Source organism: Diadema setosum, chromosome 12 (assembly GCF_964275005.1).
Source record: "Diadema setosum chromosome 12, eeDiaSeto1, whole genome shotgun sequence".
Classification (NCBI taxonomy): domain Eukaryota; kingdom Metazoa; phylum Echinodermata; class Echinoidea; order Diadematoida; family Diadematidae; genus Diadema; species Diadema setosum.
In genome coordinates, this window is record NC_092696.1 from 4,951,551 (window position 1) to 5,023,639 (window position 72,089).

The 72,089-nt window shown below is 37.8% G+C and overlaps 1 protein-coding gene and 1 long non-coding RNA gene across 3 annotated transcripts; both read left to right on the forward strand.

Annotated features, from left to right (window-relative positions):
• Positions 1–28,688: 28,688 nt before the first annotated feature.
• LOC140235984 (uncharacterized) lies at positions 28,689–41,419 on the forward strand. 2 transcript variants are annotated; one of them, XM_072315972.1, is made up of 6 exons: positions 28,689–28,812; positions 36,586–36,939; positions 37,747–37,872; positions 38,291–38,360; positions 38,845–40,420; positions 41,252–41,419. In XM_072315972.1, the coding sequence occupies exons 1-6, from the start codon at positions 28,689–28,691 to the stop codon at positions 41,417–41,419; spliced, it is 2,418 nt and encodes an 805-aa protein (XP_072172073.1). The 2 variants fall into 2 exon arrangements, 1 of the variants encoding a protein (XP_072172073.1); XR_011901729.1 differs by lacking the exons at positions 28,689–28,812; positions 36,586–36,939; positions 38,291–38,360; positions 41,252–41,419 and having other exon boundaries at positions 37,792–37,872; positions 38,802–38,870.
• Positions 30,338–31,696, forward strand: LOC140235985 (uncharacterized). The gene is made up of 3 exons (XR_011901730.1): positions 30,338–30,395; positions 31,123–31,226; positions 31,616–31,696. It is a non-coding gene; the product is annotated as an uncharacterized lncRNA (long non-coding RNA).
• Positions 41,420–72,089: the final 30,670 nt, after the last annotated feature.

Below are 72,089 nucleotides of genomic sequence, written 5' to 3' on the forward strand. Positions count from 1 at the left end.
AGTCCCGATTTTTCCCTATGTATTTTCTCTAAGAAATATTTGGATAAGCCGAAGTACGAGAGTCGAATTTCGGCTGTGTCGAAGTAAAACATTCAGTCCCTTTTGTACAAAATACACGTAGTTTACATCACTTGAGCCGAAGAAGATTTGTCTGGCATTCTCATTACATTTAGAGGAGAACAAAAAATCGGCATGTCGCAGAACCCCGTCCCTGGCCTGCTGCAGGTAAGCATGCACACTCACCGTACCGCTCTGCACGCATGTCGAATACATACACATGTATACATGTATACACACAGAACATCGATCCATACTTTATCCATACACACAGCACATCCATACTTTATCCATGTCAAGCCAGAACTCCTTGGTCAACCAATCGCTGCTTTAATATTTTAGTGACAGGCCAAGTGGGCGGAGCTTGTTTGTGCGTGCCCGGCTGGCTGTATAGTTTTGTTCAATGGAGGTGGGATTGGCCTGGGAGAGTGTTTGTCTCAAGGTAGGTTGACAGCTCGTGATGGCTACCTATGTTGCACCACAGACATAGCACATGCACATTGCCGGGCGCAGACATTCTCAGAACTACGTTTAACTACTAGTATTGATAAAATTCCATGTTCAATTTTGAACAAAATAAGAACATTATCTTCAAGAACAGACAAATTTGAATGCAAACACACACACGCACACACACACGCACACACATGCATGCAAATGTACTATAATACATGTACATAACTGTCTGTGAGTCGAAAAAAAATCGACTCTCGCGAGAGTCGAATTTCACTTAAGTCGACGCATTTTTGTCAGTCCCGAGAGCTTCGACTCATGCGAGGTTTATTGTAGTTCTTTCCGGGGCAGTTTCCAGTGTCAGCGCTGTAGAAACACGCCAGGTTCAATAATCCGATACTGACCCGGAAGACAATCACCAGTTTGACACACACGTGTACGGTAATATAATGTGGCCATGACTTTTATGTTTTGCATGCATGCTGCAGCTATTTATCTAACGTTAGTTGAGTGTCTCCAACACGGCCGAGTATCAGGTTCTAACGTTACTAGTCACAATTTGCCTCAGATTTGACAAATTTGTAAAGAAAATACTCTGAATTTTAGCATAAAGAAAAGACACACGAACAGGGGCAGGGGTGTTATTTTAGCACCGTTGCGCTCTGATTTTATAACCAAGGCAACTAACACTAGTAACAGTTAACGTTAAATTCGAGCTAGATCTACTAGACTACTCAGTCTAGAACCTATCGCTAGTTCTACGACTTAGTACGAGTACGACTAACTTGTTACATTCTATTATTGACAATACTATACTACTACTAGCGCTAACAATACGTGTGAGATGCACATTGGGGTCTAAATAGATATTCTAGGCCTAATTAGTAATACTTTTTAGTTCGGAAAAGACAAACTCTAATCAAGTCTAGCACTAGCAAACTAGTGACAGTGTTAGGGTTTGTTATACGAACTTTTTGTCATTATTCTAGAGGTTCGTTACTAGGGTCTTTTATAGTTTGTTAATCCGACAAAGAATCAAATATGGATCTCGGTAGGGCCTATAAAAATACGACGTTTCGTTAGTCCGAAAATGAAAGGAAATTGAAACATTGATTTATCGAAACATTTAAAGCACATTTTGTCAATCCAATAACGGAAAAAGTGAGTCCACTTGGGGTGTAACGTTAGATGTCTAGATGTTCTAGTTAACGTTAGATTTAGAGGCAGGGTGCCTAACTAACAAAGTTTAAAATCAACGCTATCTAACGATAACCGTTAACTGTTTTGTGAGGCATCGTAGCAACAGCTACTTCTATTCTAAAATCTAACGTTGACTTGGAATATAACTAACGTTAACGTTACAGTTCTAGTGTAGTAGATGTTCCATAGACCCTAAATATACACAGCCCAGTCGCCCCTGTACATACGTAGCTCGCGTAGCGTATTAACAGCGTCTGGTCGGGCTACATAGATCCGAGTTTCTACCTGAATTAAATCCTACCTGCCCGAAGAAAGAGGTCTAACACAGTTAACAGTTAACGTTAGGCCTTTGTTCTAACGTTACTTATAAATCCAATGACACACAGTCGATCCTTAGTTTAGTTGTAACGTTAGGCCGTTTGTGTTTAATACTCTTAACAGTTAGACTACTGAACATTTTAATTTGTTAAGTTAGAGTGGTTCTCTAGGTCTAGGGCCTAATTTAAAGGGGCCCTGAAATTCAAATGCATGTTGATTTGTGTTGATTTAAAATACCCTCAAGTTCTCAACATCACTTTATTGGTGAAACGAATATTCTAACGTTATAAACATTCCATTTATTTTTAACGACTTTTTCTTTTTTATTCTTCAGATTAGACTCTAGAGTTCTACTTGGCAACGCCCACAAAAACAAACAAACAAACAAACACACATTTCAAACTTACATGTTAGTTCTAACGGGCTAACAGCTAGATCTACTTTAAGACATTTCTAATCAATATTATTCTAGAGATGACCTCATCTGTCAGTCATTGGTAAAGACTAAAGTACTGAAATATTAAAACAAAATACATTAGATTTAGAATAACAGTTACACCTTCCCTCGCCATGTTTTTTGTTAGTCCCAATGATATTATATGATAGAAACATGCAACTTCTAATCTAAGTTATGCTGAGTCGAAAGGAAGGTGCATTCCAAATGTCTTTTGTTAAACATTTCTCATTTTCTGTACTTCAGCAATGATTAACAGATGATATCATCTCAAGAATATTTATATCAGAATAATACTTAGACTGGATCTAGTTCTAACTGTTCAAGTTAACGTTAAAACTATTGATTAACATGTTAGTTTTGAAGGATTTTTTTGTGGGCGTTCCCAAGTTATCTCAAGAAAAATAGAAGAAAACAAATGTTAAAAAGTAGTAAGCTAGAGCCTATGGAATGTTTCTTAGAACCCCCTTGTAACAACGGAGATATTTGTTTCACGGCAAAAGTGATGTTTTCAAATAAAATTGGATTTCAGGGCCCCTTTATCGTTAGTAAAAGTACCCGGTACGTAGATCTACTCGTGGAGTCGTAGGCCTTACGTTAGAATCTAACATGGTTAGGCCCAATGACAAGTAATGTTAATTGTTATGTGGAAATCGCTAACAAGTAACATGAATAGAAAGACTCTAGGCCTAGTCTAACAAGTTAGATAGTATCCAGTCGCAGTAGGCCTAACGACTCTAAGTTAGGCCCTATAAAATGGCCTATTTATGGGATCATCTCTCTAACAATTGTTAGATATAGGCCTAACGTGTTAGATCTATCTATAACGTTACACCTAAAACGTGTAGGCCTAGGCCCTAGAAATCTAATCTAAAATAATTTTTTATCTTAACTTGTTAACGTTAAATGTTAGACTAGAAATATGCCTAACGTAGGGCCTAGCCCAACAGTTGAGTAGAGGTTCTAGAAAACTAGGGCCTACTTCTACTCTAACTTGTTAGAACTAGTTAGAATCTAGATAGAACTTACAGAACTCAGACGCGACAGAAGCTGTGTGTGTGTCTCTGTGAACTGATGTTGTCTCGTCACATGTGATAATCCAGTTACAAAAATCCAATCTTAAAATCCGTGAAAAAATTGACGAACCAAAGAATTGGTAGAAAACTAGTTTCAATCCATATAAACGCTGTGAAGAGCTAACGTTAGAGTAGGAGCCCTAACGTTAAGTTAGATGAAAACAAATTCGTCCAGCAGCCGGTTGTAACTGTATGTTGTACTTGTACCCACACTAGGCCGGCCGGCAGGCCCTGTGCTCAGTTTCGTTCAATCGGTGATCGCATCCGCATCATCAGTAGATGCTTGACCCGGGCTAGGGCCCACAATGCACCAGCCAACTTTCCAGACATCCGGTCACACCTGCATTCAGGTGGAGAATCGGATTCAATCCGATTATGCGCTTTCTGTAGAAACAACCCGGTTCTGCGTTAGCGCACTGTTTGATTACGCGCTTGCAAATGCTAGGTCTATCGGATTCTCTGTCATAGAAACACGCTGAAAGTCACTTTTTCTGGGTCCCTGCGCCTTGACTAGAACCAAAGATAGTAGAGATATAAGATATGAAGGCGCGCGATAACAATGGACACAAAATGGCTACCCTACATGACGATACAAAAGAGAGCTAAGTACAAACTCAGTACACCTAGGAACATCATTCATTTCCAACGGTAGTGGTATTTTTATCATTTTAAAAAGATTTACAAATTATAGTCGTAGCTTTTTATCGATTAAGGGGATTATTTGAAGAACGAGATTTTAAAGTAATAAGGATTATTTCGTGGAGGTAAAAATTTGGCAACAACGTGATCTCACAATCAAAGACGCTTGATAAACAACAACATCTTCAAAGACAGCGCGTCTCAGGCAAAGACACACATCACCTGAGACGCGCTGTCCCTGAAGCCGTCGCTGCTGTTGTTTATCAAGCGTCAAGGCAGCGCGTCTCAGGTGATGTGCGTATACGCTTGAAGACCGCGCGCTGTCCATTTGTTTTGTACAGGATTAGCGCGCACTTTCGTGTCTTATTAGTTAAGCGTCTTTGCTAGAACACTAGAGCGCGGACTGCGCGTGGCGCGTACGCAGTGCTCTTGTGCCGAGTCCGTTGAAGAGGCCGCGCGCAATCTTTGTCCGGGTAGCGCTGCAGTAGTAGTGGGACACGTTAAAGCCCCAAAAAAGTTCTGCAAAAGTTGTCAAATTTTGCTCCAAAATATGAACGTATGCCTAGGAAATGTGCGGAATAACGCTGTAATAACAAGATATTCGATGGGTAACGACGAAAATGGGAAATATTAACCAAAAACGTTCAGTCTCAGACCTTACCCGAACGGGGTCAGGCTAGACTCGGACTCGGGGATAACTCGGCCTCGCTTTGCTTGACGCCGGGATGAGTTGTATTGGTTGTCCCTCTGGATTGTACAGTGTGGTGTAGGTATCTACTATGCATATGGGAGCGGCCTGTATAAACTACATTGTAGCGTACTCGCAGTAATGGTCCGAGTTGTTACAACGCGCGCATCAAAAACCTCTTTGGCGCGCATGCAAAATTAGTGTGCGCCTCTCAAGAACCTCTAAAAACAATCAAAGACGCTTGATAAACAACAACAAAAACTTCAAAGACCGTGCGTCTCAGCAACTGTCCATTTGTTTTGTACAGGATTAGCACGCACTTTCCTGTCTGCTCAGTAAGGCCTCGTTTGGTACCCGTAGTATTATAGAGTATGGTTGGGTGTTCATAATATCGGACACCTAACGTTTTTCTATCAATAGAAACGTGAAAAATCTCACAATTTGCCTGAAATATTACTCACGTGTGGAGAAAATACTCCGGATTCACAAGCGCGCACTGAAAATGCGATCTGAGGTACGCGCTCTAGATGGCGGCTTCGAACGCGTGGGGTGTCATTTTTTCCGCACTCAGTTGCCCGACTCATATCGACCGACCACCCCGCCCTCTATTGACAATACGTATAAAGCGTACTTAAACGCGTTTTTTCGACAAGTTGCTGTTTTTTTCTAGTCGTAATTTTTCCCCAATAATATTTGAATATATTTTGAATCCTTCGATATTACTTTTGAAGGACTGTTTGATGTATTTGACTTGATTTTCATTAGGAAACTTTCCATCGTAATTGAAATAAATTAGATGAGTCGGTTTGTTTTTTCACATTCATTTCTCGTTTCTGCATCAACTCGTACGGTCGTAGCGGGCGACAAAATGTTTATGTAATGTGTATACCCCGGCGCGCCCCTATGTGTGCACGATCGTACAAGCGGCGGTGACAATTTTGCGGTCAAAATCGTCAAATTTATTACGGAAGGATACTCTACATCTAACAACGAGTCAGCAAAGGTAGGCCTAGTTATATGTAGTTACACGATAAACCTTATTCGATTTTGCTAAATTTCGGTAATTTAGAGGGAATACTTAGCTGTTTTCGCCACATTTTACTCGGTAGCGTATCCCAGTGAAGAATCGAACACCGTTGCGCGTAGTCCCATGCGTACATTTTCTTTCTGTACGCGCAATGCCATTATAATGCGCGGTCGGTCGTTATGGACCCGGTCGGTGGGTTGGACCCCTACCATACTGATGAACATGGCGATCACGAACTGTGTGTAAATTGTCTGAAATAGGCTCGAGTTAGTCTGGAGCCTTCTGGAATAAAAGTCGGTCTACCGACTTTTATTATTTTTCTCAAAATACTCCAAAACGACTCATCATTCCGGCAAACCGCGTCAGCCAGGTAAGTTTCTTTGTAGACTCTTTCGATATATTGCAAGCAAATATGAAATGGTGCCAGACGGGTTCTCAAGCCCTTACCAGTGGCCCGTTGCATAAAACTTACCGTTGAATTTCAATGGTAACTACCGTCAAAATTAGGCGTCACAGCCAATCAGCATCAAGGATTATAAGCTTTACCGCTAATTTGAAGACTTACCGCTAGAAAGGAGCGGTAAGTCCAGCGGTAAGGGTTTTATGCAACAGGGCACAGAACTCTGTTTTCACTTTAACACGTACACAAGCGCTCAAACACGTACCGGTATTAGTATTTTATGCATTGTATGGTTGGGTGTTCATAATACCGGCCACCTAATGTTTTCCTATCAATAGAAACGTGAAAAATCTCACAATTTGCCTGAAATTTTACTCACGTGTGGAGAAAATACTCCGGATTCACAAGCGCGCACTAAAAATGCGATCTGAGGTACGCGCTCTAGATGGCGGCTTGGACATGAGCGGCTTTTACGTAAACTGGACTACTACGGTATCAGGGGGGAAAATCTGAAATGGATTCAAAGTTTTCTCAATGGAAGAAGTCAGAGGGTCGTTTTGGATGGTATTAAATCTTCTTCAGTAGCGGTAGGATCTGGAGTACCTCAGGGGTCGGTTCTTGGGCCTTGCCTCTTTCTACTTTACATCAATGACTTGCCTGATGGCCTCGCGTCAAAGGTTCGCCTTTTTACCGATGATGCAATTTCTTACATGACCATCGACAATCAACATCATACGCAAAATCTTCAAGAGGACCTAAACAAAATTGGTGACTGGGCGAAAAAATGGATGATGGATTTGAACACAGATAAGTGTAAGGTTTTGACAATATCCAGGAAAAGAAGTAGGGTGCAACACATGTATCATCTAAATAACGCCCCTCTTGAATCTGTTGAATCCGTGAAGTACTTGGGTGTAACCATCACTTCTGATTTGAAGTGGACCCAACACATCAACAATACTGTCAATAAAGCCAATAACGTGCTTGCATTTCTAAACGCAATCTTCGCATAAAATCTTCTGATGTTAAAGCCACAGCTTACAAAACGTTGGTTCGACCAATTGTTGAGTATGCTTCCACAGTTTGGGACCCATCTACCAAGAACCTAATCCACCAAGTGGAAATGGTCCAGAGAAGAGCTGCGCGATTCACTTTAAATCGCTACCATAACACCTCGAGTGTCACCAAAATGCTACAAGAATTTAATTGGACCACTCTGGAACAGCGCAGAGAAAATGACAGGCTAATTATGATGTACAAAATACACAATAATCTCACTCCTCTTTCAGCGCAGGACTATATTATCAAACAGGCTACTCAGTTAACGAGAGCCTCGCAACCACACTCCTATCAGGTACCATATTCGAGAACTGAATCGCATCGCCATTCGTTCTTCCCAAGAACTGTAAGGAACTGGAATTCCCTGTCGTCAGAAATTGTTTCAGCGCCATCTGTGGGATCATTTCGAAACCGTCTAACGGTTGATCACAGTGGCTAGTTTTTTTTTTTTTTCGTCAAATTTACTATGTGCTTGTAAATATCTGTAAATAAATTGTATTATAATGTAAATAGCACCAGTCTGCAAGAATCTTCAGTATATTGAAGGAGGCAGACTTAATCAGAAGAAGAAGAAGAACGCGTGGGGTGTCATTTTTTCCGCACTCAGTTGCCCTGCTCATTTCAACCGACCACCCTGACAATACGTATAAAGGGCACTTAAATGCGTTTTTTTCGACAGGCCGCTTTTTTTTTCCAGCCGTCATTTTTCCCCAATAATATTTGAATATATTTTGAATCCTTCGATATTACTTTTGAAGGACTGTTTGATGAATTTGAATTGATTTTCATTGGGAAACTTTTCATCGTAATTGAAATAAATTAGATGAGTCGGTTTGTTTTTTCACATTCATTTCTCGTTTCTGCTTCAACTCGTACGGTCGTAGCGGGCGACAAAATAATTATGTCATGTGTATGTGTAACGTGTGTGCACGATCGTACAAGTGGCGGTGACAATTTTGCGGTCAAAATCGTCAAATTTATTACGGAAGGATACTCTACATCTAACAACGAGTCAGCAAAGGTAGGCCTAGTTATATGTAGTTACACGATAAATCTTATTCATTTTGGCTAAATTTCGTTAATTTAGAGAGAATACTTATTTGTTTTCGCCTCATTTTACTCGGTAGCGTAGCCCAGTGAATAATCGAACACCGTTGCGCGTATAGTCCCATGCGTACATTTTCTTTCTGTACGCGCAATGCCATTGTAGTGCGCGGTCGGTTGATATGGACCCGGTCGGTGTGTTGAACACCTATCATACTTGTCTATCAGCAAAAAGATGAGGGGGTCGGAGATAAGAGAAGGAAATAACTCAAAAATTTAAGTTGCTAGCAATCTCTTATCATGAGTGGTAAAGAAAATGAAAATGAAATTAAATATTACCTTTAATTATTTTCAACGAGGTAATACTTTCAAGCCGACGCAACACGACCATGGTCCATGCAATGCAAAGGGATCTCTTGATCTCCAGACAGGCGGGTGCCCCTTGTGATATAATAATTACCGCAATTACATCAAACTTTCCTAAGCTGCGTCAGTCTTTGTACTGTGAAATAAATTCACTCACATTGTCTGGGATGGTTTGGTGCTCTAAAACAAGTTCCTTCATGTTTGCAATTAATAGTCGTCTGATTATTCCCCATTCCACAACATTTCCTTTGCTCAGTTAATGTCGCTTGGACGTTTGGTTGTTTTGATATATCTTTCAGTGAACAAACGGCCATGATTATGCAAAACAGTTTTCAGAAACAGGCCACTTAACATTTCGACCAGCTGGTTTCCATGATCATCTTCTTGCGACAGGTCTTGCTCCGAGAAGTATTCGCTTTTAAGTCTATGAATACTGTTTCTCTTACAGAACTGAAAGTGTTCTCCTGGGAAGAAAGCCCCAAAAGGGGAACACTTAATGAAACGTTGTCCCATTTTAAAATCATTTTTATTAGTACGTGTAGGCATATTGGTTCCATGACACATGCTCCAGCTCGAAATGCTAATGTTGAAGCTTACATAAACCCTAACCCAAACTCTAACCCTAACCCTAATCCTAATCCTCACCCTGCCCTGAACCAAAGAGCCCAATCAGACCCATGATGCTAACTCTATTTTCAGAGAGATATCAATGCCGGAGCATATGCCGTGCCACTAGGCATATTATTACGTATACTAGCTTTTTTCACACTATCACCAATGATCACCATAGTAAAATTAACTGCTGGTAGAGCAAAGGGTGGAGGAGCGATTTTTTTTTTTTTTTTTTTTTTGGGGGGGGGGGTTGGGCTCAATTGCCAAATAGGGCACTTAGAAAAGAGCACATTTAAGATTAAAAAGGGAAGTTTTTTAATTTTGGAAAGGGGGCAAATGCCCACCCCCCCCCCCCCGTTCCGCCGACCTTGCATATAGTTATGTATCAGCTATCTAGTAGCACTAGATCGAGAATGGCTAAGGGAGGGAGGGCGGAGTGCCCCCTGACGAATTTTGCAAGACCTTTTTTTCTTATTCTTTTTCTTTTTGTATAAGTAAATTTTAAGTAATGCAATTCATTATCAATTATCAGTTATTTATCAACAAAATAGTCGAGCGAAAATCGTATGAAAAAGTGCAGGTTTTACGTGAGCGGGTCAAGAATTTAATTTGTAAAAGAGGAGGCCCTATCACCCGAATCCCAAACCCAACCAGGCTTGTCTGGGTGGGGGGGGGGGGGGAGTGACCCATTCACACTTTAAACTTTTACTTTTTCTGTGATATAATTTTACTATTTGGTTGCCATAAAAAGAGGAGGCTGAAGAAAGTGCCAATTATTCACCCCGTCGTTGTTTTATACAAGATGCAATTCACTTCTTTTATACTTTTATATGCATGTATAATTTTTTTTTCATCAATACAGTGATTAATTAGGTAAAATCAAACGATGTTAAATTTATACATTTAAATTAACAGGTAAGAATAAATTTGAAACTCAAATGGGATAAAAACATGCATGCTTCTAAAGAAAAAATACCTCCATTTTACCATGCAGGAATACATGTTGGAAATTAATAATCACCTCATTTATTTTTTTTTTTTCATTGTCAGAAACCAAGTTCCAAAATTATACATTCTTTGAGTGCTTTATTCGAATTCCAAGGAACTGGGCCCTGTTGCATAAAAAGTTGAAATCAGACCTAAGTCAGAAAATCAAACCTAAGTCACAGAATGCTTGATTCTGATTGGCTGATACCCTACTTAAGTTTGATTTTCTGACTTGGGTTTGATTTTAACTATTTATGCAACAGGGCCCAGATCTCATTATGTGCAGATATTTGATTTTCATCAGTATTTAAAATCCCTGAGCAATCAGCAATGCATATTTATTAAACGCACATACCCACACAGGCAAGCACACGCACATACACACGCACATACACACGCACAAAAAAAAAATAGGTTAAACACAAGTACACACATACAGCAAACCACTGTTTTGTATATTATGACTTTATGGAATATCTCCTCTACAAAATTTGACACACTGAGAAACACTGCACTGCTTATGTCTGTCTGCAGCTCTTGAATGTAATAAAACACTTACAAACTAAAAAAAAAACAAATAACACAAAAACTTATTTGCATCTTTTATGTGTTAGGTGAAAACTTTTGACCATGCATATAGAAACGTGACAAAAATTAAAGCAACTTTGATGTTCAAAATTAAAATCGATGTAGTTATTAAACATGTAATTGATTACTTATTTAAATTAGTTACACCACAATTCATAACTGGCTACATAGATTTAGTAACATATTACAACACAAATTAAACAGTTAAACACAAACTCTAATGGCTGAATTTTCACCCGGGCCCTATAGCATAAAACCTTTTACCTCAGAAAAACTCGGGTAAAAACTCAAAACTCGGGTTAGTCTGACTTTTGCCATAGCCTTAACAAGGAAAAAAAACTTGGGTAAAAAACAACCAGAGTTCTCTCAGGTGAAAAACTTTATGCAACGGCCTCTGATGTTGAATATAAAAATTCTTGAAAGAAAGATATCATTCAGAGGGGTGAAGGCTCAGGTTTTTCTTTTTTTAGTTTCTTCACTTTGTCTCCCTCTACAAATGAAATTTGTTAAGATCGCAATTGCTGATCTGTAAATTAACAAATATGTCTGAAAAAAGGAACCAGTGGGACTCGAACCTGTCATCTACTGCTTTCCGGGAAGTGACACTACCACCAGACTGTCCCTGGTTGCCGGCAGTGACGCGATGAATATGGAAGAAACATCCAAGCTCCGAAATTCCAACATTGTTATGTTAAGTAGTCCAAGGCGGACAAGGCATAGGATAAATGAAAGAAAGATATTATTCAGAGGGGTGAAGGCTCGGGCTTTTTTGAGTTTCTTCACTTTGTCTCCCTCTACAAATGAAAATTTGTTAAGATCGCAATTGCTGATCTGTGAATTAACAAACATGTCGGAAAAAGGGAACCAGTGGGACTCGAACCTGTCATCTACTGCTTTCCGGGCAGCGACACTACCACCAGGCTGTCCCTGGCAAACCTGGTTGCCGGCAGTGACGCGATGAACATGAAACAAACATCCAAGCTCCGAAATTCCGACATTGTTATGTTAAGTAGTCCAAGGCGGACAAGGCATAGGATAAATGAAAGAAAGATGTTATTTAGAGGGGTGAAGGCTCAAGTTTTTTGAGTTTCTTCACTTTGATCTGTAAATTAACAAACATGTCGGAAAAAAAGGAACCAGTGGGACTCGAACCTGTCATCTACTGCTTTCCGGGCAACGACACTACCACCAGACTACCAAGAATAAAAATTCTTATCAGTAAACACGTAAAAAGGCAAAATTAGATTTTCATCATTATGAAAGTTTTTTCCCTCTTACTGCACATGCGAAATATGTGCCACAAAGTGATATTTTGAGTATGAAAAATATTGAAAATTCATATTTTAACAATTATCTATAGTAATTGAAACTATAGAGAAATCTTTTGTCAATAATCTATAATATTATGTACTTCTGTATGTTGAGTATTTCATTCATAACCCATTCAATGATAATAATAATAATACATACATACAATTTCTATAGCGCCGTTCTCCACTTTGATTAAATGCTCAAGGCGCTTTACAATAGGTACATCAAAGCGAACAGATTGAAAATACAAGTACATCACAGTAATAGAAGAAGATGAAGAAGCAGAAAAAAAAAAGACATGAAAGTCTGTCTTCAAAACACACTGGTCTTCAAAATGCACTGCTAAACAGATAAGATTTTAAATTACTCCTGAAAGATGTTATAGAGCTTGAGTCTTTCAGCTCACGAGGAAGTGAATTCCACAGTGTTGGTCCAGCGTGAGCGAAAGCACGTTCCCCTTCCGTTTCCTCCGTTTTCCTTCTTCCCAGAACCAGCTTCTGTCCAGTTGCACTCCTGAGTGACTCAATGTATTTCTTTTGGTCATCTAGCCAAGTTTTTCTTGCTTGAAGGTCGGAGATGTTCTTTGGTTGCTTGTACCCCTTCCCTTGTGGGGTTTTAGAATTCATAAAGTCAAAGAGCTTGTCGATTGTACGTATGAACTCTGTCGTTCTGGTGCTACCAGCAAATTCTGGGATTTTCAGATCCTCACGAAGGAAATCAATAGCATCGACTACTGAAGAGCTCAGAGCTTGCACTGCGACCTTGACGTTCATTTTGTGGCGTTGCCATTTCACGTGCTTCGTCTTTAGTTTGTTTGCTAGATGTAGATTGTCTTTATGTTGGAATTCATATAATCTTTTTTAATGAAGGACCATGAAATTCTTCCTCCCTTGTGGTAGATTGTACCAAGGAGGTTTGAAAAATGGAGTAACAACAGTCTTAAGTTCCCTTCGATCCCATGTTCCATGCCGCCACTCAGAAATATTTGAAATATGGGCTAACTTGAGCTGCCTCACAGATAGGAAGACAATTGATTCATGTGGCATTGCATCATTGTTTCATATGCTTTATTATTGAGAGAACATTCATTCTATTTGACAAAAAACAAGCAGAATATATTATAATTATTATTACTATTATTTATAATGCGCTTTTCCCACAAGGCCCAAAGCGCTTACAATCAATTCAAAACATGTACGACAGTATGTATAATTGGATAAATGTTATATATACAGCTACGAACTAGTTGCTACTGAAAAGATGTGTTTTCAAGGCTTTTTTTAACACACTGACTGATGGAGACTGTCTAACGGTAAGTGGTAAATTATTCCAGTGCTTTGAAGCATATAGACGATATAATGTTAAGAGTTTAAAATGAATCTTCAGAGTGCTCAAAAAGCCGGCGGCATGGGACCCTGATCATCAAAGGCACATGTGCACCTGTGGAATTCTTTTGTGCATCAATGGGAAATGTAGCTGTTTGAATCAATTACAGCCAGTTGGAACTCCATCTCTTATACCTCCTTGATTGTACCCAATGTAGCTAGGCAACTTCTGACAAGCTTAACCAAGTGGCATGCATCAAAGATGAAATATACTTTCTCACTTAGATCTAGAGGGTGAGGAAAGAATGATTTCGTCATGCCCAGGATCATCAGCGAGCAGCCCAAAGAGGATGCCATAGAATGATTGGCATACGACCCATCACATACTACTCCGTGAACTGTTAGTCCTGCCTCCGTCAGAACACAGATGAGCTGCTTAACAATCTCAGCCTTGACTTCACCAGACAAATGATCAGTCAGGAAGTAAGCCACTGGAAGTTTCCATCTATTTGTTAACCCAACTGCCATGAACACAAGTGCCTCTGTTGACAGATTGTCATCTGAAGTGGGAAGAAAATTGTTTCACTGAGAAAACCAGGCTGACAATTCAAACTTGCACTCCATTGTCTGATAGTACTTGGATGTGGCAAATGAAGGTACTCCCTCAAAAACTCATATGCCTGCGTTCTATATAAATGTAATGTGACAGCAAATTGCTGAAGGTCATCCGGGTATCTATATCCACATTTTTCACTCTTTTAGGCTTTCATCATTTTCAATGAGCGTTATAGTTTTTTTCCCCAAAATTCATTTTCAGTAATTGAAGCTGACAATTGTTGATCATATTTTTGTCCTTGACCTCTTGAAGAAGTTTAGCAATCTGAAACATCTTGCCTTTTCACTTTTTGCTTCACAACTTTCAGAAGTGGTAGAATAGTTGTGATCAACGTGGGGCTTCTTGACTAGATGAATTAGATCAGGTTTCCCAATACTTTGGGCTCTCTCACGTGGTGGTGTCTTTTTGACAACTTGTATTTGCTTGTGCAAGGGATGGGCAGGGAAAACTGAAGGGACGGCCCAATCATGCAACTCATGGACATGGTAGCTGTTATCTTTGCAAACTCTTGGATGGATACCTACAGTAAAAAGCAAGTTAGAAAATAATATGAACCTCTTTCATGCTAATGTTTAGGCTGTTTTGATAACGAGCAATTGGTTTTATTCTTCAGAACTGTCAATTCATTATAATCTTTGATGAGTGAATTAAAGATAAAATATTCCAATTAATAATTGCATAAATATAAGAATCATACAACAAGGAGAATGTTTAAAAGACACAGTGTAACAATGTGGTTAAGTGATTTAAACACTTTTAACTCAGCTGCCTGACCTGTATAATTATGCTCATATTAAAAAACTAGAAATGTCGCTCTGGCGACTGATGCCTCCGCCATAACGCATGATTCTCCAAATAGGTGTATAGTACAATGTCTTCACAATGTGTGATGATAGTTTCACATAACTGGCAAAATATTGAAATGACAGGTTTGTCAGAAATATCTTGAATGTTCACTTTCCTTGAACTGGGTTTGCTATGATTGTCTAAGAGTGCAGGTACACATATTTAGGGAATTGAGAATTTTTACTTGACTTCTGACGGACCCTATCAGTTTATGCATTGAGTAATTTCCAAGGTATGAAGAAAGAGTGTAATTACAGTACAAAATAGATTATTTGGGGGCATTGAAACCTCGCCTTTGACCCTTAACCTTTGACCTTTGACCTTCTGGCTGGAAATTTCCCGAAGAATCTCCATTAAGTAATGCATGTATATATTAAGTTTTTAAACTAATAATGCAAGCATTGCATATACTAGTATATGAGGGAAATAGTAGAATTTTGAGGAGTTGCCCTTGACCTTTGACCCCTGACTATTGACCCATGACCCCTAAATTCCCTAGATAATCCCTGCCAGTCAGTACATGCGTATGTACCAAGTTCCATGAAGATACATTGAACCATTTGCGAGAAAAGTGATATTGCAACATTTTCACCTAACCTTTGACCTTTTGACCTTTGACCTTATGACATGAAACTCTCTCTGCAGAATCTTTATGCAGTAGTACATGTCTACACTAAGTTTCAAGAAAATACCTGTGGGCATTGCATAGATATGGGGGAAATACCAACATTTTTAGCATTTGACCTTGACCTTTTGACCTTTGACCTCTTGCCAATGTCCCTAAAATCTACTCAACTAATTGTCCCATCATACATCATCCTTGGACCAAGTTTGGTGAAAGCTGCTTCATCCAGTTTTGACTTATCACATAAAAAGATAAATTTTAGGATTTGACCTTGATCTTTGACCTTTGACCTCTGTCCGATTTCACGAAAAAACTAATCAAGTAATTGCCCCATCATATATCATCCTCCGACAAAGTTTGGTGAAATTTGCTTGATCCAGTCTTGAGTTATCGCGTAAACGGATACAATTTCGCGATTTGACCTTGACCTTTGACCTTTGACCTTTGGCCGATTTCACCCAAAATCTAATCAAATGTGACCCTGCACCTCAAAACAAACAAAAAGTCGCCAGACATGAATTTTTAGTTAAGACCATATTCTGAAAGAACAGGCTTTAAGCTTTAAAATGATGTATAACTCAAATCAAATGGACTCTCCTAACCTGTCTAAATATTGGAAAGAAAGCACAAACTCAGGAAAAGTGTGAACTGAGAAAAGAGGCTCTGAAGTACAGTGTCTATTCAAGCGCTTAATCTTTACCAAACCGTGCTGGCTGTGCGATGAATGGGACAAAAAACAGGAAGTAAACCACCAGAGTAACAACAATGAAGGGATTATCAGATAAAACTGAAATTAGAAATGCCTCATTAACACATTCTGTCCATAATTGATGCCAACTTTCAAAGCAGTAGCACTATCCTTTCAAAAGTTATTAGAGTTGAAAGTGAAGAGTGTGGACAGGGTTTTTCAGAAATGACAAAGGGATTCTAAAGACACACCTAATCACACTATTCTACCAAAAATGTTAGATAAACTGCTAAAAAAACACTTTCCTGCCCGTTTTATGATATCAAATTTTAGCATATTGTAAAAGAAGACCCCCTCTTTCAGAAAATATGAAAAAGTCAAGTTCGGCTAGGTTGACCCATTTCACTTATTTTCAGTCCTCACGCAAAATCGGTGTGTGCGACTTTATGTTCGTTTTGAGGTGCACGGTCACAAATAATTGCCCCATCATACTTTATACTTGGACCAAGTTTGGTAAAATTAAAGTCAATATTACTCAAGTTATCGCGTAAACGAAAGCGGACGGACAACCCGAAAACATAATGCCTCCGGCACCACTTCGTGGCGGAGGCATTAAAAAAAACAACTAATTTTAGAGCAAAAATAATTAAGATCTTGCATTGATTATTGAGATATTTAAGAATTTACCAGTAAATAAGCTATAACAGTACTTAGTCAATGGATCGAGGTGATATTTTAGGTTTTCCTCTTTTTCTTATGCACTAACTAGATAACCATGAAGCGTAACTTTTTCATAGCTTCATAATTATTTTCATCCCATTTTATATTCTGAGAACATGTAGGGTCATGCAACTCAGATTTTTTAAATCTGGCAAATATTTTTTTTTTCTTTAAGCTATAGTAACAATTATGTTTTTCCTTCAAATTTGGAAAATAGATTAGCAAAATATCGGTACTTTCACTATTAGAACTGAAATGACATTGGGTCATCATGAAGAAAGTATGAAACACAGAAAACCTTCCAAACATGAGGAAAATTTTGAAATAATTTTTTTTTTTTTAACTGGAATACACCTTTATTATTGAGTCACATCCGTATGATACCAAATCTATGCACATTATTACAACACAGCCATTTAGTGTCAAACTGGAGACATACATTGTAAAAAATGGTTTTAGATAAGTATTTAGTTAATGTAAATGTTACCCCCCAAAAAAAAATGATTTGAAGGTAGGTAGGTTAAACTCAAATCACATTTTGGGAATATTTCAGCCCTAATCCCGTATTGTAAAGCCTGTAATTTTAATTTCAATGTAAATACTTCAGCAAATAACAAGAAAAAAATGTTGAAAAAGAAGCACAATATTCTTCAACATGATTCACATACCCTTAACGTAATCGCATGTCAGAAAGTGCTCACTGCATATCACATGGTGTTTAGTTGGGAGAAAGTCCTCCCTGCTGACGTTTGCAAGCCACTTCAGGATTTATAAGAAAGAGGGATGCATTACTAAGTGGAAATCTGTAGGAAAGTGGAATGTACAATGTAGCAGTATATCCGTTGATACCAAATGAAATTGGTTAATCGATTAATTGTCTATTACTTTTATGAGCACTATCATCTGTTAATTTTTAGGTAATTTTGAAGAGCATTGCCTCACAATTGTTGTCTTTTTAACAATGAATTTGACCCAGTTAAGACTAATGAATAGTAATGCATATCTGGGCTCTGTTTTAAAGAAAAACAAAGTTGATATGCTACCAACATGCTATTCTACCAATTCATACTTTTACTTTAGCTCTGATTAGCTGCTGTTTCAATGCAATTTGTTTAACAGCCAATCAGAGCCATGAATTGTAGTAGAATGGCAAGTTGATAGGATAGCAAATTTTTATGAAACAGGATCCTGATATTTGGAAAATAATGCATGCTGAATGATTTAATACCTGCAATAGTACAGTACAGACTAAGGGTTAGATTTGTATTGGGGTTTATCCTAGACCTAGCCTAGGCTAGCCCATAGTAAGACCTAGCCTAGTCCTTGACTCTGAGTAGAATTTTTGTCGTTACACGTTAGTGGTTACAGAAAAAAAAAACAGTTATAGATCTAAATCTAGGCCTAATTCTAACTATGTAGCCTCTAGTCTAGATGTCATGTGGTCAGTAACTCAGACGGCAAATTGAATCAACTAGACCACTCCTAACACTCTTTTCTATATTTAATGCCATAATGATAATGGAAATGTGCTTTTAATTTGAAATGTGCTTCTGGCAATCACACATATTTATGTTAGTAATGTAATATGAGTAAAAAATTAATAGAATAGTTGGTGAAATACGAAGTTAGATTAAAAACTTATCATTATAAAGCATATCTTTGTCGAGGAAAACAAAATCATGCATACAGAGTCTAACTAGGAATTGGTCAGTGTCACACATTAACAGACTAATAACAGTTTAACACACACTAAAAATGTCATTTTAGTTACCTGTGAAAGAAACTCTGCTCTCCTTCTTTCCCCTGTTTCTATATCCAAAAGCAGCGCATGATTCAGGCATTTTGGAACAGAGATTTATGCTACTTCAAGTAGAATAATAAGAAAATTTTTGCTTCTTTTGTCCATAACTAACAAAATATACCTTCATATGTAGTGACCAATATATCATTTAAAAGGTATCATTTTGTACTTTATGACAGAGATCGTATTTCAAAATCTTCAAAAATGGACTTATCGGTTTTTGCAAACAAACCCCTCATACATCATCAAAAGTCAAAAACATGAATCAAATATCAATTAACAAACAGTAGAAATACAAACAAAACTCTCCTGTTCCTAAAACAGAGTCCTTGTAATGGAAGATAACATTCTTTACTTGGACTCTTTACCATAAATATTTAATAGGGGACCATTTTCGGTAATAAATACCTTCTTTATGCTTCCCTTTTGCAATAATTAATTCTGTATATTTGATGTTCCCAAAAGGTCAATAAGACAACCTACAGGTTAGCAACGGAGTTAATTCACATTTCCAAGTATTTTTGTATCCTTTATAATATGGTTCAACAAAATTCTGTATTGTCCTTTCCAGTCTTCTATGAAGCTCAGCATTAGGCCTACTCTTCTCCGAGGAAAATCAACAAACGTTACACAAAATGCCAAACTAATTTTGGTTTTAAAAAACCTGTCTTGATTGAATAGCCACATATTCATACTATGTGACCGTGCGTCACAACACAAACAAAAAGTCTCATCCCTTGATTTCACGTGAGGACTCGAAAAAAATGTGAAATGGGTCAACGAAGTCAATATTTAGTTTATCATATTTTCTTAAAGAGCTACCCTTCTACATTATTCTTTAGTTTGGGATCATAACATGAATGGGAAAATGCATTTTCAGTAGCTTTTCTACAACATTGTTTTTGTAGAGTAGTGAGAACAGGTATGCCTTAGAGGCCCCTTTTCATTTCTTGATAACCCTTTGCACACTCCTCACTTTTAAGTCTGATAACTTTTGACGGGATAGCGCTACTGCTTTGAAAGTTGGCATTAATCATTGACAGAAGGTGTAAAAACAGCATGCTCAATTTCAATTTAATCTGGTAATCCCTTCATTTTTGTTGCCCAAGTGATTTACATCCTGTTTTTTGTCCCATTCATCAGACAGTTAGCATGGATTGGTAAAGATTAAGTGCGTGAATAGACAGATCGACCCTGTACTTCAGAGCCTCTTTTCTCGGTTCACACTTTTCCAGAGTGTGCGTTTTCTTTCCAATATTTGTACAGGTTAGGAGAGTCCATTTGAATTGAGTTACACATCATTTCAAAGCTTAGAGTCTGCTCTTTTAGAATCTGTCCTTAATACTAGAAATCCACGTCTGGCCACTTTTTGTTTGTTTTGTGGTGCAGGGCCACACACACACACACACACACATATATATATATATATATATATATAATTATGTATATATATATATATATATATATATATATATATATACTAGCAGCACCCGTGGAAATCCACGGGTCTGAGGGGTTTTATTTGTTTTTCTCATAGATACGATTTTGCACATTTTTATTGATGAAATAAAAAGATTTTTTTTTCTCATTCTTTCGTTACTTGTGCTCGATCTCTTCTACCCACGACCACCACCCCCCACCACACACACACACACACACACACACACACTCACACATTTCCATCCCCGCAGAACAAAAAACAAAACAAAACAAACAAAACACAAAACAAAACCCCAAAACAAACATTCAGGGAAAAATTACCAAAAACGCTTATGAGATTCTCCGGAAGTTCTGCCCACAGATTCTTCCCGTCGGAATGGGGAGATACTATTGACACTATGACTTTGATATTAATCATACCCTCTGCTCTTGCATCCATGCAGGCACCCGAGGGAATCCACAGCTGGTCTCAAGGCCGAGCATATTTTTTTTCATTCCTATTTCTTTTCCCACGTTATCAGAGAAAAATATGATATTTTTGATCGTCTTCAATTGCTCCCTCCTTTTTGTTTTTAATCACCAAGAACCATCCGTTCATCTGCTTCAGACCATACATCATCATTATTATTATCATGTTATTATTCTCATTAGGCCCCTATTGTTATATTGCTATTATAATTATTATTGTTATTTGGGGAGGGGGATCATAGTCATTAGGTTTTATAGGTATTAGACACCCGTGGGAATCCACGGGTCTCAGGGCTTCGTATTTTTCCTTTGATATTTCTTCAACCACGTTATGACAGAAGAAATACGCAAAAAATATTTTCGTCTTCATTTGCTCCCTCATTTCTGTTTTCATAATCAAAACTTGGTTTGATGGATCTAGAACCACCCGTTTATCTCATTGATACTGTTCATTGTTTTTAATATCATAATAAATAGCACTATCATTATTATTATTATTATTATTGTTGTTATTGTTATTTTGTGGGAGGGGAGATCATAGTCATTCGGTGTTATTATTATTTTATATTATTCATTGACATGGGGATGAATCAAGGGAATTAAGGAAAAAAGTTTATCGGTCAAGGATAGTGAATATCTTTTTTTTTTTCCGTCATGTCTAGGTTTCTCTACGACTGATAGACGTTTCAAATAGCTTCATTAGCATTGCTATTTCATTTTAACCATCAAAACAATCCAGTACCTGTTTGTGTCTCTTCCGCCCACTCTTAAGTTATGGATCATAGCACCCCTCCCCATTCATTTGCATTGGCCTATTGTATTATTATCATTATTTCAGTGTATTATTGTTATTGTTATTATCATTATTATTATTACTAACATTATTATTATTATTTCGGGGAGAGGAGAGAGTAGAGTCATAATATAGGGATGATCAACCAAGGGAGGCGGAAATGTTAATTTGTTAAGAATTGTAAAAATCTGTTTCCCCCATTTTTCTGCTCTTGATAAAAAGCATTTCTGAAGACAGTCCTGCGCAAACTGTCCAAAACTGCTTCACTGCACTAACATACGTAATCTTGTGCTGAGTAAGACTACTTCATATATAGACCCCTAGTGTTTTTGTTACTATTGTGCTGAGAGAAATAAAATATTTTCGTCTTCGTTTGCTCTCTTCTTTTTGTTTTTATCACCAAATCTTGGTTTGATGGATCATAGAACCACCCGTTTATCTGCTTCAAACTGTACATTTTTATTATCATTATTATCATAATCATTAATGCCCTTCTTCTTCTGCTTCAGACTGTACATTATCATCATTATTATCGTCATTATTGTTATTATTAGTATTATTACTATAACTATTCTTATTATTATTATTATTATTATTGTTATTGTTATTATTATATCATCATTATAATCATCGTTATACTTGGGGAGGGGGAGATCATAGTCATTAGGTTTAATAAGTAGGCTCCTGTGGGAATCCATGGGTCTCAGGGCCTCGTATTTTTTCTTTCATATTTCTTTTCCCACGTTATGGGAGAAAGAAGAATATTTTTGTCGTCATTTCCTCCCTCTTTTTTTATTTTTATCACCAAAACTTGGTTTGATGCACCATAGAACAAACACATTTGATGTCCACTTGTAACTTCAAAAACTGGCGGTCAGCAAAGCGAGGTTTCCCCCGCGTCCGCACGTCTTATGAATATTCATGTTTACAGCAGCCACGCAGTAAACGAATGAACAGCGGCGCGTGTACTCTGATATGGAAGGGTACGATCGGCAAGGACAAATTTTAAGTGGATATTTAGCCGTCCTGAACAGTCTGAGTACAATGATACCCGACTTGAGAGTAAACTAAATGACGTACCTGAGCTGCATAGTATCCTGCAGTTGTGCAAAATACAATAAAATAACAGCATTCGTTGTTTTCATTTGGGCACGCCAATGGCGAACGTCGCTGTACGTAAATGCCCTTGTACTAAACAATGACCGCGCCGTGTACTATACCATGATGAGTGTCCATATCACGCGCACGCAGATAGTGTTTCGTGTAACCATCGTCAATACATACACAGGCGCAGGCCACACACTGACATACCGTACCCGAGAGTACATTGTGTGCGTGCGTGCGTGTCCGCCGGAATATGACAGAGATTTCGCTGCACGCCATCATCTTTTTGACTTTAGTATCCCCACTGTCTCTGTAAGCTAAAAGATGGACGATCGATAAAGCAGGAGTCCAGCGCAGGATCATTGAATATTAAAACGCTCGGCTCTGACGTCACGCACAAAAATGCATTATGCATCTATCTAATTAATTTTTCTTTTTCGTCCTCGACGTCGACACGGAGGCGGAGCGCGGACCAAACCCGGTCGAAGGCACGTAAGAGACCCTCCCGCTGCCAGCGGCACCCGTCTCGGGGGCCCGGAGCCGACGGCTCGGGAGGAGATAGACAAACCAGCAACGCCGGAATAAAACAGGAAATACATAAGGCCCCGACAACAACAACAACTTCGCCTTTTACTGTTATAGATATATATATATATATATATATATATATATATATGGCCCTGCAAGGGATTATCAGATTAAAGCTATAAGATAAAAAGTTGACTGTACTTGCTTGAAGTCACATGTCAAATTCTACTTTGAAGTGCGAGCTTACCTGGTAATTTTGAGCGATGATGAGAGCTGATTGAGCACTGCTTCTAAAGTCCTAGGCTGCAATATCAGTAGGATCAATCACATCTGCACAGGAGCAAAAGCAGAGGCTGGCAGCAGTCTTGTGGTTGATTGCTCTGTGTTATCCCTCTTTTATGATGCAGATGCTCTTCATACCAGTAAGGATCTGCAACTAAATATCGACTTTTAAGTAGCCTTGCACATTTTTGTTTTTGCGAGTTAAAAAAAAAAAACAATAGGAAAAATAGGACTTTAAGCCCAAAAAAAGTAGTAAAAGTAGGGATAGCAGTCAAAACAGGTAGGAAAAAGTAGGAAAAGTAGGATCACTAACAATTTCCCTATAGTTGTCCATCTCTGCCAATCCACAATCCTTTTGTTTTCTGTTTATTAGTGTGAAGTCTTGATACCACTGCAAACTCATCAAAAATCTGTTACAGCGTTTGAAGAGATTTTGTATCTCGAAAAAAGCATGTTATATCATCAACATAAGCTGTAAATTTAATCTAGTTTCCACCAACTTCAAAGCCTCTTATGCTGAGACATCCCTTTGAAAAAACTTCCAAACTAACTTCCAAATTACCCAACACACAAAAAGAATGCGTCACTTACAAAATATCGGGGCAAAAAGTACTCAACTCTCCATCACCAATTCTGTTGGTAAATATTCGCCTAGTATTTAAGTAACAATAATTGCCCAATGTTGGTTTAATCACCTACTAGGTCAATTGGGCGATAATCGCCCAGAATGATGATTTTTTTTTTTTTTTTTTTTTTTTACCAACCAACAATTACCAAACAAAATTTACCCAATATTTTAAGAGTGTGAACTTTCGAAAGTCTTACCCACATTCAAGAATTCAAGTATCGGCCTCCATTTTGAGTCAGTCGTTGAACACTGGCGCATGCTCAGTATCTGCTCATGTTGTACGTGAAAAGTGACCTGTTTCCTAATGTTATGACCCGGGCATAAGGCACGAGAAAGTACGTACAAGATAGCTCATCCACATGAGTCACAGAATATGGCTGAAGCAATTTGCCGCTTGCAGGTGTAATAACATAGCTTATGCATGACTTTTTCATTTATTATTACGTGCCTCCTCTGCTGTTCAAAACATTTCTGTGTATGTATGTGCATGTTTTCTTGTGTGTGTGCAATTGCATCATGTTATGATGTCACTGCGTGGCACCAAACAGCCAAAAGGGTGCATTTCATTTACCGCCATGAAGTTTGCATATGATCGTGCGTGCAACATACTCTACTCGAATCAATGATGTAAACAAACATGGCCCGTATGTATGTTATTCGAACTTGTGAACTTTTGAACTCGAACGTTCGTCTTTCCTCTGCCTTATACTCTGCTCGATTGTGTTTCTATTCTTTGCCGTCATTACTCGTGTTGCGTAATGTGTGTGCATGTGTATGTGTGTAATGTAGTTTATCATGAAGTGTTACATCTGTCTCAACTCTGTGAGAGCCTTTCAAAAGAAACATACGTGTGTAGTATGTAGATCGCCTTGTCATGAAACTTGCTGTACATCTAGTATGCATTCCCCCTTACCTTGTAATTCCTGGATTTGTTTCCAATGCACTGCAAACGAGCTACCTTTCAATCAAATCCTCGATGATGATGAGTTTCAAAGAACAATCTACACGTTTTTCAATTACTCGAGGCATTTTTGCTCTGCGCGACTTGATTCTTTTGCTTTTGATGTATTTGGCATGAATGAAGAGGAAGGTTGGTCTGCCGGTAATTTAGAAAATCCCTGTAATTATTATTTCAATGATACTTTTGATAAAATGTTTAATCAATGTGGAGATAAACAGGCATTTTCTGTTTTTCATCTTAATTCGCAGAGTTTGTTTGCTGCATTTCACTCCATTTTTGACTTTATTGACAGCTTATGTCACAAATTTACAGTTTATGCCTTTTCTGAAACATGGTTTAATTCCAATGTACCGTCTATGTATAATATGAAGGGCTACTCCTTTGTACAAAAACCACGTGAACATCGGAGAGGTGGCGGAGTTTGTTTATACGTTGATGAGAGATTCACTTTTCAAGTGAGAGATGACTTGTCGTTTTCAAACGAATCTGTGGATACAATGTTCGTTGAGATCGAAATGGAAAACAAGAACATCATAGTAGGTGTAGTTTACAAGGCGCCCAACTCGGATGCACAATCTTTCAATGGAATGCTGGAGAATTCTGTAGCAAGTATTGCCAGAGAGAACAAGATGTGTTATATTGCAGGTGATTTTAACTTTGATATTCTGAAGCACTCCATTAATTCATGTACAAATGATTTTCTGAGCATTATGTATACACATGGCTTGTTCCCCTTGATAACAAAGCCTACTCGAGTGACATCCTCATCATTTACATGTATTGATAACATATTTACAAATGTCTTGGATAAGTCCATTACTCCTGGTATCATATTTTCAGACATATCTGATCACCTGCCTATTTTTCAAGTCACAACTTTTGATTTGACTGCTATGAAACTGGACAAGACCCGTCAATACTTTGAATGTCAAAGCTTTGCAAGTAATCTGAATTACTCAGATCTTATCCAAGACCTTTGTTCTGTTAGTTGGTCCTGTGTTGATTCTTGTGACGATGTAAATATGTCATATAATGTTTTTCTTGAAACTTTGGGTCAAATTTGTAACAAACATGTGTTGAAAGCAGCCCCAAAAGTTAAATGTAAGAAAACAATTGCAAGAAAACCTTGGGTAACGAAAGGCATTCTAAAATCCATAAACAGGAAACAGAGATTATTTCGTGCATATATTAACACGCCTTCTAGTAAAAATAAGCTGATATATAAGCGGTATAGAAATAAGTTAAATTGTATAATACGTGCTTCAAAGCGATCATATTTCACAAACTTAGTCATGAGAAATAAAACCAACCTTTGTAAAACTTGGAAGATTGTTAATGAAATTTTGGGGAGATGTAATATATCAAAGCTCCCAAATTCTGTTGAAGTGCTCGGAAAAATGATTGAAGATGACAAAGAAATTGCTAATGAGTTCAACAAGTATTTCTCTGATATTGGTGTTTCTGTTGGTAACAATGTTCACACTGGTAAAAAATGTTTCACAGGTTTTTTGAACTCTAAAATTTCTGAATCAGCCTTTTTCATGCCTACTGACGAGTCAGAAATAATTGAGATCACAAAAAGTCTGAAAAGTTCAGCTTCCTGTCGACATGATGGATTAAGTTCTACATTTATTAAGAGAATTATTCACTTCATTGCTCAACCATTGTGCTATGTTTTCAACCTTTCACTTTCCTCAGGCATAGTTCCAAACTCCCTTAAGCTAGCCAAAGTTATTCCGGTTTTTAAAAAGAACGAAAAAATCTCATAGAAAATTACAGACCAAATTCACCCCTCCCTACTCTCTCTAAAATCCTCGAGCGTATTATGCACAAAAGATTGTACAAGTACCTGTCAGAAAAGAATGTATTGATTAAAGAACAATTTGGATTCCGACCATCTTGCTCTACTGAAACAGCCCTTTTACATGTCGTGGTGCAGATTACAGCTGCTTTAGAGAGAAAAGAAATTCCTTTGGCCATTTACGTCGACTTGTCCAAAGCATTCGACTCATTAGACCATTGTATTCTGCTACACAAATTACAGCACTACGGCATTCGAGGTGTACTCTTTCGCTGGTTCGAAAGCTATCTCAGTGGTCGAAGTCAGTATACTAAGGGCACCAACTCAGACATTCTACCCATAACGTGTGGGGTACCACAAGGGAGCATATTGGGACCACTTTTGTTTTTGGTATACGTGAATGACATCATCAATGCGTCCAATGTACTTCGTTTTGTACTGTATGCGGATGACGTAAACATTCTAGCTTCTCATTCTGACAAAACAATATTGAACAATATGACGAACGATGAACTGCAAAAAGTCTGTGATTGGTTTTAAAGCTAACAGATTACAAATGAATGCAAGTAAAAAAAAAAAATATATGATATTTCAGTCCTCTGGAATGAAGCTGTCACATGATGATATGATGATATACGCAGATTGTAATGTTATTTCCAGAGTTGATTCAATTAATTTTCTTGGGGTTATTATAGATGAAAGATTATCCTGAAAAAATCACATCAATCACATTCATGGCAAGATCAGCGTATCCATTGGGATGATTTATAAGCTTCGCGTGATATTACCAAGGAAAACCCTATTGATGTTACACAACGCCCTTGTCTTGCCTTATGTAGACTACTGTAACTTGGTTTGGTCTGGAGCCACTGAGCGTGACTTAAATCGTCTGACTGTTCTTCAGAAAAAAGCTATTCGATTGTGTACAAACTCCCATTATCTTGCTCACACTCCTCCCTTTTCAAAGACGTAGGCTGTTTATCCCTCAAAGATAGGATCTTTTATAGAACGAGTATTTTTATGTTTAAATATGTACATTCGATATTGCCGTGTGTTTTTGATGATTATTTTCAAACGCATTCTATGAGTCATAGTTTTAATACACGTTATAAAAAAAACTTTGTTTTGCCATTATGTCGATCTAAGATGAAATATAGGAATTCAGTGCAATATAAAGGTGCAAAAATATGGAATTCATTAGAATATAATCTTAAGTGCATTATGAGTTTAAATCATTTTAAGTTGAAATTGAAACAATATCTTTTTGAATCTTATGATTGATTAAGTTTTTATCAAGGTAATGGAACATTATATATTCATGACGTTCTGTTTTGTGTTGTATTTATGTATGTTTTGTTTGTTTTTATGTGTATTTTTGTCTATTATTGAGTATCTAGTGATTATGTAACATTTTGTATTTTGTATGTTCATGCCAATCTGTTTTTTAATGTACTTCTGTATCAGGGAATCACAATCTTCAAGCCACTGGCTTTTTCGTGATTTTCCTTGCCATCTGATTATTGTACAAATATTGGTTGTATTGCTTTTATGAAATTAATAAATTGAATTGAAATTGAAAATTGAATATCTTCTAGCGTTTATGGTGGGTACTGCCCCCACCGTTCGGGGATGGAAAGGGGAGGACATCCGACTACGATGTGACATTCAGGAGGAGCCTCTCATCGTGTACTGGAACAAGGAGAACTTCTCAGATCAGGAACCGAGGAGGCCAATGGCTACATTCAACGATGGGGTATTTGAAAGCAGGGAGGAACGATTTAACATGAAAAATGACTTCAGTCTCGTCATCACCGATCTTCAGGTGGCAGATGAGGGATTCTATTATTGTGAAGTGGCGCTGGGAGATCTGACGACTTCCGAGAATACGACCATTTTGATGATTAGCTGTAAGTAATCAGTCATTGGGACAAATCGTCGCTGAATCCACGAACCGGCACAACCGGCCAAAATCGGGTAAATTTTCGATTTTGAGATTTTTGCATATTATGATAGTATATACTGAGTTCTACAACCTGACAAATTTTTGAACCTCAATCTCGAGTAATTACGTAATAATAACGACTGTGCCACTTCGTGAAAACTCCGACCGGTCCGTCTAGATTTTCACGAAGTGGCACTATCGCGTGCGTACACGCCGGACTTCATCAAAAATCACTGATCTGTCAAACGTCCTCGTACGCGCTCGTCCAAAATGGCTGCGCCCTGAGCAACGGAAAAGAGACAGATGAAATCGGTAAAGTTACATATAGCTCTGTATTGACACTTAAATTATTCGAATTTTCACTTTATTGAATGTAGATTTGTGAATAAGGAATTAGAATATAAAAAGAGTGTAAATGTGTACTCTAACAGGTCACAATGACTTAGTTTGACTCTGTCCTAGCTTCGTACTGTACGTTTGCAGTCCCACAGCTATTGTTCGGTGTAAGTAAAGAATAGGGAAAGCGGTTCGAACTAGTAGAGTCAAATGAACTCGTCTCACATTTGCATCGAGTCTGTAACGCACTAAAATGGTGATATATTGAACAATTCTATTGTTGCCTGTAATACGAGCTCAAGTTTGTAATGCTACGGCCTACTTCTTCCCAGCTAATTTAGCTCTCTTATAGATCCTCTGAACCTTCCAGGAAGTATCTAACGTTACAGTTCTTCTAGATCTAATTGAGATACTAGTACTAGTTAGACTCTAATTGTGTTACAGTGTAAAATTATTAATAGTGCTCGTGAATACCGCATGTGCAGGTAATACTGTGATGTTATTTCGCTGACTACCCTTGAAGTCTCAATGGAAAAGAAATGATTTAAAGCTACTTATACTAAAATGTAATTGAGGAAGGTCCTCCTCCCACCTCATTGTCTAAATTGAGGTGTTAAGAGCAAAAATAAGGTTCGTTAATGCTCAGTACCTGAATTCACAAATTGTTCTATCATGCTATAAGCCTAAAAGTAAACATTAAAAGCATGTGCCTGGCAAGTAATTTTGCCTTAGTTTGTGGTGTTGCTTGCTTTGATTTTCTACAATCTATAGTTCTTTGAAACACAGTTGTTGTTGTTTTTTTTTTTGTGTGTGTTCTTTTTTTTTTGGGGGGGGGGGGGCTATGAGGATTCAGAACTGTGCAAATTATAATATTAGACCAGAGTGATGTTCTCAAACTTCAGATTCTAATAAGCCATTATAATATAGACCTGAAAAGGAGGTGGGGAAGGGGGCAGGGTGATGTTTTGCAAATTTGTGGCTCATATTAATGATCTTACAGAATTGTTAGTAGTGATGGAGTTTCATGTGACTGACATCTTGCATTCATCTTCCATTCCAAACAGATATTGAGGCATTTGTGTGGACAAAGCAACAACTTGCAGACTCGACTGAAATGAGTGATGTTCTTCGATGATGGGCTACTTTACAAAATTGTACTCCGAACCACATTCCTGTAGATTTCTACCATCATCACAAGCTTGAACAACAACCGTAAGTTACATTACTATCTGACAAGGATTTAGACAAACCAGTGTTTGCTAGTACAGGATGCAGGAATACGACTAATAATTTGACTTTTCACATAATGAAATGATTGTGTATCTTACTCTTTTTTTTTAAAATTACAACTGTATTCTGTAGTTTAGATGGACGTGAAGCACTGACATAACATGGAATCCAACATTTTGACATCTAATTACCTGCAGTCATGCTGCATTTTGGTATAAAGGCAATGCTGTCTCTCAATCTGATCTTGATATGGTACCAATATGCATTTCTTCAGAGTCATTTATCTTTCATTACTGTTATAACTGTAGTTGTTTTTTTTTTTTTTTGTTTTGTTTTGTTTTGCTATGTGTGTGTGTGTGTGTGTGGTTTTTTTTTTTTCTTTTTTTTTTTTGGGGGGGGACAATGGAGATGGGGAATGAGCAGCTCTCTGTGCTGATATGAGATGCCATCAACTTTGCAAAAGTCAATGGTACATACTGTATGACAAATACTTGGCAAAGACGATGAAAATGAAAGGTCTCAATATGCATTTAAAGCTTCATTCATATTAATGTTGGGTGTTTTTTTTTTTTTTTTTTTGCTTTCTACACTCAGAAGTCAAATGTTGTAAGAATCTGAGACTTTACTTAATACATGGGGTTGACTGTGTCACTGATTTTCACTTGTGATGTTCTGCTTTCTTTATTCTTTGTCTTATTCTTTACTTCAGTTCTGCTCCTGATTCTAGTCAACAATGTGTTCATTCACCATTTCGTCTGGCTTAGCATCCTCTTCTTACTGCACTCAAAGGTTACATTGTGCACTGAGCTAAAGGTGAGCAAGATATAAACGGCAATCAGTGCAACACCTATTCATGTAGTATTCGGTTTTATTTTGTCATAGATATTACTCAGAATATTCAGTGTCATTGGACAATTAGAAGTTATCGTAGTATAGTCTTGTTATGTACATTATCACATTGATTCAAACTTATAATTCAACAGAATTGCATTAGCACTTTTGAGCAAAACACTACCAAAGTGTTGATATGAAAGGAACACTATTGTATAATACTTTTCTCAGGCAAATCAAATATAGTTTTACAGATGTGGAAAATTGTTTAAGTAGTATGTTATGACTGTCTTCTCAATAATTATCATCATTCCCCTCTGCAATATAGAAGTAACATTGTCTTTGAAAAACAATTGTTCATCTTTGCATAGGGAGAGAAGCTGATGACAACTGTCTACTGGATATGTCGAAGTGGAGAAAGCCAAGAGAAACCAGGAATAGCTTCAAATGACTAGGGTGGCTGAGCTGAACATCTGCATCAAAGTCCAAGCCAGGGATCATTATGGAAGGAGATCATAGCAATATTTCACTACAATCACAGAGTTGCTCCAGACAGCGAACTTTTCACAATGTGTGTGCCTGATGAATGGGCAGTCAGGTTCTGGCAGAACATTATCTCGATATTCTGCGTAATGTCGTATTTAATGACTTTGGGTTGTGTGTGTGCAGAAAGGGGGGGGGGAGGGGGTGGGTAGTGTGATTATAAAATATGGCATCATTTTAATAATAGCAATAATAATAATAATAATGATACTGCTACTACTAATTATAATAATAATAGTGATGGTAATAATGATAATATCAATAATAATATTAATATAAATGATAATAAAAGTAATAATAACAATAATCAACAGTGCTTATGTATAGCACATAGAACATTCTGTGTTATGTCCGTATGTGCTCAAGGATTAAAATGATTACACAAAAACATACAATTGCAAATAACAATAATACCTTGTTTCATGTTTAGACTGTAATGAAGGCATTCCCAAGGCAGACTTAGGTTTGTTAACATTTGTAAATTATTTCAAATTCTGGGGTAGATTATTCCATATGGTAGAGACATGACAAGCAAGTATGTATGTTGTTGCTTTTTTATTCAGCATAACAAATAAGTCCCTGCCTTTCGAACAAAGGTTTCTCTCTGGTGTGTCTCCTATTGAAAGTAGTTCTCTCAAATAGTGTGTATTCAAAAGTTAATATCAACATTTTGTACTGAATATGAATTTTGACTTGAAGCCAGTGGAAGCTTCGTAGAACCACTTAAATTTGTGTTAATATGTTGTTGTTGTTTTTTTTTTTATTTGAACACTAGTCTTGCAGCAGAGTTTGGGATAGCTTGTTATCTCTGTATCTGTTTGACTGACAATCCACAAACTAATTAATGATGAAATCAACATGTCAAATGAAGAAACAATGAACTGAACGTACTGCTATGTGTTTATCGATGGAGTCGCACATTTTCCAAATATTGTATGTGAAGAATCAAGGGGACATTAAGGGACATTAATCCTAAGTACTGTATCTTACACTGTCACTTTATTCACTGGCATTAATCGTGATAACAATCAATCCATGGGTCTCTCCACACAGCTTTGTCACAATGATGCCTTCCTCAATTTCCACTGTAATATGCTTCCATTCTCTTTGGCTTAACAGTGTTTTTCACAACAAAAACTTTATAATTATCAAAAGCCATATAAAATGTATTTTCTTTTACCTTGTTTTTGAACCAGCTCACCTATCATACTATTCATTTTGCCTCCTTTAGCCAGGCCGCCATTAGGCCAACCCCATTAACGATTCTCAGTATTTTTTTTTTTTTATCATGCCTACCCCAGCACCTCGGATACCCACAGCAGATGTAAATTAAATCAGGACTAAGCTTCAAGTCAAGTTGTGCGAGCTAGAAAGGTATTAGGAGACTGCAAGAGGGTTATAAGCAATTGGATGCCTACATTTTCTCTGTTTGCTCTCATTTTGCTTCGAGAATGATTAATAAACTTTGACAGATAATGTTTAATTGGATGATACTTGTACTGCAGTACACAGCCATATTCTTGCAGTCTGTGTCCACATCAGGACTTATAGCATGGCCATCATTACCTTTTTATATTGAATATTGTTGTGGATTTCATTTTTTAAAGGGAAAATGTAGGTCTGATATGTTAGCAGTGTAATTGTAAACAGGTAGAGTAACAGAAAAAAAAAACACAGTCACCTAGTTTCATGGTGTCAATATTATTCACAGAAACATGTGCAGAAATTATATACAGAAATATTTGTGACGTAAAGAACCACAGAAATGTAAAAACATGTAAAATTTGATTGCGTTAACGATTCTGAATGTGGAAAGTGTGATACTCGAAAAGATATCAAAACTGATTAGTTCCGAGTAAATCTATAGTAAAAATATCAGGTAGATATTCATCTGTATGAAATCTTTTTAAAGAACATTACTTGTGTAGATAACTTTGTAAAGTGTTTAACGATATCTTTGTAGTGTTTAAAGAAATGTTTACTTTGAAGAGGTTAGACTTTATTCCTGCAATCAAAATAAATCATACTAAAACAACAGCAAAGTTTAAGAAGTAAAACTTATCATTAATTCGTGTATATGGAATATCCAGTAACTGATTTTGGAGTAAGAAACGAGATTGATATTATGCCGATTTGGAATGAACAAACATGACATTTCTTTCGGCCAGAGAGCTGAAAGCGAACAATGAGCTTTATAATCGGTTCCGAAAAAGTAGAGATGACTAGTATTTAATTTGATGATAAGAAAAAAATTATTCCTTCATTTTTTGGTCAGAAATGGATATAAGAAATACTAAGCAATATTTTATTTTATAAAGGTAAAGGAATATTATGTAAAGGTACAATGTAATATATTTCTATTTCATTGTGATATGGGTTCCTCGAAATTGTCTTGTTCATTAAAACATATATGTTAATAACGTTAAGATTTCTTTCATTACGGGAAATATAGTTATTTAAATTATGATTGAATGAACTACTGTCCATCCTCGAGATAATACACAAATCTCATTTTAACAGCTTCTTATTTAGCAGCAGTTTTGCTTATATATTTGTCGTTACGGAATACCATAGTAATGAACTTTTAATTTGGCTGAAAATGAAATGTGGAAATCCGTTTAATGAAATGTACAACTTATGATACTTGAAAACAATACAATATAATTATAGTAATGAATGTAAATATTCAAACGATTATTTTTCCTACATTTCTTTTTTCTTTGCAGTTGTGCACGAATTAAATGTTGAATATGATCTAATAAAAATAAATGTCATTTGTTGAAAAAGGAATGTGTATTTCTTCCTTTAATGAATGATTGAATATAATACAGGACTTGAGAGAGTTTGAAAATGTCATTATTTCTCGAAGAAGACAAGTGTAGAGGATGATGATGATGATGATGATTGAAAGAGAAGGAGTGATGGAGAGAAGAGGGGAGTACGAGGAATTTGTGTGAATTCTAATTGGATGTTAATGTACGTCTGCATACCTACTAAAATGAGTCGGGAATTTGTTCATTTTCGTAAGCAAGCAAGTGCATGAAGATCATGAAATATAAAAGGCTGCCTTTCTGTTTAAATGAATATTGAGAATACGTAATGAAAAAGGAGAAAAAAGAAGTAAAGATCTAAACATGAAGCTCCATGATCTAAAAAAGAACAACGTAATTACTATTCTACAATACTTTTATCCACGGATATTAGATTAACAATCCCAAGAGCACAGTGCTAGTATTATACTAGAAGAGCTAATTGAAATATAAATTTTCTTAGTGAAATAACCTTAACCAGAAATAAATTTGAAGGCCATGTGCCGTTTTCGTGATTTTATTGGGTTCTGTTCGTTATTCCGAAGGTTTGCCATTCCGAAGGTTCGTTATTCCGAAGGTCCGTAATTCCGAAGGTTCGTTATCCAGAAGGTTCGTTATTTCGAAGGTTCGTTAATCCGAAACACACAAATTCCCTATAACTAGACAATCATTAATCCAAAAATGAAGTAGGGTTCAATAATCCGAGCATTTGCGGCGTTATTCCGAAGGTTCGTTAATCCGAAAATGAAATAGGGTTCTCTATTCCGAAGGCTCGTTCATCCGAAAATGAAATAGGGTTCGTCATTTCGAAGGTTTTAATCCGAAATGATAGGGCATAGGGTCCGTAACGAACCTTCGGAATATCTAGTTTTGTTTCATTTTCGGAATAACGAACCTTCGGAATAACGAACCTTATTTCATTTTCGAATTAATGAACCTTCGGACTAAAGAACCTTCGGAATAACGAGCGGTAATCAATTTATTTTGCCGAGAATCCTAACGCTATGTGCGGCACAAGCGCAGTGTGCCGGTTCGTGGATTTATTTTGCGGAGAATCCTGAACGCCATGTGCGACACTAAGCGCTGTGTGCCGGTTCGTGGATTTATTGTGCGGAGAATCCTGAACGCTCTGCGCGACACTAAGCGCTGTGTGCCGGTTCGTGGATTTTTTTGGACCTAGTCTGGAGTTTTCACAAAACGACACACAGCTTTATAGCCTTACTGTGTGCAAATTTTACAACACTGGGAGTATTTTTATGTATAGCAAGAAAGAGCAGATTCTTCTCATACGTCACAGTGAAATTTATTGAATAGCAATTCCATTAACATATCTTACTGATAGTTTGAAAAAACAGAAATCTTTAAATGCGATTTACTCGAAATGTACTTCGCGCACCGGCGGTGCGCGTGTGCCGGTTCGTGGATTCAGCGACGAAATATGTTTTTAGAAGAATGATTTCAGACCGAGATTTCAGATCATGCGTACAGTAATAAAACACATGACTTTGTGAGACTGACTTACGCATGACCCAGAGCTTTGTCAAACACGATTCAAAGTTGTACGTAAATTTACGGATGATTTCGGGACCTACACATAACTTGAGTAAGTCATATTGCTTTGTGAAACACTCCTTGTAGTATTCATTTTGCTTTTAAGAAAATAATGTTGTGCACATATGTTATTCACTGTTATATTTCCTTCTATTATCACTGTTCAAAATGTAACTGAAGAAGCCGTGTTCGATATGCTTTCTGTTCTATTCACGTCTCGATGTATAAACGCAAAAATTAAATAAAATAAAATGACTGTAACATGGCAGATAGTATAGCATAAATTAATGTAACTGCATTTCCAAAAAGAGGCTCTTGTAGGTTAAAATCACTTGTGTTATTTATTGAAAAAATAAAACCTGAATAAACTTAGATTCCAATAAACAATAATTTTATTCTTAGGCCTAAGTCTGTAATGGATTTGCTTTATTTCCTAGCAATGGCATCAAGGCATACAGTCAAGGAATGCGCTGATAAGAGTCAACCTCATCAAAGACGGTGTACATACCAGGCTCCCTCCAACACCTCTGCTCTTAATCTTACGTGTGTTGTGAGTGAATTCAAACCTAACATTTCCATGTTATGGACCGATGAGTTGGGAGAGAGACTGAATTCCGTGGTTTCACAACAGAGCACACTTTCTGACGGCACATACGAGAGGTTCGAGACAATCACTGTATCAGCTAAACATGGGACAGAGCAAACCTTCATGTGTGTGGCTACTGGTGACTCGCTGAATGGAACGTCAACCGTAGAAATCATCATTCCCCCTGTACCAGGTATCACAAAATGTTGCTGTTGTGTTCTGTGTATTTGAGTAGTAACTGATATGCAACTGGTCTTGCTTTAAAGCAATGTTTTGATTGAGACTTGTCATGGAGAATCATAATTCGCTTATTCATAATCTTTGAGCAAATTGACCTTCAAGCTTAAATTCATTTTACTAGTATCCAATTTACGAGTGAAAAAAGAAACAAAAAGAAACAAAAAGAAAATGTTAATCTATTTCAATGAATGAAAAGAAGAAGGAAAATAACCCTAACGACCGTACTTGCCAGAAGGACGCGAAAAAAAAAAAGTCCGTCACCACTGAGTTATACAGCCGCGAGCCATACAGTCCGTGATATCGACATTTTTAAAGGCAGGTAAGGCCCATGAGTTGTCAGTTAGTATTGAAAACGACCCACAAGTCCGTCACTCATTGCATTGCTTGGCGTAATGCATGCATTGTCGCTGTATGGCTCGTGAGTTGTGTAACTCATGGACCAGGTGGACCTGGACCTTTTATTAATGTCGAGCTCGTTGGACGTACTGTATGACTCGTGGCTGTCGGTTTCGTAAGATAACTTAATTAGAAGTGTGTCCTTTGATTGACTTATTTTGTCAACGTAATGTATAATGATGAAATATTCATACAATCAACCACTTTTTGGCGCTGTAAGCATAGGCACACACACACACACACAAACAAACACACAACTAAATGTTAAAGTTGTAGGTATATGCCTACAAGTAAGTATTCATAATTATGTGTTTATTTCTTCTAAATGGAGTAATAAATGAAAGCGTATTTCCTTTCTGTCTATATCAAATTTCAGGTAAACGTATTAATTCGGGTTTCATCATCGGACTCCCTATTGCTGTGCTTGTTGGCCTTCTCAGCCTGTTTCTCTTTGTCAGGAAGTATCTCCAAAACAAACATCCGGACTACCTACCGAGAAGAGGTGTTGGTCTATTTTCTTTAAGGTTGTGTATTTGCATTTATTGAGACGTGTGTGCGCGAGTATGTTTGTGTATCTTTTATGTATGCATGTTTCATCATTTTGATACAAAAAAATAATATCATTAATAATATTTGTCAAAATTACGGACGACCGAATAATTGTCTCATGTAAAAAGAAATTTCAAATATATTATGAACGAGTATTAATCGATGGCAAATCAAAGGGAAATTATTCATGAAGTGTAAAATGCATTACACCACCAATTGTGCGCATATGCTCGAAATGAATGGCCTGAACATTTGGTAGTGTAAAGAGGAGAAACGTAAAGGGTGTGGTGTATATTGTGTCCTGAATATAGACAAAAAAAAAGAACATTAATAGTAATGTTCTCGTTGCTGATGATGATGATATGTTTCAGGATGTGGCTGGAACCCCTGCTGGCGAAGACCAAACATACCAGAGAGATTTCACGAGAAAGAAGAATTAACGTAGAGTAAGAAAAATATTTAGATAATCACAATCTCATGTGGTATCAAAAAAAAGTTCCTTTTTACCTTGTGCATAGTGACTTTTATATTTTCAACATTATAATATACTTATCCCTTTTCCAGCATTCGTGATACAATTGTATTATGTAATGCAGTTAGTGTAAAGACATGTATGATTTTGTAATATGTTATTCTTTATCAGCAATTATGGTTTATATTTTTGAATCTATCGACTAATTATATTCTTAGCCGGATTTCTATCCCCTCTCTCTCCCTCTCTCTCTCTCTGTCGCTCTCTCTCTCTCTATCTGTGTATACATTATACCTATGTCTGTGCGGGTATTTATGTACATTGATATAAAGAAATGTATGGTAATGGTATTGTGTTTTTGCCATTTTCATCTTTTTGCCATTTTCATCTTTTCATCATCGCTATCATAGGCCCGGCACAGTCGCACTTCGTGAGATTCGCCGCTACCAGAAGAGCACCATCATCGCTTACACAGGGACAAGTACATCAATGCACGGATGAGCTGAAGGCGTATTACCGTGTGTCACGACGCAAGGTCACGGTAGATCCACTCAACTTCATGGAACGTGTTGGACTGGATGAAATTTATACGAATTTAAGTATAATAAACAGAAGAAGCAAGCGCAAGACACCAATAACGTACGACAATCTTCTGACAAACAATGGAGATGAGTATCTTTCAAAGCGACTGCTGATCCAGGGTGAGGGAGGTGTCGGTAAAACAACACTTTGCGCTAAGATCGCCTGGGACTGGTGCCAGGGACGGATTCTCCAGGATCTAGACATGGTGATCGTAATTCCGCTTCGAGATGTCACAGACGGAAAAAGTATTGGTGAAATTGTCAAAGATTATCTCTCTGATTCAAATACCGCAAAAGCGAGCGACATAGAAGAGTTCATTTTAACAAATCAAGGTAGAGTTCTGATCATTTTTGATGGGTTCGACGAGTTCAGCAAGAAATTAAGTGACAAGAACAGCAGTGAGGTCATTCGCATTCTGGGAATAGAGCAATATAAGTCATGCAAAGTATTTGTGACCACACGACCATGGAGAACAAAGGAATTGATGATGGACAAGTTTCTTGCAGAAGCTTACACCTTTCTTAGCATCGAAGGATTTGACGAGGAGAATTTGTCTGCTTATATCGGCAAGTACTTTCTCATTAGAGGTAAGGGCCATCTTGCAGAAGGTTTAATCAATTTTATGGAGGAAAACGATGTCATCCGATCAAACATGGCCCCGTTTCCTATTTACTGTGCGATGCTTTGTCTCATGTGGAATGACTACAGTGAGGAGAGACGAAAGGAAATGCAAAAATTGCAAACTTTCTCCAAGATTTTTGGAGAAATGATTTCTTTTCTGAAAGAACACTACGCATCAAAAGTTTGTGAAAATCTACTGAACCAGAACATTATTGAACATTTGAAGGAAGCTGGTAGGGGAATTCAAGAAATAAGTGGGATAGCACTAAAAGGTTTATTTGACAGGAAACTTTCATTTCCTGAAGAAATATTCAGAGAGTGTCATGACGCCATGGAAACATGCTGCAGAGTGGGTGTTTTGACAATAGAAAGAGATGTCACCCCAAGGGAGCGTCGACGCGATACCAACATCTCATCCTTGGTTTCGGCACTAGTTTCTTTTCCCCACAAACTGTTTCAAGAATACATTGCAGGGGTACATATTGAGTATTTATTCGGCAGTGATCGTGACAAGTACGACAAAGTGAAAAACGAATTACTCAGTCGACCTGGGGAGTTCCGCTACCTACTCTACTTCGCCTCAGCGTCACGGAATGAGCTTGGTCTTGATATCATCAAAGGTTTGATAAACTGTGATACCGATAACTTTACATCCATTGACAAAGAGCTTGGCAAACCTGATTTTTGTGTTGACGTTGCGTTTGAATGTCATACTGAGGAGGCCACCAAAGCAGTGGGAGAACGATGGAATGAATTCACACTATCGTCCCATTCACCAGAACACACAGCGTCAGGAGTGGTGTTCATGGTGCGCTACAACCAAGTGGTGAGTGACGCAGCTTGAATTTTGCTGTAAGAATGGGGAAAAATGTTTTGTGATGAAATTGCGTGTGTGCACGCCATTCCATTTGTGGAATTGAGTGCATATTTTACTACCTAAATAGCTGTACTCAAAGTTCGCTTTCTGATCTGACCAGGTCCTATTGATTGGGAAATCGTGTTGAAGTACAAATTTTTGTAAAAGTTTAACATCGACCTAAGTATGTTGTTAAAGTAAAATAATTGTCTTCCTCGCATGATACAGTTGTAAGATGACTTGGTGTGTGAGTTAAATCTTTACCGCCATGTCACTTATTTCATGTGTTGTTATTAATCACAACGATCGTGATAAATTGTAAAGAACGTCCTTTTTTCCCTTGTTGATTTTGGGAAAGAAATATAATTTGATTCCACGGAGAAAATAATCCAGTTGCATGCTCCAGTGAAACCAAACCTATTTGCGATAGTTACAGTTGCCAAAATGCTCCTCGTTTATTATTAAGTTTAGTCATACTAAAAACGCTGTGTATCGAAGACAGATAACCATCCTGGGTATCCTGGATAGTACTTTGTATTTTGTGCATACACCTATTTAGAGAACATAAAACGAATGCTGATGAAGACATAATTGTCCCTCTTCTCTTTCTCATATCAAATCGATAATGGATCTGCCCTTTCCGAGTTGTGATTAGTGAAATTACGATGTGAATCGAATGTGTTTCAAATGGCCCCTTTCGCTCTGAGTGTCAATCTTCGAATCAACTGCGTGTGTTTATGAACCTTATTCTTCTGTGGATAATTACTTGCCTCTGCTGTCAATTCATGTTCGTTCCATCAGAAATCGCTACATTTGAACGGGGCGAAGTGCGGAAGGACTGTGTCACGTGACTTGGCGGAGGGCATGTGTTCCAACAATGTACTTCGTGAAGTAGTTCTACAGGAATCACAATTTCACGTGGAATTCTACAGGATCCTCCGGACAGATGCTTCAGACTGTCAGGTATGAACTTAAATACCTTTGAGGTAGAAAAATCTAATCTATGAGACAAGAGTGAGAAAGGATAACTTGCCTAGTAATCATAAGACCATGGGCCACGTATCCCAAGCTTAAGATTACATAGGTTCGTATTGTTGCATGGATACTGCCATTCCTCTTATCATGGAATGCTGTTGTTCCGATCTGACGGACCTTTTTTTTTCGGGGGGGGGGGGTTGACAAAACTGCAACGTCAAATTTATCTGTCTTGATTATCTACGCGATTACTTACACGAATGCCGCCACGCGAGATGTGAAGTGACTCAACGCATATCGGTCAGACGGTAAACAATTCTGGGCACCTTATAACGTGTGTTAGCATCTCAGCAACTTAATGAATGCAAGTTCAGAGTCATCATTAGGGCATTACCATCGGGAGAACGAGCATGGGAATTCTATGTGTGTTTTTTATCATTTATTTATCTATTTTTTTTCTTTTTGCTGGATTAAAAAAAAAAAGCACTTCGCTGCCAAAGCCAGGGAAACTAAACGCTGTTTGACTGCAGTGGCACAGTGTATTGCTGCTCCTCCCAACCCTTTCCTACAAAGTGTTAATGTAGTGAAGGAGACCATACACACTAGAAGGGAAGATCACCGAACACGCATATTCTGCAGGTGGGTCAGACAATTCGTTCAAGACAAGAAAGAGGACTTCGACCACCAAAACGATGACAAAAATAATATCCAAAACTAATGCAAAACCATTAGCGGTTGTAAACACAGTTTACGTCACAGAGAGTCGTGACGGCGACAACGTGGTAGGAATTTTATGTGTAGCTTCTCCTTCGTTTGGAATAAACGAGAGAGTAGGCGTTTTCACATCAGCCCGATGTTTCGAAATAGCGCGCTATTTTCTGACTTGGGAAATTTTCCCGATAGCGAAATAGCGCGCTATTTGATAATGTGAACACAAATTAGCCAGCTAATTGTATCGCTCTGATCGAGAAAATTTCTCGACTTCAACTCGGGAAATTTCTGAAATAGCGGGATAGTAGCGCGCTATTTGATATCGTGAAAACGACTCGACAAATTAGCGCGATGAATCCCATCATGCCTAGCGTGTGTGATCCGATAGATCGAGGCAAACTGCACACAAATCATGAGGAATTTTTGAGAGGGCACACACATTACTGATGCTGTTTGCCTATACTCAGCTGTCGAGTTAGCTCGAAAAAAAATGCGGACTAATTCTCTTCGGGCTGATGTGAATAAGAAATGAAATAGTGCTCTAATTCGTAATCGCAAAAAATATTTCGAGCTTGGATTTTTATCGGGCTGATGTGAAAACGCCTAATGAGAAATGAGAGAAATTAAAGAATTTTGGTATGTCCTGACGGATGTACTCTGAAGGATCGACCTCATGAGGCGTTTTCACATCAGCCCGACAAAAAGCTTAGCTCGAGATATTTTTCGCGATTGCGAATTAGCGCGCTATTTCATTTCTTATTCACATCAGCCCGAAGAGAATTAGGCCGAATTTTTTTTTCGAGCTAACTCGACAGCTGAGTATATGCAAACAGCATCAGTAATATGTGTGCCCTCTCAAAATTTCCTCATGAGTTGTGTGCAGTTTGCCTCGATCGATCGGGTCGCACACGCTAGGCATGATAGGAGGCATCGCGCTAATTTCTCGAGTCGTTTTCACATTATAAAACAGCGCGCTACTATCCCGCTATTTCAGAAATTTCCCGAGTTGGACTCGAGAAGTTTTCTCGATCAGAGCGATACAATTAGCGCGCTAATTTGTGTTCATATTATCAAATAGCGCACTATTTCGTGATTGGGTTAATTTCCCAAGTCAGAAAATAGCGCGCTATTTCGAAACATCGGGCTGATGAGAAAACGCCTGTAGTCCACAGCTTAGACTTGAATTCCAAAAGTCACATGCGTTCCTGGCCATAAAGCACCATGCAGTAAAATAGGAAGTCAGCGCATTGCTGATAGTGGAAGTCATTAGGCGTTTTCACATCAGCCCGATAAAAATCTAAGCTCGAGATATTTTTCGCGATTGCGAATCAGCGCGCTATTTCATTTCTTATTCACATCAGCCCGAAGAGATTTAGCCCGATTTTTTTTTCTAGCTAATTCGACAGCTGAGTATGTGCAAACAGCATCAGTAATGTGTGTGCCCTCTCAAAAATTCCTCATGATTTGTGTGCAGTTTGCCTCAATCGATCGGGTAACACACGATAGGCATGATGGATGCATCGCGCTAATTTCTCGAGTCATTTTCACATTATCAAATAGCGCGCTACTATCCCGCTATTTCAGAAATTTCCCGAGTTGGACTCAAGAAATTTTCTCGATCAGAGCGATACATAGGCGTTTTCACATCAGCCCGATAAAAATCCAAGCTCGAAATATTTTCCGCGATTGCGAATTAGAGCGCTATTTCATTTCTTATTCACATCAGCCCGAAGAGGGGGTAGCCCGAATAGTTAAAAATTTTGAAATAGCTAATTCGACAGCTGAGTGTGTGCAAACAGCATCAGTAATGTGTGTGCCCTCTCAAAAATTCCTCATGATTTGTGTGCAGTTTGCCTCGGTCGATCGGGTCACACACGCTAGGCATGATGGGATTCATCGCGCTAATTTCTCGACTCGTTTTCACATTATCAAATAGCGCGCTACTATCCCATTATTTCAGAAATTTCCCGAGTTGGACTCGAGAAGTTTTCTCGATCAGAGCGATACAACTAGCGCGTTAATTTGTGTTCACGTTATCAAATAGCGCGCTATTTCGTGATCTGGTTAATTTCCCAAGTCAGAAAATAGCGCGCTATTTCGAGACATCGGGCTGATGTGAAAACGCCTATTGAAAACTCGGCGTCGCCCTACCCGTCACTCGCCACACATAACCCGATTTTATGTTGATTATCGCCCCTTGAACGCTGTAATGGTGCTAGACAGGAAACCGATACCCACTATGGATGAACTAGTTTGGGATATAGGGGACGTTACATTCTTCACCAAGATCGATCTGGGAAAGTAAGCGGAACAGGATAGAGAAAAGTTTGCCGTTACAACACACGGTCAGTACACATTTTTTGATTGATTGATTGAATTTTATTTTCCGTATAAAAACAACAACGGCTGGATGGCCCATATTCAGCGATGCCAAAATGGCATCGCTGGTTTCCATGGGGACCAGAACATGGAAATTACACAAATACAATGTGAAATTGTGAAATACATAACTTGTAAACATGGACATATTTGAAATACATAGGTTGAGAGAAAGAAAAAAAAACAACATCGCATATTACAGTTGATACGAGCAAATAGCAAAATAAAAGGATACAAAGGAAAGAGAAGGGGAAAATAATAAATCATAACTTACAATAACGTGTACTAATTCAAAATAATTTTGTAATAACTCTTTTTCATCAAAAAAATAAATAAATCAACTTGCCAGTGAGCTTAAACATACTTATTTTAGATTTAAATATATTATAAACACTGGGGGAAACTTTAATATCCAAGGGAAGGTCAATATTTTCCTTAGCATATTTATATTCTAATGATTTCTTTAGATATTCAGTTCTAGGTTTAGGAAGTCTTATTTTTTGTCCAAAACGGGAGGGGTAGGAATGAGTTGCAATTTCAAATTCATCTTTTGAATAAGAAGGGGTTAAATTATTCATTATCTTATACATTAAGGTAAGAGAGTGATGATATCTTCTTTGATCAAAGAGTTGCCAGTTTAAAGCGTTATGCATTTCAAGAACAGAAACATGAGAATCGGGTTGTAATCTTAATATAATTCTGTAATTTTTGTAATTTATCTAGGTGTTTCTTAACGAGTTGAAAACGAGCTGATCACTCTTGGGCAGACTCTGTCCGTCATATAAACTTCTCAGCCAAGCACCGGGAGTACCATCAGTGCCCATTTCCTTAAGCTTCTTCATTAGTATATCACAGTTCACTGTTTCGAAAGCTTTTCTGAGGTCGACAAAACAGCCCCAGTATATTCATTTCTATCAATTGCATGGAGCCAGTCATTCGTGACTTTCATAAGGGTAGTAATAGTTGAGTGTTGTGGTCTCAAACCAGATTGCACGGACGTCAGAATATTGTTTTTGTGCAAGAAATCTGTTTTTGAACAACTCGTTCGAGAATTTTTGAAACACGCGACAAAATTGAAATAGGTCGATAATTTCAGGGATAATCTGTCCGCTTTTATGGATTGGAATGATTTTTGCCCTTTTCCATGGCCTGGCAAACTTACACTTAGCAGAGACAGATTAATCAAGTCAGCAATACTGTGTGATATTTCAAAATCGCATAATTTCAGCATATAAACAGATATCTTACCAAAACCAATGGATTTAACCTCTTTCAAATTACGAATGATTTTACAAATTTCACTATCCGTAACTAAAGTAAATTCAAATTTATCAATTTCAGAGCTAGCTTTTTTGTAAATAAAAGGTGCATCAGGAATTTGCTGTGCTAAAGCGCTTCCCACTGTAGCGAAAAATTCATTAAATTGATCGGCAGTTTCAATGAGGTTATCAGAATGCACGTGGACTGAACTATCAGATTTCTAATCGGATTTCAACAAACTCCAAGAAGATCTGGAATTTTTACTACTTTGGGAGAATTTATCGACATAACATTTTTTCTTTGCTTTCAGAACTTCCGCTGTAACTTTATTTTGTAACTTTCGATACTCATTCATCATATTTCCATCTTTACATTTATATGTTTTCTTTTTAGCTTTATCTCGTTTCTTCACAAGTCTGTAAATATCAAAAGTCAACCAAGGTGAAAAGTTATCTTTTACTCTTTTACACCGTTGAGGCATATGTTTTTCTACAACATTTAAAAACAAATTCTGCTATAATTCAACAGCCTGGTCGATAGACTCAGAATCTCTAATCTGTTCGCACGGTTGGTTGTGAATATCAATTCTGAAGTTATCAATGTTTTAATTTTTCCGGCTTCTGAAATTTACAGTTCTTGAAGAAAACAAAATATCAGACTTCCAAATCATAGTACTAATCGAATGATCACTCATTCCATTGTGAATTACACCAAAGCTTTTCACTTTGGGGGATTATTAGTTACAATGTGATCAACCATGGGGAGGGGAGGTTGGACGGCTTTTACAGCAAATTCATCAGAAACATAGTGAAGATTGTCACAATCTTCACCGTTTTGTAAAAAAAGCAAAGAAAGGGGACCGAGTAAGGTACACTGAAATGGAGCTGACGAGAACACATACCCCAGGAGTTGGTGATGTCATCCTTCCTCAACGCCACCGTCTTCACCCGTCAACTATAATTTACCAGCTCAATCATGGACACTAATCAATTCGGGATAAAATATAGGATATCCCGGCCAATTTCGCACTTTTGTCAGTCCAATTCCTAATTGCTGCATTAAATTTAGCAAAATTTAGTGTAGATGACATGTTCGGTAGTTCAATTTTATGATCTTTTCATTCAAATTCATTTTGGAGCATTCAAATTACATTCAGCCTAATTCTAATTAACAGTTTTTCAACTGAAATTCGTAAAACAAGCACCATTTCGTTATTCGTTCATTCAATTTAGAATGATATAGTCCCGTGATCACGGACATGCTGCACTCGTTCATTCAAACTCATTTTGGGGCATCCAATTTAACATCTTTTGCAGTCAATTCAGTACGCATGTTTATGCTTTGGTTGTTTCTTTCTTTCTTTTTTCAACGTAGTTATTGTTTTGCAAGCGTCATTACTTTTCAACAGTTGTTTTTTTCTTAAATATCCTTAGTGAGTCTTCCAATCCGAATATAGTTCATCATGTGGTCACAACTTATCTGACCGTTGAGCGCTTTATTTCGAGTGTGTCGGCCAGTTCTAAGAAGTCAAGGTTATGATCATCAAATGTTCCTATAATACTTTTTCTGTCTTCTTGAGAAGCTTGTGCTGTCATGACTGAAGAAGATGAAGTTAATCTGTAGTATTTGGACATGTAGGCTTAAAATGACATTTATGAAAGAAAAGGAGCGTTACAGAACAACAAACTCGAGTTATTCAAATTCATGAAATTCTTCCGTCGAGATGTTTTCATTGCAACTGATTGATTTTACGTCGATGTAGGGCAATTTGTCAATCAGTTGCAAAACTCGAGTTATATAGGATCAAGAATATGATACTTTTACTGCTTAACAGTGCGTGGATGAAACAAAAAAGTCACATAGAAATACAAATTTAAATGTTATCACCTCTCCCCCCCCCCAAAAAAAAAAAAAAAAATACATGACGTTAATTTGAATGAATTTGATTGAATATGCGCGAAATTTAATGACCGAAATACCACTTTCGGCCTGTACTGATGAATTTGAATGACTGAAGAGCACGTGCCAATTTGAATGCACGTTTTTCGAATTCGAAAGGCACATGTAAAAATTTCATTGATCGAAATGCTAAATTGAAAGACCAACTTGAAATTTTGAATGACAGAATGTGCAGTGACGACGATTTTCACTAAATTGAATTAACCTTTTATCAAATTGACTGAAAAAAGTGCGAAATTGGCCGGGAAAACCTATATAATCCCAATAACGCTATGCAATACGTTGTCTGTTGGCATTTTATTGCTACACTAGCTGCCTCGGCGTCCCTTGTCAAGTATAGTGAGGTGCCCGCACCTCGTCATGGGCCCGAATACCGTCACCCCGCTTGAAATTATTTTAAGCACACTAAACAAAAATTTATGACCGGGACTGTGTTCAGTACGCTTGAAACTTGGCAGGGCCACCACAACCAAGCAAATTGTGGTGAAAACCGAACAGCTTTTCGCGAAAATCTGAAATTTTAATCGGAATACGTGTTAGAATGCTGTCACCATAGTACTGTCCCCGCACGCATCTTTTTCCTGTATGTCTATGGGAACATCACGGTCACCCGCACACGTCATTTACGTGCTGAGTCTATGGGAACGCTGGTGACGAGTTGAGGGGGCCCTTCCTTAGCGCACAACTATTCCGCATCGTTCGCGTTTGGCGACGATAGCTGCAAATTTTCGATATCGATCAGTGAACGTGTGATTCCATTGGAATTTTCAGCATTTTTCCTGTATGTGAAGGGGATTTCAAAGAATTTCAGTGACGAAATGTGATTAAAATATGAACAAAAATTAACTATGACGAGGTGCGGGTCACCAAAGCATACTGTAGATTTTTTTATAGTTTACCCAATTGTGGGATATGTATTTTGATGACAGTGTCATTTAACGGTGTATAGTTTACATTTGTGTTATTGTTTTGAGCAAGTAGAATTATTGTTTGGGTAGTATTAAGTAGTTGCTTATAACTGTAAATATTATTGTAGAAATTTGGTTTTATTTTCATTTCTGCATATAACTTTTTGTTTTGTTTTGTATAAGTAGTTATTATATAGTTTTTTTTTCTATGGCAGAATTTTTCTCTTTATTGGCATACAGTAGAATTGTATTTTTTATCTTGTGTAGTATTGAGTAATCTTTATTTAGTCTGTTTTCAATCGATTTTAAAAGATATTTGTCTTTCTTTTGCATATTATTTTGTGTAGTTGAGAATTATCATTGGTAGTTTTATGCAGTAATGTTTGTAACTGTAATTTTTTGCGGTTTTTGTTTTTATTTTTTGGCATAGAATTATTTTGAGTAATTTTTAGTAGTCCTTATGTAGTTGTTCATCTGTTGATTTTTCTGTAGATTTTTTTTTTCTTTTTTTTTTTTACAATAAAGGGCAGTTCTTTGATTCACGTGAAATATTACATGCACTTCAATTATTTTCTTCATTCATGTGAAATATTCCACACACTTCAGTTATTTTTTATTTTTATCATACACTCAATAATTTTCATTCATCTCTGCATTGTACATTTATTTTTTCATTTCAATCATCTCTATTTTTTATGTTGGACTAATTGCAAGATAAGCTTTTTTTTATGAAAGACACATTCAGTCCACAAATCATTTTATATCATTCATAAACAATAGTAAAAATGCAAAGGTCAAGAAGTTACTTTTGTAAGTGTGTTTATAAAAAAAGCCCCTCCAGATCTACATTTAAAGTGTTTTCAAATGATTATTTAATACCTTTGTATCTCATATCATATCTACTTTGCATGAGAATAACAAATCACACATTTCATTCTTATATATAAATTTTGGAGTCTTTAACCCATCCCAGTCACACCCAACAACCAGCGTGGGTTGCATTATTTATGACCAAAAGAGGGCGTCCTACGAACTCAGACTTGGCCAAGAGCTGTAAAATGATTTTCACCAATCACAGAGATCCTTACTGGGATACTGAAAAATAATTTATGCAAAGAAATCTACTTTTGAATGTCTCTTATTGGCTGAAACACCTATCAGAGGTTCGAGCCTGCTGAGAAACTAATCAATATTCATGTTTACAGCGCGCATGTATCTTTGTTGCCCAAGCAATTATTGCAGTGATTTCTTGCGCGTGGTATCGTGATATCGATCTCCTCATAGGGTGCGTGACGATACCTGATTTGTGTGGTGAAAAACAAATCGGACGTAAGAAGTCGTACATTCAAGATCTAAAACAGACAGATAGCAAAGTCAAAGTCCACTGAAAAGGTCTTGACACTGTAATGTATGTTCCAAAATCATGTCTGGCTTAGTTTTGAGAGGATTTTCCACATTTGTGAAGGTTTTCCTAGCACGAGATCAGGAATGAGATCGGTGAACTAGCTACAACGTGTACTGTATGTATAAAACATGTGACTGCATGCATGCACTAAGTGGCTATAGGAGAGCGGCAAGAACGCTAGAAATGCACCAGGTACGGTGTGCTACAAATTCTTGGGGCGAAGTTAGACTTCATTGTTCAGCCCGTCTAGTATTTATATCTTATAATAATTCTATTTCTTCATGAATTCACGATAAAAAATGCTACATATATTCATTATATATTTTAGAAGCGTCCAAGAAAAAAAATATTTCGAATAAAAAAGTTATAATAAATGATAGTTCTTGACTCAAGTCTAAATTCCATGCGCCTTCTTGCAGTTACCCCACAGTTGCCCATGGATACGATGCATAAATAATCAGCTGTTTACTGAGTCGTACCTACCCTACTGCTCCTGTTCAAATTGAGAGCGACTGTGATTTTATCGGTGGCATGTGTAGTTTTATAACCTAATCCAATAAAAAAAAAGACAAATTCACAAACATCAAATCGTGTTACAGTTTTTATCAGAATTCCCTATCAATATCACTTGTTGCCATGATAGTTTTCAGATTTCACTTGCTTCATTATCGAAGCTGTTGGACATTTGAAAGAACTGCTTCATAAGAAATCACCTTTCATTCATTATTCATTTTCACAAACAATAATTTTGATCACTTATATATTTTTTTAAAATTATTTTAATGTCATAATATTTCATGATGGTATGTGTTTTGTCTTTACATGGCAAGATGGGATTTTTTTTTCCATCCAGGGTCAAAGAAGAAAGTGACAGCTAGGAAGGAAACCAAAAGGATAGGGAGGAAATGAAAGGATAGAATGAAACACCTGCCCAGCAGGCTCTTTGTTATTGATTTAACACAATGGTGAATGCAGTACATCAGAATTTAAGTACAGTTCTAAATAATTTATTAGTTGAAAAATGAGCAAAGGAAGTGGGATTTCATCGAGTTCTACATGAAAACTAAATTAGCATAGCCATTTAGATCTAATATTTACTACAGAACAGACCTGATGCAAACTTTATTGTCAAGCTTTTGGTTGAGTTTCTTCAGAGACACAAATTTTGGTAGCACTAAACCCGAGTGAACAAGCAAAAGGGGAAAAATGATAAAATGCAGCTCTCTAGATCTAGACCACTCCTGTGCACGAGCAAGCATCAGCCCCCGTTTCATTGTCACTCTCGTCATGGGACATTGGTCTAGGCTAGGCTATTCTTGTCGTACTCGCCATCATCAACGTCATGTCATGGTCACATGAAATAAATTGCATCATCATAACGGTTCGTACATCAACATCACCAGAATCATTATCATCATCATTATCACTATCATATCAACCACAGCAAAACCCTGAATATCACTCCCATCATAGTCACTCTCAGCTCACAAAACACATCAGCAAACGACACAGACATCGCAGACCAAGCTAGCTACGTTAGACATTAGTCGTACACAAAAATGAAACGGAGGTGGAAAACTAGTAATGAATACACGAAAATGATCAACGATGGCATTCTACCGTAGAAAAATACACAGAACATCTTGCACCGAAAAAAAAAATCGAGGTAAAAAACTACGATGAAGAAAACTAGGGTGAAATCCCGATGCTTGGAAGACGAACGATGAAGATACTTCGGTCTTACACTTGCACTACTGTAAAAATGCTTACACGGAAATAAACGAGTGGGTATACCGTACCATACAAAGTACGATGTTCTCGCACACACGTAGATAATCTACATCATGTTCAATCAAAAAACTCAACAAACACTCGAACAAAAACTCACCTCTAAATTGTTGCAAACGAGATAATCACTTGAAAAATGAAAAAAAAAAACACACTCAGAAGTACGATTATACTCTGAAAATAAAAGAGATAAAATGATATGAAAGCAAAAGAGAGAAAAAAAGAGAGAAATGGACGGGAAACCTAGAGAAGTTACGCCACACTCACTAGCACCAACGTAATTCTCGTCCACACGTACGTACGTAGAACACACACAAGCCAAGCCATCGCGATCGAAGTTTGAGCGATAGCGATAACATGTGCGGAGCAGACATGCGGATTTCAGCACAGGGTAAATGAGTAGTTGAACGTATCACGATTGTAAAACATTATCTTTTTCTATGTCTCTGCAAATTTGAATTAGGTTATCTAAGCATAGATAGATTATGATACATTATAAAATAGATTAGCCATAGTAAGAACTTGCTTACATGAGAGTTATTTGATAACGTTGCAAAATAAAAACCCCGTCATTGAATGGAATGTTCCAGAGCTATGGGGGGGGGGGGGGGGGGGCTCGAGGACGTTATGGACACGTTGACTCGCAAGTGGGTAAGATGTGATTACAGATAGGTTGAAATGAAGAGGATTTATGAATAAGATAGACAGAAACATAATATTTTTTTCCATAATTCCTTCACAGTTTATCATTTCTTTTCGTAAAATTGACATAAACTAGTGCTGTATTGAGTCAACTAAGTGCACATTCGCACGAGTGTACACGCATCATCCCTCCTGCCTAGTGGGAATGACATAGGCAGTTTTTCAATGACCTATGAATGCCCTTGGCGTTCCGCCTGAGTGCACCGAGCAAGTGCGAGCAGCAGCAGCAGCAGCAGCAGTAGGTTCGAGACTTTTATATATCATATAGATTACAAGGCATATCATATTTTTTTGTATTATTTTTTCAGCTCAACCGGGAACGTAGCCCGACCAGACGCTGTTAATACGCTACGCGAATACAGCGTCTGACCAACGAGCGGGCACCTACAAAGTGGGGAACCACAACACAACTACAAAACTTATGAAAATTTATACGTTCTTTATAAACAATGTACACGTTACCAAACGTTACTCACCTTAAGTGCATGCTTGTATTACAGAAGGTTCGTAAGTCTATTGAGAGCCCTCGTGATAAGTCCGTGGAACCAAAAAACGATACTTTCTGGCGGATTCCCTAACACCGTCAGGGTTCATCGTTGCAGAATTCAAAATGGCGCCTTGATCTCTGCGGAAATTTTTTGCGTGCGTGCGATGCGCTGCTTGAGTGTTGGTGTAGCAGCACGGTCGACAGCGCGACCTTTTGAAAGGGCATTCAGATCATGTGACCTCCCGGATATTGGAAATGGCCTGGCGTGAAAGACGATGTACCGTTCGTGAACCGTTCACACATGCTGCATATAACCATCATTTTAGGTAAGTTATCAAATCTAAATTTCAATATTCATAGCATAGATATGAAGTCTCATTATCATTTTGTTCGTCAGATGAGTTTGAAGTGACAAAAAAATGATCTAAAGTATCAAAATTCAATCCGATCGCATGCTATCGTTGGACCCTCTTCGTGTTTGGAGCTTCGTTGGTACAGCCCTGTCGCGCTACGTATGTACAGCGGCGACTGGGCTGTGTATAGTTACCGGGAACGCTGGTTGATTCGGTGTTGAGGTATATTAACTCTGTTCTTCACTTTGGAGAATGCCTTCATACAATATAACGTGACTTTACTATTCATTTACGTATTCACAGAGACTTTGCCGGACCATTTTGTCCGGTTTTGTCCTGCCCTTTTTTTTTTGGTCTACCGGGGTCATCTGACTTACTGAACAATTGTACTCAGTATTCATTTGGTATTATTACTGTTTTTCTATTCATTCTGTGTACATAACGGTCGCTTTGACTAACAATACATGTGTTGTTCAGAACCCGACTATGATTTTGAGAAAAGCAAGTGAAACTGTTATGAAGTATGATGGTCACGGAGGAGAGAATGACAAAAAAAAAATGATTTTTTTTTTTTTCACCAACTGATTCAATTGGCTGGGTTTGTACACTCCTACTAATAAGAAGAGAGGATCTCTTTGCTGCCGTCAATAACGTCGTTATGTTATCGCAACCTGATCTAATGTGTTGATTAAGTAAAAACAAGGTAATGATTATAGCTTGATCTTAAGTGTATAGCTTCAAAAAAAAAATCCCTACATTACATTGGTCTATTCACAGATTGATTTCGTGTTCAATTATTCCTTAATACTATAATTCACACAATATTTCATTATTCTCTCTTTGTAAGTTTTGACAGCATTTCAACTCTTTCTTTTTTTTCTTTTTTTTTTTACAGCTTGAAGCTCTGCGCTTGGAATCAGACATTAATAATGACTTCGTAAATCAACCCTCGGTGGGAGAAGACTTGGCTAAATGGGTGTGTGCTATGCCACGTCTTTCCAAGTTCACCCTGTCCTGTTCCTACTTGCCCAATAGTTTCCTCTCAACAGCAGCCGCCTCAGCGTCATCATGCCAGGTATGTAGTATTTATATGAGTCCTGTAGTGTTTGGAGCGTAATGTAAATTCTTCTTCGAAAAATGTGAAACAACCTGGGGTGTGTGATTTATATGTGGAGCTGTAATTCCTTTGCAAAAAAAAAAAAATATATATCATTCTATTTGATATTGGTTAAACAATGCTTGTATACTCTTATAGTCCTCATCAGCATTATGACATTCAAGGTATGAATGAAATCATAGGTACACACTAAGAAAAAATGGTTCACTCTTGCACCTTTTAAGGGTGTAAAGTGATGTCACACTGGTGGCTCCCTATGGGTGTTATTTTGCACCCTCAAGAAATGGGTGCAAAAGTTGCACCATGGGCAAGGGTATAATCTTGCACCCTGTGGGTGCACCTTTGCACCTCCAGAGAGGGTTCAAAGTTTAACCCTTTATTGAGGGTGCAAAGTTGTGGGTGCACGTCACGAGACCGACACCCACGAGTCATACAGCCCACGAGTTATACAGCTCACAAGTCATACAGCCTACGAGTCATACAGCTCACAAGTCATACAGCCCATCAATTATACAGCCCATGAATTTGACACTGAGCAAATAAAGTCCACGAGTTCGACATCAAGTAAAATAAGCCCAGGAGTTATACGGCTCACGAGACCGACACTATGCACAGAAGGCTCATGAGACCGACAATAAGCAAACAAAGCCCACGAGACCGACACTACACTTAAAAGGCCCACGAGACCGACGCTACGCATACAAGGCTCACGAGACCGACATTACGCAAAAGAGGTTCACGAGACCGACACTGAGCAAAGAAGGCCCACGAGACCGACAGGATGAACAGCGCCACCTATAGACCAATAAATTGTATAGGGGGTCGTGATAATGGCATCCTAAAGGAGGATATGAGAGATGGAAAAAGAAGAGTTGCCAGAGTGTAACCCCATCAGTTGCCCCCACCCCAAGAAATGATCAGGATCTTTAATTGTGTTTGCGTGGTTGTGTGTTTGCGAAAAAATGAACAAAATTCAGTGAAAGTGTGCAACAAATCAAAGGTTCGCCTCATTAAAAATACATATATTTTTATGTGCTTGTTTATAACAGTTCTTTATGAAATAGACATTGTACCTTCACCGTCCTTTTTTTTTTTTTTTTTGAGGAGGTAGAGGAATTCATCCCCCATGCCATCCATGTCCTTTCCGCAAAACACAAGTACGTGTACCTTAAAAACAAAACAAAACAAAAAAACACTGCCTGTCCCTTTCCACCTAAAATGAATACACTTACTAGGGGAAAATGAAATGCTTTTGACCTTCAGTTAAATCAACTAGAAAAAATTTCCAGCAGAGAAATTTATATTTCACAAAATGGTCAATGTTCCGGTGCACTCCTGCTTTACACGGTCTGGATAGGGGATAGTCACCTGCAAGGGTGTTGATTTAGTATGAATAAAAAAAGAATATAACGTAATCGTTTATTAAGGTAGTGTTAGGGATTCGGAAAAAAAAAAACAAGATGCATCTTTGAGAGCAGCTATTGTATTTCACGAAAAATGTATTGTTTGGAGGAGAATAACACAAGCCACAATTCGAGGTGAATCCCTGCGATAAAAAACGTTTTAATCAGTTGAATTACATACATTGTAGTTACACAGAAAATTACATATAGATCTTACTCCAAAATGTCTAAGCAGAAGGGTAGGATATCTAATATAGCCTAAGTAACTAGTGAATCGAAAGCCTATCAAAAATAGGGCGATTGCATTATCAAAGCTCTAAAATTATTAAATCCATACATCGTTCTTGTCCTCTTTTATTAATTCATTTGTGTTTCTGTCTTCTTTTTGTGGGGGGGGGGCATGAAAAATACAATTCTATTTTTCTAATTCCCCTAGAAGTATGTAGAAATACATGATGTCGTTCACATGTAGATGGTTACCATCTTTCACTTGATAGCGTGAAGAAATTGCACCCGCCAGTATGTTATTTTTCCGTTTATGGAACACCCTGTACAGCTAATCAACTGTAGATGGCGCTGTTTATCCTGTCGGTCTCGTGGGCCTTCTTTACCTACTGTCCGTCTCGTGGGCTTTCTTTGCTTAGTGTCGGTCTCGTGAGCATTTATTGCTTAGTGTCGGTCTCGTGGGCTGTGTTTGCTTAGCGTCGGTCACATGAGCCTTTCGTGCGTAGTGTCGAACTCATGGGCTGTATGACTCCTGAGCCGTATAACTCGTGGGGTGTATGACTCATGAGCCTATTTTTGATGTCGGTATCGTGGACGGTATGACTCGTGGGTGTCGGTCTCGTGGGATGACCCTAAAGTTATTCCCTTGGGTGCATCTTTCCACCAACACTAAGTGTGCTAAGTTACACCTTTTCTTGAGGGTGCATTTTTCCACCCACACTAAGTGGTGCTGAGTTGCTCCTTTCTTGAGGGTGCGATCTTGCACCCTTAACTTTCGGCGCAACTTTGCACCCTTTCTTGCCTTTACTTTTGGTGCAACTTAACACCCTTTCGTGAGGGTGCAAAGAAGCACCCAAAGTTCCAAGATTGTACCCTCTCTTGAGGTGCAATTTTGTGCTTTATATATAGGTATAATGTTCCACCTACATGTATGTGGTGCTTATTTGATCCATGACTGCTGCAAAATTGCTTCTTTAAAGGAGCCAGTCAGTGTCACCGCCTGCCCCTTTAGAGGCGTAATATTGCCCAGTAATCTCAAGGTGCACTTGAGATTACTGGGCAATATTGCGTCTCTAGGAGTAGGCAGTGACACTGACTGGCTCCTTTAAAGAAGCAATTTTGCAACAGTTATGGATCAATAAGCACCACATAGGTGCAACATTATTCCTATTAGCATCACATAACCGGGTACAATTTAGTTACTTAACTACTTTAAACCTTGAATAGTGCGAACTGATGTAAGCCTATTTGCTCAGTATATCAAACTTATGTTGTTGTTGCACTCTGCAAAGAAATTTGGATTAGTGTAATTTGGATCCTGTGACTCATGAAATGTGTGTGTGTGTGTGTGTGTGTGTGGAATTTGTGAGTTTTGTAAATGTTAATGTAGAAGTTAACTCAGTTGTGTTTGAATAATATACTGAAACCAAACATTTACCCAATTACCTTCCCAATTAGGTGAGAACTATCTCACTATCTATCTACCAACCCTCTAGGAAAGAGTATACATCTGCATGAAGGAATAGGTAAAGATATGATGTGCAGTTGTCTGGATACGTTTCATTCAAAACGTTCTTGAATGCGTACTTATTCACGTAATCTATAAGAATAAGATATGCTTCTTACCAGTACACAAAGCCTCAAAAACAAGAGCAAGCTACTTACATTTCTAAAGTATGCACCATATCTAAAACAAAAAAAAGATGTAAGAGGATTTAACAAGTTGTTTGTATGCATTTAAACGAATACATATTTCCATGCGTACAATATTCATGTAACAATGACGTCATCATGAATCATCAAAAAGATATGTTTCTAGCATAGAAATGAATTTATCTAAAATCTAAACATGTCTTATAATTAGGAGTTTGTTTTATAATGACGATGCCGGTTGTCTTAAAGTCCTTATCAAGACATGTCTTGGAGTTCACACTTACTTAAAACATGAGATTCTTGGCACGTAGATTACGACTACAATTTAATATTGTTTAGAGAGTTTACTGAGATACGCATACCGTATACAGGCATTTCGATGAAAACATTTAAATACAAGGTATATATAGGTTTTCCCTTTCAATGTTGATATTTTGTCATGCGATTTAGCTTTAAGAGCATCAAAATTCACGAGACTTGTGATCGGCTCGCTAAATCGTCATTCAAATTCTGTTTCGTTCATTCGAATTCGTTATTCATGCAAGAGCCTCTTTAAATTGATCAGGCGAATTTTCAATAAGAGTATGCGATTTAAGGAATGAGCATTCAAATTCGTTTTCTTTCCTTCGAATTTGTTATTCTTGGAAAGACAAATTTGAATGAAGCATCCAAAGTTCGAAAACAATCTTACAATTTAAGGAATGAGTTTTCAAATTCGTTTTTCTTTCATTCTCATTTTGTATTCGGTGCAAACAATTCTGCGAATGCGTCACCCAAAATTTAAGTAAAAGCAAACGATTTCAAGAATGTGCTTACAAAATAAGTTTCTCTTGTTCTAATGTATTATTTGTTCACAAGAAAATTTATACAAATCATTCATATTGAAATAAAAAGCATTAAGTTTAAGAAATGTTCATTCAAATTCACAAGCCTACTGCCTAGACGTCTGTTCATTCATTCAAATTCATCAGAGCAAGCATGTTTTAAATAAGGGCATTAGATTTAAGGTGCATCTTTCCATAGTTCCAGACATAATAATGATAATATGTCATGATGTTGTATACCCTGGACTGTCAGTCCCATATGAAAATAAATGAAGGATGTAAAGATGAAAAAGAAGAAAAACACACCCTTTTCACACAAACTAGATTAAAAATTAGACACAAAAAACACAATTATGTCTAGATAAGCCTTATATTATAGTTATAATCCATTACGAGACATAGGCCTAACGTTGTCATGTTATGGTTTTGAAAAAAAAGACGGCAGAAGAGAAACTACTGAAAAAAAAGAAGAATATATATATATATATATATTATGACAAAATTGAATATAAATATATATAAAATCAATGTATAATCATGCGAAAAAAAAAGTCGCACTTATGAATACATATATAGAGAAATAGGTACATGGCACACAAAGTCATTATTTATGAATATATTCAAGACTGTTCTCAAAAACATATTACAGACACCATTATACTTACAGAGATAAAGAAACACACAACACTGTTAACCACAAAATCTGTTAAAATTATGAAAGAACACATGAAATTAAATTGAAATCCACAAAATGAAATTGAATGCCCAAACAGGCTCCTCTGGGGTACTTTCTTAATTTGAATGCACGAATTTTGAAATCTAATGCAAGAAATGTCAAACCGTATAACACGTGAACGAAGTCGTAAGAAAAAAAAATCGCTTATTTGAATTCTCTAAAAATAAATCGAGTGAGGAAAAAGAAAATTGGAACGATCTTAATTGAAATAATGTTACGCTTTAATGATTTTTGGTGCTCATAAATTAATTCGCGTGTTCTCGAAATGAATTCCAGTGACTTGATGTAAAATTCGAAAGAACGATATTGATCGTTAAGTGATAACGTCTGAAATTGAATACATCTATATGAATTCGAGTGAAACAAATATGAAATTGAGCGGGAAAACCTATACTATGAAAATCAAACCTATGCAGGATTGCAGTTATGTGTTCAGATTTTGTTTGGGGGTGATACACGCATTCCAACTGATTTGGGATCAATTCGAGCCCCTCGAGCTGAGATTCCGGAACTGCAATGAGCAAACCATCATTATGACTAACAAAGTGACTGAGGATAAAGCACAAGTTTATGCTTCGTTGTTCTATACACAGAAAGTTATTACGTTTTCCAATCCTGTGTAGGCACACAGGGATTTACAGATCACCTTTGGCTATAACGCCATGGTCGCGTGCAAAATGAATGCAGCTTATATCTAACTTGTAGTTTCCGAATAGGGGACTACCGTGCTTATACATATTAATCGGATGATAGACCCCGTCAAAGAGTAACTTGCGGATATCATAAACATTGTCAAATCCACTTTCTGTTCTATGCACAATATCAATGGAATCTTATGGACCACTTAAGCATTACCAAATCGTGCAGTATAAGAATATCTATCATATTTCCTTGAAACGGCTGCATTTGTACGAGGTGTTTCAAAAAACATTTCCCACTTTTGATTCTTAATAATTCAAAAACTATGTATCAGACAACACTGTCATTGATATAAGTGATAGCTGAATAGTGTACAATTTTGTTGAAGGTGGTTTAAATATGAAAGCATAAATCAGTTTCATGAAATCCATGATTAATTTCATAGTTAGGTTCCAGATTTTGCTCTATTTTCAACCCTCTGTACAAACTTTCACTTTGCACAGGGGTCAATGGGTGTGTATGGGAGTGTGTGGTTAACACCCTGACAATGGTCCTGAACAATAGCCAGGGCTTGAATGCTTCATTATTTATTCATGAGAAATTCCATTATCACAACTAGTCTTTATTCAGCTTCTGGCAGTATCTGTGTAAAGTCAAACGCCTGCCAATACTGTCGTTGAGTCGCGACAGTGCTCTCCCTACTTCTGAAAAACGAAATTACAATGAATACCTTCTGTTCTGTCGTAAACATGGTGACAGAAAGCAAAGAAAATCAATTAGAGTATACATTTGTGCATATGGAGCCTTAAATAAATCTACTGTGAAACAAATCGCCCCAATGAAAAATGCTGCTGAACTCTTTACCAAAAATGATCTCTTTTTATCGAAAGAGCGACAAATTTATCAAACTATTAGTAGACAGTTCTATTAAAATGAAGAACTTTAGATCATTTATGCTTCATGCCAAATTTAGTGATATGTGAAGCAAAATTTGAAAATGATTGCTAGCTGGAATGAAATGTGGTGTTTGCAAGCACATGGAAACATGTGCTTACTTCCATGTGCATGCATTTTACCCTTTACCGTGCATGAATTCAGACTAGCAGTGCCCAGGGCAATCCACATGAATTATTGATTAAGCATTCATGTGCCTGGGAGCGCGAGACTGACCCCTAGTCAACAGGTGGTTCAGGCATGTCCATTGTTCAGGGCCATTGTCAGCACACACTCACATACACATCATTGGTTCCTGTGCAAAGTTCAATTTTTGTGCAGAGGGTTAGAATTTGACCAAAATCTGAAACCTTATTTCAAAATCAATCTTAGATTTAATGAAACTGATTTATGCTTTCACATTCAAATCACCTCCAACAAAATTGTACACTATTCAGCTATTACTCATATCAATGACAGTTTTATCGGATGATTCAAGTATTAATGATCAAAAGTGGGAAATGTTTTTTGAAACACCTATAATATGTAGTATGAGCGGGAACAGTTTGGTATCATATATAGCAAGTGTCGTGACTACAAAACTAAGTACATGTATTATACAAGGTTTTAGGACACTTTGAACCATGTTCCCCACCCCCCCCCCAAAAAAAAAAAACAACAACAACAACAACAACAACTAGTGAAATGTTGTATACACTATACCCATTAACCTATGATCCTTGACCTTGAATACATTGCCCGCATTTTTCAACGAATAGGCATCTGGATGCAACTTAGATATAATTATATAAAAGAAAAAAAGTTTTAGGAAAATACATTTAACCACTTCAGAAATAACTATGGAACAAATAGCATAATATTGACATGTTCAATTCTTCTTTAATGACATGACAGAAAACTTTCCTTACCGAATCATTCTGTCGTAATTCAAGTACAAGTCACGGATAATTATATACCTAGTTGGATTACAAGGATATACATGGAGTCATTGCAAAAGTATCAAATGAAAAGTATGCTTCAGAACTACATCATTGTCATCTATTCTATATGACATTGTAGAATTTGACAATGACCTACAATATTTGACATCGAACGCTGGCACCCACAAGGTGGTAGAAGGAGCTTCGTCCAATATGTAAAGTTTCATTTGGATACCTCAAACAGTACTTAAAGGGGAATGAAACCCAAATGTACACGTGGATTTGAGCAATGTCATGAGAACACATAAGTGCACATGGAAAATCGTATGATCCAGTGCAAGTTATGCATTTTTAAAGTTTCAGTGTCACTTTCACGGACACACGAAGAAAAAATGGTTCACTCTTTCACCTTTTAAGGGTGGAAAGTGATGTCACATTGGTGGCTCCCTATGGGTGTTATCTTGCACCCTCAAGAAATGGGTGCAAAAGTTTCACCATGTGCAATGGTATAATTTTGCACCCTAGCGGTGCACCTTTGCACCCTCAGAGAGGGTGCAAAGTTGCCCCCTTTCTTGAGGGTGCGATCTTTCACCCTTTAGTTTTTGGGCGCAACTTTGCACCCTTTCTTGCCTTTACTTTTGGTGCAACTTAACACCTTTCGTGAGGGTGCAAAGAAGCACCCAAATTTCCAAGATTATACCCTCTCTTAAGGATGCAATTTTGTGCCTTAAAGGTATAATGTTGCACCTGTGTGGTGCTTATTTAATCCATGACTGCTGCAAAATTGCTTCTTTAGAGGAGCCAGTCAGTGTCACTGCCTGCCCCTTTATAGAGGCGTAATATTGCCCAGTAATCTCAAGGTGCACTTGAGATTTCTTGGCAATATTGCATCTCTAGGAGTAGGCAGGGACAATGATTGGCTCCTTTAAAGAAGCAATTTTGCAGCAGTCGTGGATCAAATAAGCACCACATATCTGCAACATTATACCTATATGTACTTAGCATCACATAACCGGGTAAAATTTAGTTACTTAACTACTTTAAACCTTGAATAGTACGAACTGATGCAAACCTATTTGCTCAGTATATCAAACTTATGTTGTTTTTGCACTCTGCAAAGAAAATAGGATTGGTGTAATTTGGATCCTTATTCAAAACGTTCTTAAATGCGTACTTATGCACATAATCTATAAGAATAAGATATGCTTCTTACCAGCACACAAAGCCTCAAAAACAAGAGCATGCTACTTGCATTTCTACAGTATGCACCATATCTAAAAAAAAAATAAAAAAAAAGATGAAGTGAATTTAACAAGTTGTTATGCATTCAAACGAATAGGCCTACATATTTCATGTAACAGTGACGTCATCATGAATCATCAAAAAAATGTTTCCAGCATAGACATGAATTTATCTAAAATCTTAAACATGTCTTACAATTAGGAGTTTGTTTGTTGTCGAAACCACGACATGTCTTGGAGTTCACACTTATTTAAAACAAGAGATTCTTGGCACGTAGATTACGACTACAATATTTATTATGGTTTAGATACTTAATTGACATACGCATACCGTATACGGGCATTTCGATGAAAACATTTAAATACAAGATATATAACATGAAAATCGAACTTGATACCAGCCCTTATGGGCTACCAATGGAGACTATGCAGGATCGCAGTTATGTGTTCAGATTTTGTTTGGGGTGATACACGCATTCCGACTGATTTGGGATCAATTCGAGTCCCTCGAACTGAGATTCCGGAACTGCAATGAGCAAACCATCATTATGACTAACAAAGTGACTGAGAATAAAGCACAAGTTTCTGTTTCGTTGTTCTGCACACAGAAAGTTGTTACGTTTTCCAATCCTGTATAGGCACACAGGGATTTGCAGACAATAAAAAGTGGGACCCACTTTTTATTACGATCGCTGCGTTTTACTTTGTTCTTGGATGCCCCAGCCATTTCAAAACCATTTTCATCAATTAATCTTTAGAATTCCTATTAGAATGGCATACTCTCTATTATTTCATAAGTAGTTTCTTGGTATACCACAAAAAAGTTAAAAGCTCAATCCTCACCTCCACCAATACTATACCATCCCTTTAAGTTTTGATATTGGTTTCTAAACAGATCCTGTCGGATAGAATTATTTTAGCTATTTGTCATATAATGAAAACATAATAATATTGCAAAGAAATATTCCTCTTATATTTCTAGTCACAAAGCAGATGGAATTCCCGTCTCCCATTAAAAAAAAAAAATGCAGCACTTACTTTGTCACAGACATACAGCATGTCCTCTTCAAGCAGACGGGGAATTAGGAGACAGCATGCAGACATCACTAAGTTAGAGCTGAAAAAAAAATAGATGTGGAATAGCCTGAGTAAAGTCATTTAGAAAAAAAAAAATGTGGCGAATTTGGACTGAGATAAAAATACACACTTGTTATGTAGGCCTGCATACATTTATGACATAAGGCATATTCAAATATTCCCACATTTTTCCTGACCAAATCAATGTCTTCATAACACAAAATAACAAAGTAAGACAACATTATATTATATGCCAATTTAACATCAGTTTGCTGTATATTTTACACAGTTAGGAAGGGATAGAGTTTAGACTTATAGACCTCAGCCATTCAGCCGTTGCTGAGCTTGCCACAGATGATGGCCCGGGTGCTGGCCATGGCAATGGGTGTAATGATGTCCATTATGGTTGACACCTCTAATCCTGTCACCACAACAACAAAAAAAGTGAAAATGTAGCTCCCATTACTTATTCATAACATTGATTTGATTCACTTTAATGATACTGGTTACAGAAAAGAAGATTAACCCCTCCCCCCCCCAAAAAAAAAGGCTATAATTCAGGGCAGTTGAAGGTTCTGCGGGGTAGAGATGCTGCCTGTATGAGTAACAATCCATCATGGAGTTTTCAGGAAAAACAAAATCCAAAAAACTGAGAAGACGTAGAACGGAAAAGGCAAGGATGAATGATCGCAATGGTACGGAAGCTTAAAAGTGCCAACCAGATGACGAGATAAAAAGACGAGAAGACAGGTTAAATGCCGAGAAGCCGAGTTATTGTAACTTGGCAAGTCGACTCTTTTGGGACAAGAAGACATGATAACGAGTTGTTGAACCTCGGCAAGTCGACTCATTTGGGACGAAAAGACATGATAACGAGTTGTTGAAACTCGGAAAGTCGACTTGCTTTGGACAAGAAGTCCAGATGACAAGTTGTTGAAACTCGGCAAGTCGTCTTGCTCGGGACAAGAAGTCAAGATGGCAAGTTATTGAAACTCGGCAAGTCGACTCGTTTTGGACAAGAAGACATGATAACGAGTTGTTGAAACTCGGAAAGTCGACTTGCTTTGGACAAGAAGTCAAGATGACAAGTTGTTGAAACTCGGCAAATCGACTCGTTTGGGACACAAAGACATGATAACGAGTTGTTGAAACTCAGCAAGTCGACTCGTTTTGGACAAAAAGATATGAAAATGAGTTGTTGAAACTCGGGAAGTCGAGTTGTTTGGGAAAAGAAGACATGATAACGAGTTGTTGAAACTCGGCAAGTCGACTTGCTTGGGACAAGACGTCAAATGACAAGTTGTTGAAACTCGGCAAGTCGACTTGTTTTGGACGAGAAGACAAAATGCCGAGTTGTCAATACACAAGTCGACTTGTTTTGGAAAAGAAGACAAATTGGTTAGCTAGTGGAACAAAAAAGTCGACTTGTTGCGGACAAAAAGACAAGTCAACGAGTGGTTGCAATTTGTTTAGGACAAGAAATCAAGGTGACAAGTTGTTTATCGACATTTGGGGTCTAGGAACACTACCCCCTGGAAAACTACCCCATAATTACTACCCCTTCGATCTGGATAACTACCCCCGGATAACTACCCCCGGATAATTACCCCCGGGATAACTACTCCTGGATAACTATCCCACAGATGGCTACCCCCAGATAGCACTATCAAATAAAACATCATCACAACAACAACAAAAAAGCAGTGAATTCAAAGACAAATAAAACTTAAACAATCACTGAATATTTCCAATGCCCCACCCTGACCCGATGGTGTTAGCTCATCCAGCAAAACTGGTAATTGGATTTATGTTCTTTCAGAAAAAAAACAACTTGTCATTATAGTACCACCCAACGGCAACACATTGCCCTACGATGATCAAAGATATGTTCAGTTTATTTAGAAATGATTGTCCTCACCAAAATCTAAATGCATAAACCTGATCAATGGAGCAAAACACTGGTATTTTTTTTTCCTGAAAATACTGTTTCCGTGACAACACAGTGTCTAACACCGACAAATGACGAAGGTTGCACTACAATCGGGATAACTACTTCCCGCATTAGTACCCCTGGTATAACAACTACTTCCCGATAAATACCCTGGGGAATTACCACTGCAATCTTCCACTTTACCAGCGCAGTTACCCTCCAGGGCAATCGCAGGGCTAGCCCCGAACAACACTCTAAAAACGCAAATGTTGAATCAACATTTAAAAGGGCCGAGGAGTTTTTTGAAGTGTTGCATCCAACTTTTAAGATAACATTTTAAATGTTGAATCTAGCAGGAAAGCCAACACTTTGAAAATGTTGTCACTCCTCGGCCCTTTTAAATGCTAATTCAACATTTGTGTTTTTAGAGTGAACTTACCTCCAGGGCTATTCCCGATAGGGCAACTCATGGGCGTCACCAGGGGGGGGGGGGGTGCGCTGCGTGCAAACGCACCCCCTTCAGAACCTAAAAAAATTGTTTATCAAAAAAAAAAAAATGCTTCAGTCTGCGAGCGACCTCAACGCCGGACGCTAAATAATTGGTTTTTCTTTTTCTTATTCAATTTTTATTTTTATTTTGCACCAGGGGGAAAAAACAAAAACAAACAAAAACAAAAACAAAAAACAAAAACAATCGCACCCCGGATCTGGCAGCACTGATGCATTATACATACAGTGTTTACTATCTATCGACCGTACTGTATACGTAATATTTCATTCATTGTGCAACGGATTATCAATTCAGAAAAAGCAAAAGCTCCATCGCATAGGAGGAAGATACCCCGCCCACCCCCCTCCCCCGTTATAGGTCTCCAATCAGTGGCGTAACTGGGGTGGGGGGCGGGGCACGTGCCCCCCCCCCCCCCCCAATCCACTGGTTAAAAAAAATATCAAAATGGTAATTCAAGGGTTAGTAAACTGCTTTTGAAATAGACATGAAAGGGTGAGCAAGAAATTATCATTTTTTTCTCTAAGATTTCTTTTAACCATAATTAAAGAGGCATCAATAGTGTGAAACATTGTTCAAAAAGCCCGGAGCCGACAAAAGATTGTGATTCATCGTGATTCCTGGTTGGCATTCTGAATGATAGGCAGGATGGAGCAGTGTACTCAGAACATCCGAACGGCAAAGAGTCGCTGTAATGTTGCGCAATGTGATGTAGAATTACATCTCTATACCTTACACTTCGTTATATCAAAGCTAGATCACTGATTGTTGCTTTACATAATATAGTCTATATTAAAATGCCTTGCATTGCCAATAATAAGACTTGACGGGCTATTTCCCAACTTTCCCAACACACATAAACACACACAAACACAAACAATTAGGGGATGCTCTAAAGTGCAGATTTTGGACATCCTTCCCCCGCTTGGTCACTTCAACGCCCCCTCGCTGGTCATACCTCCCCCAATCATGAACAATAAACCGACATCCTTGACTACTAGTGGCGCACCGCCCCCCCCCCCTTAATTTCCAAAGCGAAAACAACATATTTATAGCTAAAAACGGCAGTTTGTGGACTGTAAAATGTCAGAATTTTCACTCTCACTCGCTCCGCTCGCTCGTATTTAATCGCTCTGCCATTCTCCTGATGTTGCTGCCAGTATTAAATTGCCAGCAGTTGCACGCGGTGCGCCCCCTTAATTTCCAAAGCGAAAAGGATAGCTACAAACGGCAGTTTTTAGACTGTAAAGAGTCAAAATTTTCAAGCTCGGTCGCATTTTAATCAATTCAATTCAATTCAAACTTTATTTCATTTTTCGAAAAGAACATAAACATTTCACTTCCTTCGGTAACATAAGATAAGGTTGCATAATCAAAACAAAGTAAATTGAGAAAACATAATTGTGGAACCTTGGGGTAACAGAAACGTTGTAAGGAAAATTTATTGACTGAAGTGATACAGACGATATAATCGTTATGCCATTCTCCTGATGTTGCTGCCAGTAGTTGCCAGCAGTTGCGCCCTGTGCGCCCCCCCTTAATTTCCAAAGCGAAGAAATATAGCTACAAACGGAAGTTTTTTTGACAGTAAGTTGTCACATTTTTCAAGGTCGCTCGCTCCGCTAGCTCGCATTTAATCGTTATCCCATTCTCCTGATGTTGCTGCCAGTAATTGCCAGCAGTTGCGCCCGGTGCACCTGCTTAATTTCCAAAGCGAACAAATATAGCTACAAACGGTAATTTTTGGACTGTAAAATGTCAAAATTTTCAAGCTCGCTCGTATTTAATCGCCTTGCCATTCTCCTGATGTTACTGCCAGTAATTGCCAGCAATTGCGCCCGGTGCCCCCTCTTAATTTTCAAAGCGAAAAGATGCGTAGCTAAAAACGGCATTTTTTTAAACTGTGAAATGCCAACATTTTCGAGCTCGCTCGCTTCTCTCGCTTGCATTTGATCGTTGTGCCGTTCTCCTGACGTTGCTGCCAGTAATTGCCAGCAGTTGCACCCGGTGCGCCCCCCCCCCCTTAATTTCAAAAACGAAAAAATATAGATACAAACGGCAGTTTTTTGACTGTGTCAAAATTTTCAAGCTCACTCGTTCTGCTCGCTCGCATTTAATTGTTATGCCATTCTCCTGATGTTACTGGCAGTAATTGCCAGCAGTTGCGCCCTGTGCGCCCCCCTTAATTTTCAAAGCGAAGAAATATAGGTACAAACGGAAGTTTTTGGACTGTAAATTTGTCAAAATTTTCAAGCTCTCTCGCTCCGCTTGCTCGCATTTAATCGTTATGCCATTATCCTCATGCTGATGCCAGTAATTGCCAGCAGTTGCGCCCGGTGCGCCCCCCCCCCCCCCCTTCATTTCCAAAGCGAAAAAATATAGCTACAAACCGCAGTTTGGGATTGTAATATATCAAAATTTTTCAAGCTCGCTCGCTCCGCTCGCTCGCATTTAATTGTTATGCAATTTTCCTTTTTTTTTCTTTTTACAAAAAGTCCCTCCGTGGAAGGGGTATCCCCATCCTACACCCTCTCCCGCTCGGTTGCTTCGCTCCCTCGCCGAGGATCTCACATCGTCACATAATGTATCCCCGTAATAGTCCTTCATATTATTTTCATTTTCACTATGCTCTATAAACGCGACTTTTACACTATTGTTTTTACAAAAAGTTCCCACCGTGGGAGGGGGTATCCCCCTCCCACACCCTCCGCACTGAAGGAGCGAAATTGATCATCGTCGAGGATCTCACACCGTCACATAATGTACCCCCGTATAGTCCTTCATAGCGAAAGATTCGTGTATGTATACAATCACATGTATGTACATAATTATATAGAGTATGTGTAAATGTACATGATGACACAGGATCCAATAAATCAAATTTAAAAAAAAAAAAAAAAAATCTCACAGTTTACATTTACTGTCAAAACGCACCCCCCCCCCTTGAAAAAAAAAAGCTGGTGACGCCCCTGCAACTCACCCTCTCCCCCGAAAACATCCCCAGTCCCCGGATAAATACCACCAGGACAATTTTCGCAGGGCAACTACCCTCCAGATAAATATCACCCGGTTGATTACTCCCTCTAGGGCTTTCCCACCAATCCTGATAGCCTACAACTATTACCTCTGGATATCAAACTTCTTACCCTCCAGGCCAATTCACCAAAATTCCCTATCGGGCATCCCCCGAACCCAAGGCCCACGACAACTACTCAGAGGCAGGCAGGGATGACATGTCATGGAGTACCCCATGAATATGTCTACTTATGGGCCCACATTATTTTACCTTTATTTCATATATTAATGAGTACATTACTGCATCTATTTTGAAAATTCTTATCACCGCCTCCAGATGTGTCTGGGAGAATTTCGATGCTATTTTCTGTTTATACCGTATTTAGTAGTCCGGCAGCCAAAAGCCATTTTTTTTGACCGAAGTACTTTTTCTCTGATACAGTTTTTTTTTTCTCTGATGATTATTCATTTTTTGGGTCTTTTCAAAGGTATTCAGGTGGTTGTGGAGCTCTCACCCTTGGGCAATTTTGATTATTCAAAATGGCGTCCAACATGGCCGCCACACAGCCCTCAATATAGGAAAATGTATGTAATCATGTGTTTTAAATGCTACTATATCAACGTTTGGATTGGAGCATTTGTCCAAAGGTCCAATAACTTGAACAAGATATATTTGACATTTTTTGTTGCAGGACATTTGCCACGGTAAACATTAAATTAGCTTAAAATCCCTAAAATGCACAATATAAGTACAAAATGATATGGAATCGGGTTTGTGTGTGTGGTCAGGGACATGTTGGCCAGAATGTTTGGCAGATATTCGTAGAAACTATTTTACCTAAAGGACCTCAGTAGATGGTTGCCATGGATACTTGCTCTTTGGCTGGTTGCAGACATGATATTTTACATACGAATGTATAGTCCTGGGATGTTTCAAAATGTATAAGTAACCTGTATATATATATATATATATATATATATATATATATAGAGGAAGCTTATCAATCTGTAAAAGAAACTGACTACATCGTTGTCTTCCGAATTTGCCTTTTTCTTGGTGTTATACATGTTACCATGAGAGTATCATCTGAAGAGATAATTGCCTACGATGTCTTGAAGCATCATAAAGTTATATGATATATGATATTACCAAATTGAAGAACAACTATAAACCTGTCTTGTAGCTATGAAAATTTCTTCTACTCTTCTAGGAAATTGCTTAATAAAAAGAGAACTTTCTTTAGAAAAATAAATGTCAACACTCTGCAGAGCAAGGAGAGTTAAGCCATGAGTTGGGCCACCTTTAGAAGACATGTGCTACTGGTTTGAGAGTTAAACCACGATGTCAAACCATAAGGATTAGATTTAAAAATCGGCTTAACAAGTAGCCAGTAGCCAGAAATAAATCTTAGCTTAACAAAATCGGTTTTATCCTAAATTCAAGCATAGAAAGATAGGAAAATTTAAGAAGTTCAAACACTCATAATGCACTTTATTCTTAAACATCCCTTAATATAAGAACCACTCATATAGGGGCTGGCGCTATGTTTTTTAAAAGTGAGGCGGCCCAGTTTATATTTCTGGTGCCACTTCTGGGTTTTACTGACAAGCAAAAAAAAAAAAAAAAAAGGAGGGGGGGAAGAGAGCTTAACTATTATTTTCTGATATTACTTCCCGGGGTAATAGGCTGAATCAGCTGACAAGAAAAAAAAAAAAGGTGAGGGGGCCTATCCCACTTTTCTTGTGCCTATTAAGTATAAAAAGTGTGGGGATCCTGGTGGGTAAGACCCTATATATTCCTATGTGTTATGCCCCCCCAAAAAAAACAAAAAAACAAAAACAAAAACAAAAAAAAAAACAAAAAAAAGTTGAGGCGAGTCCTCACTCCTTGTTTGCGTCGGCTCTGTGTATTACAGTGAAAAGTAAAGTTTTGCGTAATGATATTTTGCAATGGAACTTCTTCAAGTTTGAGGGAGTTGCATCGTTGCTTGGCAGAATTAGACTAGAAAGGGGGAATTGAAGAGAGAAACGACATATAGGGATAGTAAGGAGGGCAAAAGTGAAGAGCGGGTGATAATAATGGGTCGGAAGTTGAAGTTGTACTATTAGTGGAGACGGTAGAAAAGGGAACAGAGAGAGTGGTAAGGAAGAACAGAGTGAGAATCAAGTAAGATACATGTATTTAAGATTCTTTAAGTTTGCTCATCCCCTCCCCATGTCTTCGATACTATAGTCCCTCGCATAATGAAGCAAAGTAAAAATAAGCTACTCATCAGAACTGGAACCTGAATCTTAAAAAAACTTACATGACCTAATTTAGAAACCTACATGTACTACAGAAATGAAACAAGAAAAGTAAGTCATAATATGTTTTTTTTTTCTTTTCTTTTTTTTAAAGAAAATTATAACAAACACATATTTTCTTTTTCAGAGTGTTTTTGCCTTATACACTTGTATCATATCAACTTCG

Bases quoted from the DNA above. Each gene is read 5' to 3' on its own strand.
- LOC140235984 (XM_072315972.1), top strand. From the start codon at position 28,689: ATGAAAAATGACTTCAGTCTCGTCATCACCGATCTTCAGGTGGCAGAT. The intron at 28,813-36,585 runs GTAAGTAATCAG...TTTATTTCCTAG, and splicing joins GACCATTTTGATGATTAGCT to CAATGGCATCAAGGCATACA. The intron at 38,361-38,844 runs GTAGAGTAAGAA...CGCTACCAGAAG, and splicing joins CACGAGAAAGAAGAATTAAC to AGCACCATCATCGCTTACAC.